The 70,139-nt window shown below is 42.2% G+C and overlaps 5 protein-coding genes and 1 long non-coding RNA gene across 11 annotated transcripts; 4 read left to right on the forward strand and 2 right to left on the reverse strand.

The window, feature by feature from the left end:
- Nucleotides 1–3,782: 3,782 nt before the first annotated feature.
- LOC119009700 (bone morphogenetic protein 2-like) lies at nucleotides 3,783–9,680 on the forward strand. Of its 2 annotated transcripts, none has more exons than XM_037081196.1 (6): nucleotides 3,783–6,787; nucleotides 7,052–7,191; nucleotides 7,431–7,547; nucleotides 7,723–7,882; nucleotides 8,499–8,592; nucleotides 9,116–9,393. In XM_037081196.1, the coding sequence occupies exons 1-6, from the start codon at nucleotides 6,469–6,471 to the stop codon at nucleotides 9,246–9,248; spliced, it is 963 nt and encodes a 320-aa protein (XP_036937091.1). In that variant the 5' UTR covers nucleotides 3,783–6,468; the 3' UTR covers nucleotides 9,249–9,393. The 2 variants fall into 2 exon arrangements, with proteins under 2 accessions (XP_036937091.1, XP_036937090.1); XM_037081195.1 differs by lacking the exon at nucleotides 8,499–8,592 and having other exon boundaries at nucleotides 5,127–5,450; nucleotides 6,370–6,787; nucleotides 9,116–9,680.
- Nucleotides 9,681–10,685: 1,005 nt separating this feature from the next.
- Nucleotides 10,686–20,198, reverse strand: LOC119009698 (microtubule-associated protein futsch). Of its 3 annotated transcripts, none has more exons than XM_037081193.1 (3): nucleotides 20,044–20,198; nucleotides 19,853–19,960; nucleotides 10,686–18,500 (listed from the first exon to the last, which is right to left on the reverse strand). In XM_037081193.1, the coding sequence occupies exon 3, from the start codon at nucleotides 18,368–18,370 to the stop codon at nucleotides 12,053–12,055; it is 6,318 nt and encodes a 2,105-aa protein (XP_036937088.1). In that variant the 5' UTR covers nucleotides 18,371–18,500; nucleotides 19,853–19,960; nucleotides 20,044–20,198; the 3' UTR covers nucleotides 10,686–12,052. The 3 variants fall into 3 exon arrangements, with proteins under 3 accessions (XP_036937088.1, XP_036937086.1, XP_036937087.1); XM_037081191.1 differs by having other exon boundaries at nucleotides 10,686–18,504; XM_037081192.1 differs by having other exon boundaries at nucleotides 10,686–18,504; nucleotides 19,853–19,957; nucleotides 20,044–20,169.
- A 739-nt stretch (nucleotides 20,199–20,937) lies between these two features.
- LOC119009701 (transmembrane protein 273-like) lies at nucleotides 20,938–29,228 on the forward strand. 3 transcript variants are annotated; one of them, XM_037081199.1, is made up of 5 exons: nucleotides 20,938–21,136; nucleotides 27,118–27,171; nucleotides 28,586–28,693; nucleotides 28,774–28,799; nucleotides 28,958–29,228. In XM_037081199.1, the coding sequence occupies exons 1-5, from the start codon at nucleotides 21,106–21,108 to the stop codon at nucleotides 29,033–29,035; spliced, it is 297 nt and encodes a 98-aa protein (XP_036937094.1). In that variant the 5' UTR covers nucleotides 20,938–21,105; the 3' UTR covers nucleotides 29,036–29,228. The 3 variants fall into 3 exon arrangements, with proteins under 3 accessions (XP_036937094.1, XP_036937093.1, XP_036937095.1); XM_037081198.1 differs by lacking the exon at nucleotides 20,938–21,136 and adding an exon at nucleotides 23,543–23,856; XM_037081200.1 differs by lacking the exons at nucleotides 20,938–21,136; nucleotides 27,118–27,171 and adding an exon at nucleotides 27,232–27,548.
- A 3,564-nt stretch (nucleotides 29,229–32,792) lies between these two features.
- Nucleotides 32,793–50,285, forward strand: vstm4b (V-set and transmembrane domain containing 4b). The gene is made up of 8 exons (XM_037082592.1): nucleotides 32,793–32,936; nucleotides 35,352–35,759; nucleotides 43,578–43,631; nucleotides 43,889–43,996; nucleotides 44,143–44,176; nucleotides 44,274–44,398; nucleotides 46,033–46,097; nucleotides 46,786–50,285. The coding sequence occupies exons 1-8, from the start codon at nucleotides 32,885–32,887 to the stop codon at nucleotides 46,909–46,911; spliced, it is 972 nt and encodes a 323-aa protein (XP_036938487.1). The 5' UTR covers nucleotides 32,793–32,884; the 3' UTR covers nucleotides 46,912–50,285.
- A 9,997-nt stretch (nucleotides 50,286–60,282) lies between these two features.
- On the forward strand, nucleotides 60,283–64,078 carry lrrc18b (leucine rich repeat containing 18b). The gene is made up of 3 exons (XM_037081560.1): nucleotides 60,283–60,510; nucleotides 61,505–61,896; nucleotides 63,175–64,078. Exons 2-3 carry the CDS (start codon nucleotides 61,636–61,638, stop codon nucleotides 63,664–63,666), a joined length of 753 nt encoding a protein of 250 aa, XP_036937455.1. The 5' UTR covers nucleotides 60,283–60,510; nucleotides 61,505–61,635; the 3' UTR covers nucleotides 63,667–64,078.
- A 2,620-nt stretch (nucleotides 64,079–66,698) lies between these two features.
- Nucleotides 66,699–68,475, reverse strand: LOC119010120. Its single transcript, XR_005071910.1, has 2 exons — nucleotides 68,329–68,475; nucleotides 66,699–67,775 (listed from the first exon to the last, which is right to left on the reverse strand). It is a non-coding gene; the product is annotated as an uncharacterized LOC119010120 (long non-coding RNA).
- Between the last annotated feature and the right edge of the window lie 1,664 nt (nucleotides 68,476–70,139).

Below are 70,139 nucleotides of genomic sequence, written 5' to 3' on the forward strand. Positions count from 1 at the left end.
GAGGAAGTACTTTCAGCCTGTACAAAAACTTCTATTACTTTCACTTTCAACAGTTTTTTTGTCCTGTATGAAGTTCACTTGAAGCTAAAGTTTGTTTGTTTTTTCAGATTCAACCAGTTATTGACAGAGATACACAGTGGCTGATATGTTTTAGGGGCAGGGGCTGAAAAATAAAAGTGGGCACTACATGAATGCTGGGGGTGCACCAATGCCCAGAAAATCACGATATATTAATCCCGTGACCCCCACACTAATTAACACATTACATCTTGCTTGTTAAATCTGCACAAAACTTGAAATTTGATTAAAAGACAATTTGTGGCTTAATGAGGAGTTATATGTTGGGACTGTTTCTTGGCTAAGCATAGTTGCTTCCTGTTAATCAGTGAGGAGGAGCGGTACTGGAAGAGAGACCTGTATTACCTTTGGACAGCTGTGGCTCAGGGGTAGAGACAGCGTCCTGTTAGCAGAATGTTGCTGGTTCGATTCCTGTGGTCTGCATGTCAAAGTGTCCTTGGGCAAGACACTGAACCGCAAACTGCTCCTGATGTGCTGGTCGGCACCTTGCTTGGCAGCTGCCACCATCAATGCATGAATTACTGTGAGTTGCTTTGGACAAAAGCATCTGCTAAGCTAACTACTTGCAAGCTCTTGTCTTACATTTAGCATACAACTACAAGTCTGGTGGCCCATTGATCTTCCCATCTTACTCTCTGCAAGAAAGCTAGTACATGAGATGACACAAGGCCGATGTCAACGGCCTATCACTGACTTTATTAGTCACAGTAGAAAACAGCAACAGAGAAGGAACGGTTTAGACACTTTGAATGACTTCTAAACCCTGCTTATTTATCATCAGAGGCACCAGAGATGCATTTTTTTTAAAAATCATGTTACATTGTGGCTGACTTCGACACCCATGTCATATGTTTCCACTTTCGCTGTGATTGTATTCCTCTTCATTATTCATTCAAACCGAGCTGCAGCAGTGGCCAGCACTTGTAGCAAATGCCTTCCATGTGTGTCTAATTGCCTCAGCAGAGGTATTTAACACAAGGTGAAGTCATTAACACATGGACACACTGTCAGATGTGGAGCCAGGCGGCCCTGGGTGAAAGAGTAGACAACAGCGCACTAAGGCTAACGCAACCATCCGATCTGAGGGGCTCCTCGCCAGCACGCCGTGCATCGATTCTCAGGCGAAAATACCTCGAGTTCAGCGTTCGCTAATATGTAATGTCATTCCAGAGAGGCTAGTCTGTAAAAGTCGTCACGGCTCAACACCTGGAGGTTAATGCTTGATTAAAGGTCCTATTTGTAAGAAAGGTTGATTTTCTGATCTCATTCCCAGCTAATCAAATACTTTGGGATCGTAGGACGGGTCAGCCAGCATGGAGTTGGGATCTTTGATGGATTGTAAATATTCAACTATCTGATAAATCTGGATATATGAATAAATGTACAGAAGACCCACCATTTAGGATTTTTGATATCCCTTTAATAATAGCGCTTACAATAAATATTTCAGATTGGGGTCTTTCTCAGGTAAAAAAAAACATTTTGTTTCTCTCAAGACAAACTTTGCAGTTTATCTTCAACCCACAGAAACTGCATTCATGAGTTCTTAATTTGGAAAAAGTGAATTGTATCTTGCTAAACCAACTAAGCATGATATGCAGTGTACGTAAATCTCCATACTGAAGTGTGACCATTCTGATCACATCGCCAAAAATGAGTGATCCAGCCCTTCTTGTTCTCACCATGCCTGAGCCAACAGCTCCACCTGCTGTTCAGTTGACAGCTCTGCATCCTTCCAGTAAAAAGTGAAAACAGAGTTAGCGAGTTAATAAGAGGTAGAAGACGTTCATACGTTGACTTTTTCAAGCACTGCCAAAGTAATGCTGATCATTTGGGAACTAAGCACAGATGTGGTTGATGTGATGTCAGTGAGGAAGGCACAGCGTTGAATAATACTGTTAATGATGGCTGAGTTCCATTTTGCTGCTTCAGTTTCAGGGTGTCACACTGACATGGCTCACTGGGACACCTGTGCTTTTGGGACTACGAATGAATACGTCTACAGCAAAGTAAAATCTTAAAGCTGTGAGTCTCATTTAACCATGCAGTAGTAGTACATGCTATCACAACCTAAGATGGGTCCCCATGTGGACACTGACCTCAAACTACACAAGCAAAATGTACATCAAATCCAGCACTTTGTATTAGTATTTATTTATTACATCTATCCGCTGATAATTAATGTCAGGATGAGAGAGAATCCTGAACTACACACTCTTGAAATAAGCTAGGCAAGCAAATATACAGTAAAACAAATGTTGCCTATTTAAGAACAGTGGTAAGTTGTTCTCCTTCCAGTCTTAGTTACAGAAATCCATCCAGGTGTACTCTCTACTGGAGGATTCATCACCGAGCTAGCTGGTAGTACCGTTGAAACAGCAGTAAATGCATGCATGATAATGTCACTGTGTGTTTTTAATGCACATGAACAGGTATAGCAGTATCAAATGAGTGTGTTAAAAGACTGTGAGACGCCAAAACATGGAACAATATCAAGTTTTTCAACAAAAAAGGTAATGACAGTAGAAATGATTTCATCTTTCAGCTTTGCTCTTTTAGCCTAGCTTAGCATAAGGACTGGAAGCAGGGGTAAAATGTCTTGCTTGGATAGTCACCTGCCAGCACAGTTAAAGCTCACAAATGACTCTAACATTTACCAAAGAACATGTATTGTGCCGGACTCTTTCCTGGCCGGGAGCAATGACCACCCGAAGTCTTGCAAGCAAAGGTTGTCAGTTGAGCAACTCCCGGCTATAGATACAGTCGAAGACACGACCTGCTGTTAACAAAAAAAAACAGTGTTTTCACAATTTGGCGTTTGTAAGGAGACTCCCAGGTGTTTTGCATTTAACTGTCGAATTTCAGTGGTATTTATCTTGTTACTTAAGGAAGCAAAAAAGTCCCACAACCTCAAACCATTACTTTAATTTGAAAGTTAATATGACGATGTATCCTTCTTTAAAAATGTCGATCTGTTCAATCTGTGTCTCCCAGCTCCACTGAACAGTCTGCACAGTGCTCTGTCGTCTGTCCTCAGCTGTTAGATGAAGCTCTGCCCTGATCCACGTCAGAGGGCTTCCCTTTAAGTCTATCTGTGATCGGCACACGGTCAGTGTAAACATTTGAGGACATCCCACACACCGGCCGGCCTGGTATACGTTCACGTGCCTCTGATGTCAAGCACAGTACTCATGTATGTGAGTGTGTTCATCTGTACATTACAGGAAGAAACACTGCTGATGTGTGAGTCATTCAGCTCTGCTGCTCTCTCCTCAGCATCATTACCAGAGTGGAGAAGGACATTTTAATTGTACAACTGTTCAGACCCATTACTGTCATGTGTTGGAGATTAAATGCCATATCAATCAGGGTGAAAATGATATGATTATATGACATATGTGATATGACATTTATGATATATCATAAATGTTGAGTTTGAGAAAACGGCCTTTAAGGTATGTAGGGAAAAGTCCCATAGCCTACATTTTTATACCAAAGATGATGAATACAGTCAAACTTTTTATTGTGAAACACTTACATTACTGCAGGGGTTCTCAAAGTTTTGATAGCTGAGGGACAATTTAGGAGCCTAACATTGGACTGAGGGCTGCTGAAGGAAAAAAAAAATGGAAAGAACAGAAGAAAATCCCATTTATAATCATTTTAATGACCAGGTTGCATCTCTACAGTTTACATGTGCAATAAACACATTTTAACTAACAAATGAGGCAAAACCCGGCAAAACCTTGAGAAACACTGTAAAGCACACAAAAACCGTGGGGCTTTCTGCCCTCTACAGTCAAATGTGGGATATTACAGTCCTGTGTGCACTCCACCTCAGAGTGGCACCTCTGCTCAGCCACCTGACGGCAGTTAAGTATATGACGTCACCAAAATCTGCCTCTGATTGCTCCAAAAAAGTCTTGAATTGGCGGTGATTCAGACCTCTGGACTTCAGGAAATTAACAGACTTCACAGCCATGTCCATGACATGTTTCATTCCAAGAGTTTGAGCATCGAGGGCTTCTTGGTGTCTTATACAGTGATATTTGATTAGTTTCTCACCTCTGTTGTTGGCCTCTTTCTCAGAGAGCAGCGACACAGCGCCTGTCTTTCTCCTCACCTATTTCAAAGTTCTCCATGACTGTTGGGATGAAAATCAGCAATTGCGCTGTATCCGTGGTTTCATCCAGTGCGGTGGAAAAGGCTCCCTCTCCCAGGCCCTCCACACGTTGTCCCAGTTGCTCTTCGAGATCGCTGGCTAGATCTTCGATTTGTCGTGTCACTATGTGTCACTCAAAAAACTTGTGTCATAGAGCTTTGTTTTTTGCTCCGGGTATACAATGTCAGCCACTTTCAAAATGCAACCTCACACAAATTCTCCGTCAGCGTCCCAGTGGTGAAAAGAAAAAAACATTGCACTGTGGACCTCTGGGAGTGAGGTCAAGTTGAGGTCTAAACCACACCTGTAATTACCACTTATCCCTATAGATGCCGCTAAAGACCTTGAAACGGAGATTCATCCTTTCAAAGCAATGTACAGTTGGATTAAAACATTAATTCATTGTGGGCTGCCAGAAATGTTTCGCCAAGTGAACATTTTCCTTCAAAAGAAGAATTTATGTCTGTTGCAAGTCTTCCAATATTTTATGTTTAAATATACAAATGAGGAAATCTTATTAAATGTTTTTGCCTCATTTGCGTAGATGTCCAGAACAGAAATGTGAACTCTTGGATGCCCCATTGGTTGATAAGACACAATAAAATCCCCTTTATTCACTATAAATATAATGAGAGTTTTTCAGCACTGGTGCCCCCTTGTTATCTTTCGCCCCTGCGCCTCAAACATCCCCAGTCAGCCACTGTGTATCTCTTTGTCAATAACTGACTGAATAACCACCTTCATGTGTCTGATAAAAGTTGGGCATGGAGGCAAAATAGCCCAAAATCTCACAAACCGTCCAGTGGAGGATAAAATAAGAGTTCTCCCCCTGTAGTGTTTTACCTCCAGCACCCTTAAAGACACATCCCACACACACACACACACACACACACATACACACACACACAGGGTCATTCCCTTCCTGATGTAAACCCTGAAGTTTGTCATTAGCATTTGAGTAATCACATGTAACACCTCCTCTAACATGTTCTCCCTGATAACAAAGCTGAAAGTGTGACCTTGACTTCCAACAATGAAAGAAAAAAGAAGTGCAGAACAAATGCAATCATCGTTCGATCTCGCCGGTCTCTTGTCGTCGGTGGTGTTTACGGCCATAATGTGTCCCCGCTGCTCGCCTGTCAGCGCGGCTGCGGGCTGATACAAGAGAGATCAGAGACGGGGGCCCATTCAGCAGCGGGGCCCTAAAAACGTGAGTAATGAGCCCCCCTAAATGAGGGGATCATCATTCCTGTGTGATCGCCTTGAATTTGATTCACAATAGGAGGAGGGAGCGGGCCATTGATCAGCGCAACGATCTTGAGAATTTGATCCCTTTTGTTGGGGCTGATTGATGGGAGATCATCTCGGATTCATTATTCCAAGGAAGGAATAAACACGCCGTGCCGATTTTCGGTGGTAACTCTGAGTCACTGTGCAAACTAACGGAGGTGGGGGGGGGGACACACGATGGTGGTAAATGTGCGCATTAACAAGCAGCTTTTGCAAACGCGCTTCATTTGCGTCACGGCCCGGCTCTTCGTTTGCTCTCCTGCCGCTGGCCTCCTGCTGATAACATACAGCCCGGCCCAGAAACATCATAACTGGATTTGGCGGCCAGGTTAACTGTTATGAAACGACTCTGATCATGCAGTGTGGAGGGGAGCGTCATGCGTCACGTCCAAGGTTTAACGCGTCATGTTTAGTGTCAAAGTTACTGAATCCAAACATTCGCCATTGCCGCACATCTGCATTTTATCACGGATCTATCGATCCAGTGGCGCAGACAGCGTCCATATTCTGTATTTATGGTGTTCTTATGAGGTCAAGCGGGTGTTTTCACACACTGTTTTAGAGGCTGGTAGTTTCTATGGCGACTCTCGTCATTTATCACCAGTTTAAATGATCTTTAAACAGCCTGCATCAAAGAAAACCCTCCATTTCTCCACAAACACGTCTCTGCGCCCCTGATAAAACCTGACCTCCCTGACCTACTGTAAGCTGCACATACAAATTAAAGGAAATTAGTCATTTATTTACTTTCTTGTAGCTGACTCCCGGATCATTTTCGCCTCCCCTTTGTGTCTTTCCCCCTCACCAACATCATCAATCACGGCCCAATCATCTCCCAGTGTTAGCTGAATACAGGCACAGCCTGCCATCAAAGGCAGCGGGTCCTCCTTATCACCCGCCGCCCCACAGGTGCAGAGCTCAGTCCGCTCTCACTGAAAATGACAGCAGGAGCTCTGCGCCTCTGGCTCGTCCTCCTCGCCCTCCGGCTGCGGTGCGTCAGCCCGCTGGCCATCCCGCAGGACGGAGGGAGGGCCGGGCGGCAGCAGGCGGCTCTGGAGGCGACCGAGACGGCGAACGAGAAGCTGGACGCGATGGTTCACCTGAAGGATTTACCTCGAGGTCCGGCGGTGGCTCCTCACAAGAAGGCGCCGCAGTTTATGTTGGATCTGTTTAACGCGGTGTCGGTGTCCGACGGGACCCCGAAAAGCCAGAAGGAGATTCTGGAAGGAAACATAGTGAGGAGCTTCGAGGATAAAGGTGAGTGAAATCGCAGAGTACGACTGTTGTAAGAATGTAGGAAACATATTCAGTTAGGGCAAGTCAACATATGGTCGTTCAGTAGCACTAAATGTAATGGACCAGTGTGCGTTATTGTTATCCAGACGCGCAATTACGCACGATTACGCGCGGCTAGCGTTACTGGGAAACAGATAACTTTAAAGAATTTGTCACATGTTTTATCTTAGATTATGTTAACGTTCCACTAACGATGTGTTTGACTTTTTTTTTTTGCACCCGCAGGCCACGCTGGAGAGAGGTTTCACTTCTTCAATCTGTCGTCTTTCGGCAGAGACGAGAGAATGATCAAAGCGGAGTTCCGCTGGTTCAGAAAGAAACAGAAGTTTTACCTCGGGAAGTCATACCTGCCTCATTTCTATAAGGTAACACGTCATCTCCTCTCATGTAGATATTCCATTTCATAAATCAGAACCAGGGCAAAGTGTAAACATCACCAGAGACCAGAGAGTAACGTGACAGATAACTGTCTCAGCAGTATTCTGGTGAGGAGTAGACACCTTCCTTCAGTGTCTGCTGGAATTCAGTAAAAACAAGCCTTTACCTAAGGTTGGGAAGATGGAACAGTTTAGTGAACTGACATCTCTATGTTGTGACCTTCCAGGTGGATCTGTATGAGGTGCTGGACAGCCGAGTGAAGCCATGGAGAGGAAACCTCATCACCTCCAGACTGGTGCCCCTGTACACACAGGGGTGGGAAGTCTTCAATGTCACCCAAACGGTAACACCCTCCTTTTTTTTTTTTTACTGTTATCACCAAAACTTGTGTATATCTGTATATCTTAATGTATTTGAGCTGTTGGTCACTGGAGTAAGAAATCACTTGTTCACACTAAATGTTCAATACAAGCGGTCGATGATGTGTTTAACGCGTTGAATCATATTCCGGACGTCAGGTGTCAAAGTGGATCCGCAACAGCCAGGAAAATAACGGCATCCTGGTGGTGACCACGCTTCCCTCTGGTAACTGGATGGAGTCACTGACGGACACGAGTGCCTACCTGGTCATATTCTCAGACGACGGGAGGACAGGAGCCTCAAACCAGTCGTACCTGGGTAAGGGGATGGTTGTGGTATGAGTGTGGAAGATAATGAGTAAGGGTTGTTTATCTGGATTTACTTTGAATTTCAGCAGCACAGTCATTAGGTTACGGAAGCCCAAAATGTTCAATATTAAATACATTTAGAAAAGACTTCAAAACAATGTACATTTTTTAGATTGTATCATTTTATTTCATTAGACATTCATTTAATCTCAAAAGGCAATTTTTTTTTTACTTTTTCTTACACTTTTCAGTATGACATTTTTATATTGTAATGTCACATATCAATACACTAGTGTTGTTGTCACTGCGCCTCAGCTTACCTTATTCTCCCTGCTTCTCTAAAGCCAGCAATCTGACAAAGCCTACCAGATTTACACAGTTAGCCTCTGTTAGCTGGAGAAACAACAACGCTAACGTTATTCTGAAACAAATATCTAGATGCTGCAGCTTATGAACACATCGTAAAACTTTACTCATAGTCCTTTTGTTGTGCAGTTACAATCGTACAACAGCATGTCATAACAGAGTTATTGCTCAAATTACAAGTTAAAACTCTATATTTTGATGCCAAAACATGCAGAAATATAAGTGGTCTTAATGTTTTTTTGCCTGTGGTGGATGACCAGGGTGTCAGCAGGGTAATGGTCCTCAGGGTGTCCGTAACAAGTGCAGCTCTAGCCTCACCGTCATCCACTCATTCGTGATAATGGACCCGATCGGGTATTGTCACCTACACATAACAGCTCACAGGACAGTTGTTGCCAAGTACAATAATAAACACTTGTATTTTACATTAAAGTACTTAAACCCATTTATTAACTTTAAATATTACATTTCAAATGCTGAAGAGGAGGACTTAAGGTGAAGTGTTATCAGTCTTATCTTGTAGTTTAGGAAAAGAGGGGGAAACTATCTGTCCAATCAAGCTGTAGTGTTGGGATTAAATTCAATCCTGTAGGTTCTACTGAATGTATGTGATTTAGAGGAGAATCAGGGATGCATTTGTTACTGCATATATCTGTCAAATGCGCTATCTTCCTATTATATGAACTAGTATCATGTCAATATAATCAGCTTAAGCCCTCAACATTTTGGTTACTGCTCAAAAATGTAAAATTTCTCATTTGTCAGCAAATTCATGCCTTCATTATGAATAATACAGATGCAAAAAAAAAACAAAAAAAAAAAACAAAATGACATACATATGCTATACTGACCCAATATGATCATGATCTTTCCACAGGACAAGCCCAACCTGCAGCAGCAGCAACCGAGCTCCACGAGCACCGCAGCCGGAGACGGCGTGCGTCTCCGGGTCTCTCGCCTCACGGCCCCTCCCAGTCCTGCCAGCGCGTCCCCCTCTTCGTCGACTTTGAGGAGATCGGCTGGTCCGGCTGGATCATCTCCCCCCGGGGATACAACGCCTACCACTGCAAAGGCTCCTGCCCGTTCCCCCTGGGGGGAAACCTCAGAGCCACCAACCACGCCACGGTGCGCTCCATCATGCATGCGCTCAAGCTCTCCAGCGACGAGGTGGGGGCGCCCTGCTGTGTCCCCGACAGACTCCAGTCCATCAGTTTGTTGTATTTCGATGATGAGGAGAACGTGGTTTTGAAGCAGTATGACGATATGGTGGCGCTGAGCTGCGGCTGTCACTGACCGGCTGTGCACCTCCGGCACTTTTTCACAATGAGACAATGAGGGATGGGAAGATGGCGGTTTGCTTGAATTGATTTAAACACTGTATTTTCGTCCATATGTTAAATTATTGTAATATTTTGAGAAATAAAACAACTATTCCTCAACTATTAATCAGTGATCCTTGTCTAGTTCTCTTGTTCAGTCCTGGGATTCCAAAATGTCTCATGAAAGGATGACCAAAAGATTTAGACCTGAATACCAGAATACCAAACAAAAAACAGGCCCATGGTTAAGTGTTTTGAAATATCAAATTTCGGAACCTATGATTGACTATGATTTAGCCTCTGGGGCAACAGCTTGTATTATGGGGCCTACAGTGTGGCCAGCAGCTAAATGGAAAACAGATATCTTCTCTCTCGTGCCCCAGTCATGTTTACAGTCTGATTAGCAACTTGAGTCAAGAATTGAGTCTAAGTTGAGAGTGCAACCGAGTTTTTAACTTGTCTGCACACAAATGTAGACTCATTTTTCAAAAAAGGAAAAATCGTCATCAGGTGGGTCTGAGATCAGCTGTTTGGGCCAGCCTATCCCACCTCTTTTGCTCTCCACATGGTATGTTTACCTGCAATGCAACCAAAGCTTGCGCAGATGTGATTGGTCAATAATACTGTGACTACAACTGGAAATCAGAAAGCTTCCGATACCAAATCTCATCTCATGCCTACAGATCACAACATACCAAATAACCTACCGCCATCTCTCCTCTTTGACCAAGTTTTTAACTTGCTAGGATCTAAGTACTTGAATTTGAGGATATCTGTGCATTATATTTACACCGCTGCAAAGAACTCACAAATAGGAATTCATATTGCATAACTCACTTCCTCTTGATCAAATCTGAATGTAGTTTCTCCACGGCACATGTTGCCAAGCTGTGATGCCAGAAGCCAGTTACACTTGTGAGAAACATATTTCATTAGATGAACAATCAAAACTAGAGCAGGATGAGCAGCTGACTGGTCAATGAGAACCCTTGTGAACCTCTTTAACTCAAAACAGTTATTAAGAAAATGTAAAAGTTTCATCTTGAGTGCAATTTGAATTTGTGTATGAATGTGTAGACTCAGAAATAAAAGCAACGTACAAGCCGTTATTCACTTTTATTATCTGGTTCACCCCACCACTACAGCAACTGACCAACAGGTGGCAGGAAAGAGCTCAAGTTGAAGAGGGCAAACCTACATTATGCCTATAATGTAGGCATTATTCAACAGTATGTGGATCAGATTGTGATTATATTTTTGTAAAACACAAAATCTTACAGAACCACATCAAATCAGTTTCAAATTAAAAATAAAACAATATTGTTCTCTAATTGTTCACTCATCAGTTATTGTTTTTTTTAATCAGGGATTTCAGTGGCCAGTGGTAATTCTTGTTTGTGAACATGTGGGCTTTCATTGCTCAGTTAAAAACAGGAATGTCATTAGTTTAGACTTTGCTTTACATGAAGAATGACACCGCAGCCATATAAATGATACTAGTACAATGAAAGTCTGTAGCAACAGTTGTTTTTTTATTGGAATGGATCACAGACACAATACAGCCCTGCTTTATTCTAGTTTAGAAAAAAAAACTCCAATGCAACAAACTTGCAAACCAATTCTCCCTCATGTCCTCTGCATATTTAAAAAAAAACAAAAACAAAAACATTCATTGCAATAGTGCCAATTCAAGCTTTTAGGCAGTGTAAATCCAACTTGTGTTACATCTAACACGTTGAACAGGTGTAACCTGTAACTTCAGCATGCAAAACGTTTTTAGAATTTAGTTGCGTGGACATGGTCAGTTCAAATCAATAACATACAAATCAGTCATACTTCGTGATTAGTTATATTTCTTTCATGTACCTCTGATGAAAAGTTAAGTGACTGCAAACTGTCTGGTGAAAAAAGAAACCTCAAGGCAACAAACTTTGCAGGAAATAAAACAGAGGGCCGCAATACCTGAAAAGCAGTGGAGACCGCAACACCACTGTCAATGTATATAACAAACTTTCAGCATTTACAATAAATATTCTAGATTTACATTCAACCTACCCCCTCTGTTTACACTTAAATACATTATGTACATGGATCATCCATGTCCAATTGCATAAATGCACATTATCTTACACAAATCAGTCAACCCAGCATACGACAACTCTCACTCAGTCACAAATTCATTATCTCCTGTCTCAAGTCAAACTCATTCCTCTTTACAAAACCAATCAAGGCTTCAGTAGCTTCAAAATGACAGCATAGCTTTAGTAATAAGCTAATTCAAGGATCAGACACCGACGAAACCCACGCTGAAACGCTTCAGCACTGTTCAAAATGAAACAGGTATTGCTGATATATTTTGCATTTTTGTCCATTTTGTTGTTCTTGTGTATTGCTTATTCTGTAACAGGCCAAACAGATACAATGAAAACCCCAAATTGATGACATAAATCAGCTTAAGCGGAAGAGGGATTGTTCCTTTCAAACCTCAAGGCCTATCAGCTAGGACAGTCCAGCTCCTCTGTGCCTAGGAACTCCCCTAACATGTGCTCATGTTGACCATAGACATTCTCTAAATACGGATGTCTCTCCTTACAATGCATTTGCCTTGACCTCTCAAGATGCCTCTGCTCAAACTCCTCTGGTGTTATGTGAGGGGCTTGGAGGGTGGCTTTCTGAGCCATGGGAGACAGAGGCACAGGGACAAAGCTGTGGTAAACAACCATGGGTGGGGTCAAAACCTCCAAGGGGGATGCCTGAGGGACAGCACCCTCTGGTGGCTGGACCGGCAGCTGAACATAGCTCCCTGTTTCTGGATCAAAGAAAGTTTTTGTTTTGACTTGTACGGGCATGTCCACCATGAAGTAGTGTCCAGAGTCTGGATCCTGGAGAAGCTTACGTTGGGTCATGGGGAAGGACTGTGTAACAATGGCGTGCTCCATGCTGGACTGGCGAGAAAGTTGGTTGGTGTTGCTGGTGTGGCTGGTGTGGCTTGACTGTCGGGACAGGGTTGAAGGATGTGGTACTTCGGTGCTGTACGCATCAATACTGTGACTCCTCCTCAGCGGGTTGTCTCTGCTCGCCTTGTCTCTGGTTCGGCCCCTCTGCTGAAGCTCGTCCATGATGGATTTCTCAATGCGCTGGGCCCTCGGATCAAGCTTCTCGTTGACTGACATATCAGCACTGAGCCTCCGCTCCACTTTATCTCCCAGGTACCTGTCGATGCTTTGGGATCTGTTGAAAGGCCTGTCCGACGTGGGTATATCGCTGATGTGAGCTTTGTACACAGGTACGTTACTGATGATCCTGTCACTACTGTAGTTTCTTTGCTCCGGCTTGTCTCGAGCGTGTCTGTTGCTGCTGCGGCCAGGCCTTTCTGTTTTACCGCTGGGTAGCGTTTCATTGCTCTGGGTGTTACTTTCCACCGAATCATGGCTCTGTCGCCGAGTCTTGTGGCCCACGTCTGTTCTGTTGTGACGAGGGTTTTCAGTGTTGTGGTCTCTTCCTTCAACGAGTAGATGATCCCTCTGATCATCTTTGTTTTTGACATGACGTTCACTTTGGTGATGGCCATCTTCAGTCTTGTCTCTGTATTTCTTGTCTCTGCTTTTGCTTCTGCTTTTGTTCTCAGATTTGTCGCTCTTGTGTCTGTCTGCTCTGTGTTTGCTGCTGCCTTGAGATGACTTGTGGGGAGACTTCTGGGCCTCCTCCTTTTTCATCCTCCTGTTTGTCAGCTTGATGGCTTTGAGAACTGCCTTCTCAGATTTGGGTAAGACAGCCGGTGGTTTGGGCAGGCCTGTTTGGCTGTCATTACCACTGCAGGTGGACCCAGATCGTTCACTGGGAACCTTTGACACTAGAGGCTCTGTCATCACTCCGACATTCATTCCCAACTCCTCTGCTGTGTCAGTTGCGCTTGTTAAACTCTCGACACCTTCAGATGATGGACTCACCCCAGAGAACCTGTCCTCCTCCTGTGGGACAGTGAGGAACCCTCCAAATTGTGGTTTCTTTGGGTTTTCACTTTGCAGATTTAAAGGAGATGGCAGAAGGGGGGGAGAGCAGTTTGATGGAGTCTCTTTAGGTTTGAGGATTTCATCTGGGATTGGTGTGCTTCCTCTGGTCACAGGTTCATTAGCCAGAGGGAGCTCCGGTTTTTCCTTCACTAGATGTATCTCCTCCTCTTGTCTCTCTGAAACACTCACACTCCCTCTTGGTGACCAGGGTTGTATATTCTTCTTCAACTTATTGCTGAAGGTGTTGTCTTTGACCTTAAATAAGGCAGGGATGCCCAAAGGTGGTGAGAAGGTGTTGGGGGGTGACATTGGTATCTCATTATTTTCATCATGAGTTAAACCCTGATCAGCCGTGGTGTTTTCTCTTTCTTTGCTGTCCTTGCACTGTACTTCTGTCTCTTTTGGAGGAGATTTAATCAGCTGCCTTGCAGCCTCTGGCTCGCTCTCATGATCACTTAAAGAATAATAGTCCACTTCCGTCCGGTCCGAATCTGGTTTTGTGTTTTGCGAAATGTTCCGTGTCATCTCATCAGTCTCCTCCACCTCTCCAATCAAGTTCTCCAGAGAGTTGTAAATATTTGACTCGGTCTCAGTGTTTCTGTGCAGTGCGCTTTCCACAGAGAAGTAGGATGATTTTGAGGACAAGCTGGCTTGGTCAGGTGGGCTCTGATTGATGCTAACACCATTCAGCAACAGTAAGGGAGATATTATGCTCCTGGGCGTTTCACTCGAAGCCTCTGCATCCACATTTATCTCCTCACTAACGCTATTGATTTTGTCAGTTTCCTCTGCAACTACGTTGTTGGTAACATTGTCATCTGATGTGTTCAAATGGTCTGGTCTTAAAGGAGCCTTCCGTTTTACCCGGGGTGTTTCCTGTGCCCTACTGTTGGTGTTTTTGAATGGGGTGTCTGTAGTGGGGCTCATACTTGTTTGGAAGTTATTTGCCGTATTTTCATTTCCTCTAAACTGTGGTGATGAATACAATCTAATGTCTGATTCTGGGCATTTTGAGGGTAAAATGTTATCATATATAACTGGATTGGCTACAGGGCTGAATTTTGAATTTTCCTTGTTCACCACATCCCTCTTCTCTTTATCAGTACCGGTTTCACTTTGACCCGACACTGATTCTTTTGTGTCACTATCTACTCTGTGATTTTCTGAGCCTGTACTCCTTATCTCTATTAAGTCTACCTCACCAGTTTCATGATTTCCATATTTCTTAAAGATATCGTCTTCTACTACATCTTTTAGACTATCTGTCTCCTGAGTATCACTGTCTCTTCTGTTCCCCCCCTTCTTGCTCCTAGGAGGAACAGGAGGTGCATCTCTCTTTTTGTCTTCGTTTCGGTTCACTAGATTTTCTCCACTGTCTTCAGACATCTGTCTCACTGTGTGTCTCAAATTCAGCTCCTCTGATTCATAGCTCGGATCTTCAGTCAGTTTATCATTAATGTGTTTCACTTTAATTCTTTGGAGTGTGTTCAGCTCATTGCCACTCTTGCCGCCTGGTACGTGAGTCTCACCAAGCCCAGGTTCAGTTTGCGACATTATCTGTCTCATGCGATTGTGGTCTCTCAGATCACTTAACCTCTCTTTTAAATCATTTTCTTTTTGTGTAAGAGGGCTGCCATTTTGTTTCTTATTAGCATCCGTCACAGAATCTTTAAGTGCTTTTTTACGTTGCTGTACCCTTTTCACATAACTTTCCTCGCTCTCATCAAATATTGGACTTGCACCCGGCTCTGTCACTTTGTTCTGTTTCTTTTGCCTTTCCGAAATGATCTCTTCAAGGGCCATTTTGGCTTTGTCATAATTGTCATTAAAAAGGGCTTTGTTTACTATAACATTAGTGTCTATCTTTGCAAAAGTCTCCGGCTTGCTCTGCTCCTTCTCTTTATGTGCAAATACTTCTCTTTTAGCCAATGTGTTCCCTCTCATAGACATCATACCCTTCTTGATATTCCTTAGCTCCCTTGAAATCAAATCATTCTTAGCCTTCGCCTCCTCATTTATCTTAAAAACACCTAATTTGTTTCTCGCGTTATCGAGAACACGATCTCCAAGTCTTGCTCTCTCCAGCCCTTTTAAAGCCTGCAAATCATTTATTATATGCTCGCTGTCTCTCATTTCTCTTGGTGATGCCACCTCCGCCTCCTTCTCTGTTCTTGTATTAACTTTCAGATTGCCTTCCTCAAACACTTCCCCTTGTTCATCATCTGTTACTGAATATCTCTGGTATTTAATGTAATTGTTCTGTCTGGCTGAGAATATATGTTTGCGTCTGCCCTGTTTCTTGACAGATTCATTTTCATTAGGTTGTAAATCTAGGCTCTCATTCGTCGAATCACCATTAGTGAGTCCGTCAGCGTTATGTGTTTGCTGTTTGTCGAGATGGAGTTCAATATCAGATTTAGCAAAATTTCTCTTTGGAACTGGCGGGGGCTCTTTCTTGATATTACCTTTGTTGCTAACTGGTGTTGCACCAGTTGTGTCATTTCTGTTTTGGGCTGAGACATGATTGTTTTCAGGTACTGAACTCTCTCTCTTGGTGCTCAACATTTCTTTTGAATATGCAAACTTCTGGTCTGTTTCTTTCTCCTGCAGTTGCTCTATGCCTGAAAAGGGCTTATTGATGGTTTCTGACTGAGCTTTATTTTTGGCTGCATTAATTGCTTCCCTTGCTGCTCTTATCACATCCATTGTACTGATGGGCTGGCCACTAGGATCTTTTTCTTTAGAGTTAGCAGGCTGCGCTCCAACATACTTTTCTTTTATGTCTTTTGCAGGTTGTTTTGCCTGTTCTGGTTCATTTGGTGCTCTCTTCCCTGCTGATACATTTGATGACAAGCCTTCTTTCTCAATTGCATGAGGTGAAATTATGGGTGAACGGTCTTTGTTGACATTCAAAGTACCTGGTGAAAGCCCTGTGTTTGCTGGCAGTGCTTTTGGAGAGAGTGCTTTGTTAAGCGTGAGTGGTGAACGTTCGTTTGTCTCAGCCGGCTGGTCTGTGTGTAAAGGAGCACCAGTACTCTGAGAGACTTGAAGATATTTCATATCGCTGTCAACAGGGCTGGTTTTCTTGTACAGGTTCAGTGAGGGGTAGTTTAGCTTTTTAGCCATGGGACTCTTATTCAGACCACCCTCCCTCTTGCTTTGCAGGAGATTTGATAACAAATAATCATCCGAAAGAGGTGCATCAGTTTCTGGCTTATCAAGATCAACTGTTGGAACGCTGTTAGATTCCAAAACGGGACTACAAACTGTCTGTTCATCTTTTAAAACTGCAGGAGTGCTTAAGCCAGACACATTGCCCTCAGAACCTTGTGGATGTTTCATGTAATCTGATTGCGGAGACTGGCAGCCACTCCCCGGCACTTCCAAAGTTTTAAATTTCGGTGGGCTGTAGCGGCTTTTCACCCTTTTCCTGTTATCTTTGAGGTTGAAGAGGATGCTAGAGGCGAGTGATTTGTAGTTGTCCCGCTTGACCGGAGGTTCAGGGGTCAGTTTGACCTCAGAGTGTGGCCTTAGTGGAAGGTCAAGGGCAGAGGGTGAAAAGACACCTTGGAGAATTTCTGACGTTTCTGTCGGTTGTCTAGAGGGAATGAGGGGAGTCATCAGCTGGCAGATGCTGAACGGAGTTGATGCAACAGAGCTGACCTCTTCAACTGCTTTCACCTCCACAGATCTGACTTCCTTCTTGACCAGGAAAAGACTTTCATCTAATGTTTTTGAACTGTTTTGCTGAGGTGGTACACCATGCTGATTGACTGGGATCACACTTTTAGCCCTGGACCTGTTGCGCCTCCAGGGGGCAGCATTCCCATCCCCTCCCTCTGATGAGCACCTTGTCTCAGCCGGAGTGGCTGAAGGCTTCGGCAGGACCTTTGGCGGAGGACAGGGAGGGATAGGTTTAGGAGCAGTGGGAGGAGGGGGCTCAACTGCCACCCTCTGGCATGACTGCGCCTCCTCTGCATGTAGGGTCACTTTTCTGTGTGCTTCTGTCAGTTCCTTGTAAAAAGGCAAGTCGTACCATTTAGGGATATTATCTGTGGTAAGAACTGTGTTCTCTTGGCCGAATGGGAACCGGTTAAAATCATTCCATGTTTGGAAAGGGCTGAACTCACTGTGGAGGAAAAAGTTTTTGATGTTGAGTTTCCTCAGTTTGACAGTGGATTTCCCATTTTTCGTTTTTGAGGATTTCCCTGAGGGCAGGGCAGCGTCTTTGCCTGTTGTGTTTGATGAGCTATCACCAGTGTGATGTCGATGATGGTTCTTGTAATGTCCATCTGAGAGATTGGTGTGATAATCCGAGGAGAACTCCGATAGCTCTCTTTGGATGCTGCGAAGTGCAGACTTATCCCAAGATTCCCCCTTAGAGTCTGTAATACCTCCATTTTTGATTAACATCCCCTCACAGCTTTCCTCTGTGGCACTTAATGCCTTGAGGAAAGATGACATGTGGGATAGACTCTTCTGTTGCTGCTCCTTCCATGGCTGAGCATATTTTTTGTCAGTTTTGTTTTGCCCTTGCTGTTTAGATTCCTTTTGATGAGTCTTTTTAACAGGCTCCCCGGCCAAAGGTTTGTGGCAACTGAAAGGCGAGTATCCATACAAGAACTCGTCATTGTAAACTGCGTCATCTCCAACGCAGAGACTCCGAAAGGCTCTATCGGTGAGAGTGCTGACCTCGCGATCAGTCTCGTCCATGAACAAGTCAGTAAAGCCGTTGGGGAAGCGATGGTGAAGCATGCTCCCCATCCGATGGCTCATGTGTCGCTTTTCCACACAGCTCATGATGTTAACAGCAGTCTTTCCGTCTCTTGCATCACCTGTTTCGCCTCCCTTTACAGTTGGTGCAACTCTGAAGATCCTTTGGTTTTCCTCCAGGTCAGCCAGAGATTTGGGAGGTGGTCGGATCTTGGAACTTCCTGGTCGAAAAAGACAATGAAATCAGTGTCAGTGGTATACAATTTGGCTTTAACCCCATCTACTTACTCAAACAAAGTAAGTGGTTTTAATTCTACATGCTGTGCAATTCAAAAACTCAGAAAAGGTTGTTTTATTAAGATTGCTATAAAAGGTTGTGAACTCTGTAGTTCGGCAGATGACCTTTATGTACAAGACATGTGTCAGCTTCAGCCATGCTGTCACTATGCAGGCGGCAGACAAACACTAAATACCATGCGCCTGGCTATTTTGAGCACTGTATGGTGCCTTAAGCTGTGAGCTCTAAGCATACTGTAGCTGGCTATGAGAACAGGTCTTAGTCCATTGAAGAAAATGTGAACATTTCCATTGTTTGTGTATGTGCATTTCAAAGGAAAGACCCACCATTGTTCCCCTTCAAAATGCAATATCTTTATCACATTTAATGAATTTATTGGGCTCACATATAGAAAATTCCTCTGTACAGCAATACAAGAATATTTGTGCCTCTGGGTTTACACCACAGAGCCCAGGAAATGCATGTAAATCATCACATCAGTCACGGAGCGCCTAAGCAGCAGCTGCTCTACTGTAGCTTACTTTAGCTATCTGGGTGAGGTCTTAGAATAGCTCATTAACCCATTTATATGCTCTGACCTGGGAGCATGGCCACTCACAGATAACTCTTCAAGTATCTGTAAGACCATAACTCTCCTTATATGCAGATGAGGGTCATTGAGACAAATATAATCACTCAAAGATTTGATGATGTGCTTGCTTGCATTTGTAAATTAAAACTCTAGAGTTTGAAAGCAGTCTCAGTTGTCACAAGCCAATCATGGCTATGGATGGTCTGAATAAAGGGAGGTGTGTTTACAACAGCCAAAACAAATCATTATTCAAATCGTCATTACTGTTATCGAAACCTAACAACCCATGCAAAAATTGCTAGAAAACCAAGCGACTTTACTGTATCTTCAGTCTGACTTACAGAATGTTTTGGCTCTTCAGGAGACTTTGGTTGCCAACAGGCTGCCAGCTTTCATGACCGGAGATCAGTTAGCAACTGCGGTACTTTCCCCACATCTGCTTGTGTATTTATACCCAAAGAATGAAGTAGCCCAGTTGTCTGTACTGTATAAAGGCACAACTATTGGAATAGAAATTTCCTCATAGATGTGTATCAGTGTTACTTGTATGACATTATGTCTGTGTAATAATATTCTGGCAATAAAATACAAACATGCCGCGGAGCCCCTGGGCTCTCAGTCTTTGTTAGAGTGACACTTAGTCCCAATCTTTCTATCTTATATTCTGCTGGCCATCACACTAATCACACTGCTCCCTCACCTTTGTTACGGGTCTTTCATGTTGAGTGTAAAGCGTCCAATAGAGACAGCAGTATATCAAACACAAATCCTCAATGCAGAGTCCAAGAATCCAGTGCAGAACCACCTGCTGAGAATAAATTCCAGTTAGCGCTTGTCACTCATGGTAAACAAACTACTTCTCTCGAAATTGGGGAAACAAAGTAAACTCACCAAAGTGAGTCAAGCCCTCAGGTCCATGTTCAAATGCGCTGGTGTGGCCACGCTCCTGTATAGCGAGTGAGCTCTGAAGATACCAAAATAGATGCACGGTGTCGGTGTGGCCAAACTGAGCAGCAACACAGAACGCAGCTCGCTAGCTCCTATTGGAATAACCAGTGGGTGTCAAGTGGCAGGGCAAGGCAGGCCAGCAGGATGAAATGGACACTGTCATTGGTTATTTTTGTACTTAAGCGGTGAGGGCCGATAGGCTCCCACAAGGACCCTCTCTTTACTGTCAGGCACCTTTGAAAAGATGTCAGGGCCTTTGTGTCAATCAAAAAGAGGCATTTGTCGTTTGACTCTTGATGGGGATGATAAAGAGGGGTGGGGTGAACTCATCTGGTTGACAGAACCATTGGCTAACTTAGCTTGTGACTCATTTTGCCTTGTCACCCAGGGAAACAAGCTTTCTCATATAGCCAATTGCATCACACAACTCCAAATCAGCATGACAGTCCCTGAAGTAAAGAGTCTGGTGGCTGGGCGGATACCTCTGCTGACTGATCTGTGACTGTGGCGGGGCCGGGCTGATTCTTGTTGTTCAAGCTTTGTTTACAGGTCTGTGTTGTGGACTGGGTAGTCTAGTTTTAGGACCCATGCAGCTGTTGTTGCTGTGAGATTAAGCTGAAATGGAGGGGACACGTTGTGCACTTGTTAACCTTTGTGAGTCAAAGAAAGTCAATGGATGAGATCATATGCCAATGTTGACCCTGTGCATTCCCTAAATGGAGAAAGTGGTGTTTTTAAGAAATCCTGTGTGGCTCAACTTGGTTGTACATGATGCGAGAGGGCAACTTGCATAACCCACTGCCTGTCTGTTTATTTTTTATGTCAATCTTTGATGTTCTTGAGCCTCAGTGTTACATTTATCCGAGCACTTTCTTGTGCCAACAGAAATCCCATCGTCTGTTGCAACTGTTTAAACAAAGTGTAGGCCAGAAAAGGAGTTTTGAAAGCACAAACCCACAATTTGTGTTGTGCCTGTCTTGGTCCCAACAACAATTCTACAACACCATGGCCCCACCATCCACAGGACTCCATCAAGGTGCCATATTTAAGCCAGTCTATTTCTGTCATGTTGTATTTCTTAAGGTATCAGCCAGCCTCTCTGCTGACTGCACCTTCAACACTTGAGCTAACCACTCAAATGCTAGCCTGCACATGCTATTTGCACATTATGTTGAATGCACAAAAACTGTTCAGAGCATTAGTTGAAACTTGCATGATTTCTCAAGTCAAAGCACATGAATGACTCAGACTCAAACTGTTCTCACTTGATTCATTGGACAAAAAAACATGTCTACAAAACATATTTCATTTGTTTTTCATATTGCTAGCACCTAATTATTGCACTTGTAGATAATGCTGCATGTCTATTTTTGGCAGGGAAAAGTCCCCGCTTTGTTTTGGGGGGATAGGCTTACTTCCCGAGCAGTATGGGAATATCATGTTGTGAGCGGAGGCAGTCCATGAGAGCGTTTCCCCTTTACCGTCTGCACTCATGTCTTGCCCAGAATAAGGCCTCACATGGGCCTAACCCCTTCGTCCCGACTCACACTCAACCTCCTCCTTGAGTCTATTTCTCACCTGGCTCTGTTTGCCTCCAAACCTCCGACAGAAAATCAGACTGCAGTGCAGGGGATAAGCAGACTAGGAAAGTGAGGCAACAGACCCCCTAGAATGAGGCCCCGGCTCCCCAGGTGTCACGATTTCAGTATTTGTTTATGCCATTATGACTGACACCCACATGTGTTCTTGTTGGTTTTGAAACCAACAGTGGGCAGGAAATCAGCCTGGCTCATGCCCCTTCATACCCACTGAGAAGTGGGGCAGACAGGCTGAGAGGCTAACTGGTCTCCAGGGCTGACAGGCTAGTAAACCTAGGTATGGTAACTGGAGGACAGCTGAGGCAGATCATATACAGCATCCTGAAGTAGGGACGTATAGTCACACACAAAGGCTGCGTGTTGTGGTGGAGATATAACTTGTCATGTAGATGTTGTGTCTTTATGACTTTTTCACAAGGCAACACAAACTCACATTTGTTCATGCGTGCATGCTGAAATTAAAAAGCACAGGTGTTGTTTTTAAAGATGATGAGGGTGTTTCCCTGGGTTTTTGTTTTCAGCAGTGAGGCACAGTTATTAAATGTGTTTTGATCTGCGTGGAAAAAACAACTGAGGACAGCCAAGACTGCAGCCTACAGTTCACACAGCCAGACGTTATGTGCCCTGTGTGAGTGGAGCGATGACAGGGCTGCAATAACTGATACCCTCGAGCGGTTTGATACGGCAGGTGGCTGACCAATCAAAGGGGAGTGTAAGCACGCTGCAAATGCAGTTATATCACCGTCGCGTGGAGAAATCAAGATGTTAAACTTGGATAAAACCCCAACTGCCAAACACACCATCAACCCCATGGTATGCCAGGTATCTCACCGAGCCCGAACCCACTGGGTTAGATCCAGTCGAGCTTAAGCGGAGACCTTGACCTATGATATTTTCCTGGCAGTAATAAATCTGAGGAAAACATGTCTGTCTGGATGCCGTGGAAACATCTGGACCACATATCTTTCCATCTGAACAGTATCAGTCACCCTCATCTGACAATCTGTGTCAACATGTGGCAAGCACTTGCTGCTGCTCGTAAGTCATGAGGTGCAAGCGGAAAATACATGAACAAATAGATACAAATCAAACGGCATGAGTTCCGAGGTTAGCTGAGATTTGAGAAAGGTTGTATGAATGCAATGATTGAAAAACATACAAGTAAAATATGGAGGATTCTGTATGAAAATATAAATAGATATGAATAGATGAGCCAAATTATAGATGAAGCGATAAATCAATAAATGGATATTGAGACATAAATAAATATGCAAATGGCTACAAATTTACAAATACACTAATGTTTCATTTATATAATTTGTTTGTTCTATTATTTATGATGTCAATTAAGCATTAAGTGGGATGATAATAAAACATTTTTGAAAATAAATATTTTTTCATATCATTTTAGCATATTTATTAGGAATTAAGTTATATGATTATTAATTTAATTAAACTTTTTTGTTTACCAAGTATGTATTTATTCATTATACAATTGTTTATGTATTAATATATTCATTTTTATATTTGATTTGGCCCATAAAACCTTAGAGAGAGATAAAGCCAAAAAGAGATGTATAACCCAACTACTGCAACAGTTTGTGAAGATTGAACAACACATTGTGCAGTAGGCACTCGCATGGCGGCCTCTGCCCTCAATGAGGGCCCTGCAATGAGCTGGTGACTTGTCTAGGGTTGTACCCGGCCCTCGCCCAGAGACAACTGGCCAAACCCCCGCAACCCCACAAAAAGGGATGAAGCGGTTACAGAGGATGGATGGATTTCTTTTATTGACAGTTCAGAACCATGAAACACTCTTGCAACATGAGGAGGACAGGAGGCGAATCACTGCTGTGTTCATCTAGAAAACATCATGGGCCAATAATTTGATTTTCTTTTTTAATGGCGGATGCTAAAACTGAAACCAATTCCCCAAAGACATAACAGCACAGAGGAAATAGAGAAAATGTCAGATGAATACATAATCTTTGAATCTGCAAAGCTTTGAAACCCACAAGCTCAGGAAATTGTTCATCAGTATACATGAGTAAAGACTCGCTGCGTTCACTGTCAGTTAACTGTTCAGAAACGAAAGACATGAGAGCGCGTCAGATGTGTGGGTGTTTTCCAGCTGTTCTCAGGGCTGTTCTCATCACTGGTGAGTACAATGGACATCTGTATGTTGCAGTTAATAGTAAACCATGTGTAGATGTGACTTAAAGTGTTCAAAAGTGACTGGGGAGCTTTTTTGATAATGATGGTGGTAAAGACGACTAGACATAAGCAAGCTCATTATAACAGTGTGTAATAAAGTAAACTGCCCTATGAAGCCTGTGTGTAGTGACTTTGAAAAGCGGTTCTAGTTAGATCAGATGAGATGTTTTCACATCTGTCTTACCAAAAAATAGAACTGTATCATTTTTTGTGAAACCAGCAGTAGGCAAAAAAAAAAAAAAGTTAAAGAACAAACATTAGTCATTACAAGCTTGGTTATGTACTTTCACTTGCACTTAAGATAACTCCATCAGCTAAGACAAGCTAGCTGGTGAGACAACCAAAGCTAGCCTTCGCTAAAGCCAAAGGTAAACCGAACGGACATCTCGTTATTCAGTCTGTCATAGTGAAATTAGGCACTAAGCATTGCTGAAGCTGATGATAATGATCGAAAAATCTATGGGGCTACGGCAACGTTCTCATGGCCTATTATTAGTAACACCAATGTTTTGAAAAATGACCCATGTGACAAAAGCCCATTTGTACAGTTTTTTTTTTGTTTTGTTTTTTTCTGAAAAGATGTAATCTCATCCTCAACCTGACAAAACTGCAACAGTTTAACCACATGTGTACTATTGTTACCATGATGACGAAGGTCACCTGACTTCGTCCTTTTCCAGCAGGTCTAAATACACCAAATTTATACAGGGGAAGTAAAGAACGAGAGTGAGTGTGAATCCTCTGAACAATGAGTCTTCAGAGCAGTGGTCTAACTTGATGTCAGACAAATTGGCGTTTCGGTCCATTGGGACGTTATTGGACTTTTGTGGCTTCTGAAAAATAGGTGATGACCAATACAGAGCTGTGACCTCAGCTTCCGACTGAGCTTGGTTTGATGTGTCTCAGCTCCCCTTGAATTGCACAATCAACAGAAATGAATAGTAAAAACACAACAAAGCAGAGAAATGTTTATAATAATGTTTAATAATACATTTATTGAAATGTCATTACATGCAAAAGCTGAATTCCCCACTGCATTTCCTCTTTTGGTTGCATTAATCCCTGAAGAGCCAAGCATACAGTGCTATTTTGCATTCTCTGGGAGGCAAAATAATCAGTCAGTAACATAACAACATATTTGTCTAGTTGCATAATTTGCTTGCTCACCTAAAAAGAAAATATCTTTTTTCTTAATTTCACTGCTTCCAACTTCAACAAATCAGTGCATTATTTCAGTTTTTTTTCTTTTTTTCCTGCATGTTTAGGTTTTGCACCAAACCACAACAATGTTAATGTGATATTTTAGGTGAAAAGTTGTGACGTCGTCTTTCTGACCGATCGTTCAGTGTTTCTTGAACTGCGCTGTGAGTTAAAGCCGCAGTGAGCTGGCAGACTCTGCCTCTTGACGTGACACATTATGTAAGAGGTCGCGCTCCGGCCACTGGAAACGTTATCTCTCCAAACACCCGTAGACCGGTACACAACACATGGACTGCCCCATGACTAGTCACAGGTTCAGTCCCTGCCACGGCACAGCCTCCAGCCTCTGACCTGTGACCCTGCAGGTACCCAACCTATTAATGCACTGAAATGATATGAAATCTAACAGTATGCTGAGTGATGAAGGGCTGCTGAAAAGGTCACAAAGTTTATTCATGGTGCTGTAGTTGCATTTACTTCAGCTCTCTCTCAGGGTCTCTCACACTGTACAGTAAACAGGTCCGCAGGGCTGCCAGAGGAATGTGACCGGTGGTTTTAAAATGTAAGATAGCTGCTTGGTGAGTGTGTGTGCTCTGTTTCAGTAACACCCTCACTCACAATCACAGCTCAGCACCCACAGTGCCACTCCGCTGTCTTTTGACCTTCCTACAGTAACAGCTGAGCACTGCCTGGCTTCAAGGGGTGTCCGGACAATAATGCACAACTCTGGATATTTCCTTCCTGTATATTGCCTTGCATGTCCTCAACTTAAAATTCAGGATTTCAGGAAAAAAGTCGAGTGGCGTTGAATGACCTTCAATCTGAATATATTATTGCCACATTTCCTTACCATAAGATATTTAAATTTTTAATTTGAAACTTCTTTTTTTATTTTTTTCACCGTAAAAAAGTCCTTTACACTGAATTAAAGGTGCAGTATGTAGTTTTGGGGAAGACACTTCAATCAGAAGAGAAAGATCTTCATTTGACTTTTTATGCCAAAACAAACCAAATAAACAAATTATGACTGCTTTCATGACTGAATAAACTGACCTGACCTGACCTGAAAGGACAACACAGTTTCATACTTTTTACTCTGTTTATATTTGGCGGACCCTGCCACCTTTCTAGCCTCAAACAGTGTTCCTTATTTTCCCTTGAAAGCAGCTTGTTTATTCAGTTATGGAAAAGATCAATATTTCTGACTTCACATGAGTTTGAATTTTTTCTCCAAAACTACACTGTGGCCCTTTTAAAACTGGGAACTTTTGATCTCATCCTAGATTTTATTCAACTGAGAGCAATTCGTTCTGTCTTTCTTATTCCATAACTTTTTGTTATCAGACATTTTTTTTCTCTCACTTTGTGTTGTATTTGATTACATTTTAAAATGTTCTGCTCTGCTTTCCGTTGTGCTATGTTAAAAAATAAGGTGAGGCACACTCAACAGGTCTACCAGCAGCGGGCACATGAGAAGCTCGGTCTGAAATAACCATGGAAACTGTATGTGTTGACCTGTGTGTGCGTGTGTGTGTGTCTGTTACAGCTCAACCCTCAAAGACCTGATTAATTGATATTTCCGTCTTTATGTATTGCTCTACTTGTTGTAAATTGTCCACGAGTGTATTGAAATTAATCTAGGTGTGCACTGGTGTTATATGTTATCTGAGGTCAGAGATCAGAGGTTAACCTCTCTAACCAAGACAGACCCGTTACTGAACAACCTGCATCTCCAGCGGTGAAACCCTGAAGCCGGGAATAATGACGTCAGCCGGACATTTGACTTTCCCACGTCCGAATTACCAATACTCATACTGCAAGGAGCATGAGAGCGCTTCATGACGCCTTGAGTGTTGAGTAATTGTTTTTGCACTGTGCAGTGCGCTGACAGCGATCTCGGCCTTATCTGATACACAACAGCGCTGCGGTGTTGCCTCCTTCCTGTGTGTGTGAAAGGCCTGTTTCTGTGACCTGAAAATAATGCAGTGAAAACAATGTGTTTCAGAGAGTCTGCTGACGAGCGTGAGAGGCGACGGGGCAGGCTCTGGCGAAACAATAGGTGGGTCAAAAGATAACACTGAAGAGAGGAAGCTTCTGACAGTAAATTTCAGGTGAAAGTGACAGCTTCTGTGGAATCCCCTGTTAACATATTCATTCAACAACAATATTTAAATAATGCCACATCAGATAACTAGATGCCTTTTAGGGTGGTTCTCTTTTTCTCTTGCATAAATTACCAATGGCAGCTAACTACATTATGCAGCAGCAGAAGCAATTAATTAGCACTTACTTTAGCAACCGACCTACCAGCATCTGTCTACCAGGAAACCCCGTAAATCACCTCCGTGCCGTAACTGGCCTCAGTCGTCGTTCCAGGAGGCTGCTCACAGCTTCGCTCTGGAGCTGTTATGTTCATCGAGACGCTGCTGGTTAACAGTACGTTTGTTAGCAGTTGCTTTAGTAACAAGTAGAACTATCCATCCAAAATTGCTCAGGGTAGAGCACCTCAGGACAGAAGAGGGAAAACCAGCACACAGTTTCGACATAAAACATCCATGGCAGCATCATAAAAAAAGGAGCGCGTTTAATTGGACTGATAATTAATACACTCCCCCGAGTGCAGGATGAGTCATTGACATTTTTAATGTTTTCCAGCAAGTTACAAACTCTATACTCCTGATTCATGGGGGGTTTTAAAGGGGCCCTATGTAAGAATTTGTAGCAATTTACATGTATTATAATGTTTTTTTATTGGCGGGAAAAATTAGACCTTCCCCATCTCTCTCTTGGTTTCCCATACGAGCCTGTGGACGATTGTTTATGTTGTTGTTGTTGCTGCTGGACTGCGGATTTCTTCAGGCAGGACTCAGGTCGGACTTTCAGCTGCAGTCCAAAAGATGTGGATTTATGTTCGTTCCTCGAGTGCCTCGACTCAGTGCCTCTCTCAGCTCAGCCAACAGAAAGCAACAGTTGCTAACATTAGTTTAAAAATGTGGTCCGCTGGCTTAAACTATCAAACGACTTCCAGCACAACACAGATGGCTCACGAAGGCCCTTGAATGTGAGATTCTTATGTAGTTATTCATAAATTTCACGTTTAATTACGGATGAGCGACTACGCCGAAATCTTTATCTGTTCGACCTACAAACTTGTCTGTATGGCTGTTGGCTCACACTGACCAGCAGTAACCCCCCTCGTGATTCCTCAACATTCAGGATTCAAATTGCAAACACCGGTGATGCAATTCAATTAGCAGGAAGGAGCATGATACCATGACTGAGACGCTGATCATCCCTGGAGTAAACACGTTGTGAAATCAAACATCCTCCCTCACTCTCCTTTCATACATATCAGCGTGTCAGGAGTTGTGAACATAAGCCGGCGCGTATCAGACTTCACGTTCTGTTCTGTCATGGGTGTTACGTTGCATCTTGTTGTTAAACGATGTCCGCTGGTTGTTTTGCCCCCCCAGATATTAAATATGCTTTGATCGGAGGCGGGATCGGCCTGTTCATTGTGGCCGGGTTCATTATTTTGAAGGTCTGCATGATCAGGAAGCAGGCGCAGGAAAACGGCACAGGTGAGGTGACGATAGCACTTTCTTATATTAAACATTAGCGCCATGGTTTGCTTAATGTGATAAATTGTTCTTCCCCACAGATGACAGAATGAGGAGACCCTCGGAGGTAAGACGTGTCTATAATTACAATACTGACATAATAATCATAACACAAGACTGATTTATGTCTTTGTTTTTTGTATATTTTCATCTTGGAAGACAGGAAGATGACAGCAGCACAGAGTCTTTACTGTACCCATAACCTTTATTTACTCTCAATCACAGCCTCACCTATTTACTATGAGCCATCTCAGCCAATCAGAGCAACCCATTGCGTTGGTGTCCCGTGACATGCAGTGTTAAAGGTCAGGCAGAGTGGTATTCAGGATGATGTGAACTCCGCACAAGTTGGCTCCTGGGTGGCAGCTCAACCGGGCAGACCCGCCGTCTCGTCACCGACGCCAACATGGATCTGTTTTACCTCACACTATTGTTCCTCAGTAACATGTGTCATTATCCTGTTTTTCTAAATAAATGTCTGTGGAGGATTTGTAATAAGGCCTTTTTAATCGGCTGTGGAGAGCTGTTTCATTTGAAATGTTTAAGAACAAAGGGTTTCAGAGCTTGACTACGCGGGTGTGATTGTGTTTGGTTTCACTCGTCTTTAGGAAGATCCAACTGTTCCACTGACACACATTCTGCCTTAAAAACCACTCAGCAGAAAGAGTCCTGAATAACACACAACTTCATATGTCGTCCACAAGAGGGTGATGCTTACCTCTGAGTAAGGAAACAAGCATCGGGTCCAGTTTCACATCTGAGCACCAGAGGAGCCTTGTTAAACCATTCTTTGTACTTTCATTACTAGTATCTACGTCAGAACACGAGCAATAATCACTGATGGGACATTTGATCACATCTGGAAAACGACAATGTTATTTCCGTCATGCAACATTCACAAGTCCCACATGTCGGACATCAAAAAAAAAAAAAGTACTTAAACTGTACCCTAATCTCGGATCACAGGTTCCGTTTGAATTCAAATAACTGGCTTGTTTCCTCTGTTGGTGTGGCCATGCAGACGTCTGACAGTGTTATTTCCACACCATACATTGAATTCTTTCATGCGTACAGTTCAGGGGGAAGTGAAGTTTACCGTCAACCCTGAGAAAGCAATCAGCTTTTGGCTTGTATGTAAATCCTTCAAAAACATAAACAATACATAGCAAAGTGCAAAAGTGCGTAATCGTCACTCTTGTCTTTCAGGTTTGTTTGCCCAACAAAATATCCCATTGACCGTACAGCAGTCAACCAAGAACAATATACTGGACACATATTCTTGCAGGCTAATTTTTGCATGCATATGTGTTTTGAGCTGGATTACTAACATGCTAACTTTGCTGGTTGTACCAAAATGCACTTCACAGACCCCAAACGACTCATCTTGAAGAGGTTTTTCAGGTGCCAGACTGGATTCACTTCATATAAAAAGATTTGAGAGCCTTCAATCCTTTCATACAGACTTAAGTTTAATATAAATTTTAATGTGTTTCCTTATTGACACTTCTATGTCAACATGTCTGCTGGTACAAGAACAGTTGGTGTATTGAATTTTGTTTATCTGCACACTGAAGTTCCTTCCACTGTTGCACTTACTGTACTGTGAGGGCGCTCAGTGTTCAGGCCACAGCTACAGTGTTCTGGCAGCGCTTCCACCATATGATCTATATCATCCTAATGAAGAGTCTGAGTCTGCTGCCAAGTTTGTGAGACTGCCTCCCCCCGGCCCAGAGATGGATTAAGAAGAAGCATTAAAAAAAACCTCCCCTAATATCCTGGTAACCCAATATTCAAACACAGAATAATAACTAACAGATGCAGTCATTGTTCAAGTCTCACTGTTTATTCCTGAACTGTTGAAAAATCCGTTCCGAGACATTGCACTGAAAAACCCTGTTATGACGGCAACTTCACCTGCTCGTTCATCACTGTGGTGTTCTGTACAACTTACATGACAGAGCTCCTGTTGTTGAAGTCATGTTTGCTGCATGCTTGCTAAGCTAACATAAGCTAAACAGTTCGCCTCCATCCCCAAGAAAAATGGACAAATGTTCACTGGGAAAGGAGTTGCTGTGAATTATCACCTCACGCTGCAGTTTCTCTCAACAGACATTTTAGTGTCTTTCAGGGCTTTGCTGTTTTGTTTCAGTCTCAACAGGGCGACATGTCTTCATACCCAAACAACTGGGTAGGTTTATTGCCAACGACTCTGTAAGTACCATATGATGATATAACATTGCTACTATTTCTTAACCCACCTAATTACTTGCTCTCAAAGCCTTGACAGTGTCAGTTATTATTACACTGTTATTTATTCTAGTTCCTGCAAACACCAGAAGTATGGCGTCCTCACATCCTTAGTGTGGAGCCTTCCAATATATTGTGCATTTTCTCACAATAATTTTAAGGCATTGTGAGGTAAAGCAGAATTATTGCGAGGGAAGGCAATAAATAATGTGAGGTAATGCAAAAGTAGTCCTAAAAAGATTCTTGCCACGACCTTTAGGGGCTCCATACATCAGTGACCTCCCCCAGGAATCTGATGGATTTAGCCTGATGAACCCACTGTAAACTCCCAGCCCAGCACGAAATGGCAGAAACAGTTAGGAACTAGCTGCCATACCAGATTGTTTTAATCATTATAGCAGAGATGGAGCAAAAGAAGAGCAAAGAGCAGTCATCTTACTCACTTTCCAGGAAGGGACTGGCTGATGATCATTAAATCTAAAATTAATAAACAGATTCTGAAGAAATAACCATGTCAATGCTATTCTATGGTGCTGTACCTTGCTAGCATTCCCTGCCGGGTCCCCCACCCTCCTCCTGAGGGTCCAACATTCATGTGCTGTAAACAACAGCGAAACTTCCGCAGTGTTCCAAGATCCCAATCCGGCCAGCTGAGTTAACTAGCTAAAGGCAGCTACTGTTAGCAACAGTTAGTAGTTACTCTGTTGATAAGCTGCCCCTTATTTGTTTGGAATATGAATTCAACAGGTGGCAAAATGTTACATATTTACACTTTTAAGGGAGAATGTTTTCTGCCCACACGATTTTAAGCAAGAAAAACGACTTTTCGCTGCTTATAAGGCGAAATCCTCCCCACATGATGCACTGAGTGCTGAAGCTGAAAGAGCTTTGGTAAAGTGGGGGGACTCCTTTGTCAAAGGGACAGCCTTGTTTGTCAAACTGTCGCCAGACTAGAAGCACTCATGAGGGCCCCCCCCCGTCTCCTCCATTATCTGTAAATCAAAAAGTGTCCCAGATCTCTACAGCGCTGCTCTCAGAGGTTTGATAAAAGCCAGAAAAGTGTCCTCAAAACCCCGAGCTGACAGACAAAGATTCACTGTGGGATCATGTTACAGGAGACGAGAGACGAGGGGGAGATAGACGAGGACACGCACGTGCAAATCGAGACAGACACAACAATCTATCTAATATGGGGTTTAAGGACAAGTTGAAAACTGTGGATAATTTAGTAACATTGTGCTGATTGTCCTTCTCCATCATTTTCATGGGCTACAGAGATGCCCCACACACAAACACAGACTGCAGCCCACGCCCTCCTCCATCTTTGGCAGCGTGTGTGTGTGTTCCAAAACAAAAGCCCTGACTTTGGTCTGCGCCCGCTGTCCTCCACAGCTGGAAGTGTGATTTGCTCGGCGTCAATCTCAATAACACCCCCACAAACACACACACACACACACACACACACACACACACTCTCTCCCTCCCCTCCATCCTGCACAGGAAATTACATTTCCCACTCACTCGCCAGAAGCAGAGGTGTGTGTGTGTGTGTGTGTGTGTGTGTCTGTGTGTGTGTGTGTGTGTGTGTGTCCTCGCACATGCTCACCTGTCTGCTCTGCGTGTGGTGTGTGTGTGTGTGTGTGTGTGTGTGTGTGTGTGTGTGTGTGTGTGTGTGTGTGGGCACGTGAGCCAGGCCAAATGTGTTTTCACTGTGTGTGACAGGAGTGGGGTGGGGAGGGAGGGGCAGAGGGAGGTTCTGAGTAGAAACAGAGCGTCCAATGTTTCATATTACACTCCTCTGCTGGGAAAAAAAAGAGAAGAAGAAGAGGAGGAGGAGGAGGAAACCTGGGGCTTCTTTTCTTCAGGCATTTAACTGGGGGTTTATGGAGGCTGCAGCCGTGGAAAATGAAGATCTCCTCTGTGGTCTTCGCTCTCCTGACTCGAGCGCTGCTTGGAGGTAGGAAAAAGTTTATTTTGCTTCATACCAGAGTGGATGCGGTGGAGAATAAATGTTTCCGACCGTTTTTCAGGCAAGTTTATGCAGAAAAAACATCTGAGAAACAGAGTGGATGTTGGGGAGATGGTTGATGAGATGAAGAAAAATCTTTCATAAAACTTACACACTGTCAACCTTCTGCTGCAGTCAGTGCAGCGGTGATTGCAGGGTGTGCTGGCAAGAAAATACCAAGTTTATCACAGTTGCATGGGTTTGCAGAGATGAGAGGGATCCTCCAGAGTGAAAAGTGGTGGTTTTCCTCAGAATGTTTGAAAGTTAAACAGAGCTCCCCAAACTCACTTCTTCATTTTAATGGTGATCCCTTAAAACACATTATTATATTTAAACAGCCAGACGGCTCCAAATCAACGCTAAAGCAACACTTTTCAGCCACTCAACTGTGTTTCCCTGCAATTCTTCTGTCAAACTCAAACAAATGAAAGACAAAAGTATAAAAGAATGATTTTGAGCACGTGCCGAGATGGAAGTGTCTGACCTGTGTGACAGGGGACTGCTTGCGTGTCATGGAAAGTGTGGATTATGAAATTGCCCATTTCGGAAGATCAGACGTGGAATGTGTTGTCAGAGTTTGTTCCTCGGTGTTCATCCAACCTGTGTTGTCACGCTGCCAGAAACAACGCAGCTGCTACGAGGCCACTGGAGATGTGGACTGTGTGGACGTCAGATATGACATTTAGCTCTCATCTGTGGAACAAACGCTCACTGTCACTGATATTTTGTGATGAATAAGGGTCTGAGTCAGTCAGGCAGTGAACATGTTAAATATCATCTTCAAACCATGTGGTCTATTTTCAACCTTAGTATGATTTTGGAAGTAGAATGAAAAGGGCTTCCATCCCCTCATTTAAATGCAGATCATCAGAGTGCTCATTTTATTTTAAGGGGAAATATTAAAAGAACCTTTTTTTTCTAATCAGATGTTTAGATTAATGTCATAAAGGTGCTCCAGCTTTTTGGGTTTCAGTCACATATTATGCTGCAGCTTTGATACAGATTTTAATTTCTTTTCATAAGTTGTGATAAGTAAGTGACATTAAAAACAGCAGTTGACCAAACACTGTGGACCCCCGCCCCTCGGTCTGGAGCCGTACTACAGACTAGACTGTCTTCAACAACAGGCGACATTAGTTCAGCTGTCATGGAACTGGAGATGTTCAAACTTAACATTGTTTTCCTTGTCTCAGTTTTCTCAGGGGATCGTTGCTACTGTCTTGCTTTTTTACTTTTTAGCAAACAAAGATGTTCTATCCTGCCACAGCATTCAGTCTGAGATTCACCACATATTCATGCTGTTCAGATGAGTATCTGTCTGGCTTATGAATGTATTTACATCCACTCATATTTTATCATGTACGTTTCACTAGATTAGATTAATTCAGTCAACTTCAAATTTGAATCGTTTTCCAATTCTAGATAGTCTCGTTTAAAACCATTTCTGGGCAAACTATATGTTGAGTCTTAAGGCTTAAAAGTCAAATTCTTCAGGTCAAACAGTCCCTTAACCATCTTTATCTGATGCCTTCACATTGATTTTGCTCATTATCTTAAAGGTGTCATGTTTGGTGCTTTTTTTGTGTCACTCTCAAAGAAAAAAAAAATCAAAAAATGCAGTGGAAGTAGCCTCTTGGATGCCCCTATGGTAGGAACAACAAAATGTGGTGAAGTTCCCTCTCTTCTCTTTAAACATATTGCAACTTCCTGTATGCTGGTGCCCCCCCCCCCCCCAAAAAACATGTGGTGCCCTTTTTATTCTTTCTGCCCCTGTCCCCCAAACACCCTGCATGTTACTCGTGCAAATTTGGTTGCTCACGATAAAGAATAATCGGCACTGATCGGGCTGTTTGTCGTGTGAAGAACAGACTGAAAACGTCTTCGCTGATGACAGCGTATGTCTCAGAAGAGATCGAAAGCCTCAACACGGTGGTTACATTTGTTAAACTACTTTCATTTAACTCAGATTTTTACAGTTGAACAAAGAAACACAATCCACATAGACAATCCAGTGTAAATAAAGCATTCTGTAGTACAGTAGTTTCAGTCTGTTGTTAGTCTCCACTGTAGCCAGACATCTGTGGCAAGGACGAAACAAAGGACAGTCAGGAAAACAGCTGTATGTGTTTAAGAGAGATGCCTAAGCTCAGTTGAATCAAAGTGCTGCTGGAACCAACATGCAGTCAAAACAAGAGAGGCGCATGGCTCCAGAGTCACATGTCTTTAATTCAGACCTGCAGCCTCATCAGCTTATCAGGGATTAGATATGATCAGATTAATATGAAACAGATCCAGACATCATGACACTACATCATGCTCTGAGTACAGATTCTAAAATAACCTGAATAAATCGCTCCTCTCCAGATTTGTGTTTGGCCGTCAACGTCACCATCACCCCCTCCCCCTTCACGGTGGCCCAGGAGGGTCAAAACATCACACTCTCCTGTGTCGTGTCCCAGCGGCGGCGCAACGCTGCTCTGCCCGTGGTGAAATGGACTTTCCTGCCGGCGGGCACCGACCGGCCGGAGGACGAGCTCCTCATCGCCCGCGTCAACATGAGGAAGGCCCGTTTCTATGGCAACTACACAAAGAGTTTCCCGTGGCCCAAGCTGAAGCTGACCGTGGTGAAGCAGGGGAAGATCTTTGACCTGTTCATCCTCAACGTGTCCGAGATGGACCGGGGTCTCTACATGTGCCGCGTGCAGGAGTTTAAAAAGCACCAGGACCGCTGGAAGGCCTCGTCCAACTGCACCGCTGCTACTGAGCTCAGAGGTGAGGGCTGGATTTGGTCTTTCATCCTTTATGTTTTTATTTATTGGGAAATTTGTCAAGTAAGCACTCTTTTAAATTGATAGTTTCAGAAAAGCAATTTAGGCCAAAAGCACCTTAGTGGAGAAGCCAGGCAAGTGACAGAGGAGGCATTTGTAAATACAATGGTGCGTATAGAATTTGTTAAGCCGATGCTCCACCTAAAGACTTTTGAAAGGGGACTTTGAAGGTGCTATTTGTAAGAAAAACTGACTTTTGAGTCTGGTTCCCAACTCTTCAAATACTGACACTTTGGGATGTGTTGGGAATGAGACCAGAAAATAACCACCTTCAAAACATTTTCCTTCACAGAGAGCAGAGGAATAGTCAGTCTGGACTCTTTCTTTCAAGCTTTCAAATCAGTCCATTATGTCACATTTTTTAAGAAACTCGAGTGTTCACTGGCAGTACATATGTTCATTACTTTCCAAACACTCATGCAGTAATATGCCAAATGACTAATCCAGGATAGAGTGCGTCAGGCCAGTGGAGGACCAGGACAGACGGTGTATGTCGCCAAATTTAGGCAAATATCATACATACTTTTAATCAAAATGATTCTTCATAACTCTTGATTCAGATACCTGTCTGTCATTTGAAAGTTTCCAGGAGCAAAGAAATGTCTTTATTTTAAATAAACAAAATTATGGAAATTGTCAAAACTAAAATTAAGGTCTGGCGCTAGTAAAGTATGGGAACCTCTGCATTGGGCTGCTTCACTTCATTCTTGGTACGAGAAACCAGTGACTGACGCTCAGTTTCTCACAGAATAACATCAGTGCTTTTGAAGTTGCAGGGCGGAGACTTAACAACTATCTCTGTGACCACAACAGAAGCAACGCCAGATGCTGTTTTGATAATAGTAAGACCGCAAAAAGTTGAACATAGGTGCCAGGTTTGTCTGCAGAGACCTTCACTGGCAGCCAACAGAAACCTGTGACTGTCACTGAGCAGCTCCCGGCTGTCGACACATGAAACTGTTTGAGACTTGAGGTAGACGAGCGTGGAAAAAGAGCATCAATGCCCAGTTAACTCTCTCTCGAGAACTCAAGAATATGACGGTCTGTAGAAGAAGGGCATAACAACTATTTGTGCCAGCACATTTTTGTTAGTGATTCTTTCAAATGCTTTCATATGTCAATTTAAACCAAGTCAGATGATGGTAAAACCTAAACAGGAGTCCTAAGTAAACTCAAACTGTGTTAACACGACTGTGAAGATAGCAGAAAAAACATTTGTCCTTCGGGGACAGTTCGGAGTCTCCAGTAGTAGCATTTTCTCTGACCACAGCTCGATGATGTCATCCATCTGGAGGCAGGCTCACTGAGTGAAAGCACTGTCCTGCATTTGATTTGGGGCTGGGGAACGTTGTTGGTTAGCAGCAAGCCTGGAGATAAAAGGATCCTCCGGCGCAATGACTTGTGGCTTTGACTGAGCGGCTGATCTTGGAGAAAGAGCAGAGAGAGTGTGAGGTCTCAGTGCCACCGCTGGCACACGAGACGTTCGCACAACGGAACAGATGACACATCCACTGGTACCAGATATTGCGCAGAAATCCCTCCACTTTCGTAAAACCACAAACACACTTTCAGGCTTTGTCATTTTTTCCTTCAAACTTTTTTTATTTGCGTCAGAATTAGAATTCAGTAGACATGAGGGGAGTGTTGATTTTGGTTTTGTGTGGTCTCAGACTTGTCACCAAGATTAACCGGTCTTTGTTTCTGTGGCTGTGACTTTCAAGCCTTGTGTCCTCACAGGTATGCAATTTGGAATGATACGATGAAGAATAACAAGCGACAGTTTGTCATTTTTGGACAGAAGTACGAAAGAGCAGGCTACTTTTTCCTATCCAACAATCATCAATTGGTAGCTGAAGTGATAACTGTCACTGGCAGATTTGATCTGCTCTCACTACCTAGCTAATGAAGCTAATGTTAGCTTTGTTAGCTCTGTTACCTCCATGAGTGCTGACTCTCTAAATCTTTTCTGCTGATCTATTTTCAAATGAGTGTTAAAACAAAACTGTAAGAGCCAGTTGTAAAATTATTCTCACATGGGCCTCTCACTATTTGGCTTTGTAGCTCACACACTTTCTCATACATATATCCTTGATATGGTGGACATTTTCATCCATCCTGCACACTTTTGCTGCATTTTTGGTTTTGGAAAAGAAAAAAATAGCAAAATGATAAATATTCAGCTGCCATGCCTTGTTGTGGGTAATAAGTTGGGCTTGGATCATCACAATTCAGGGGAGGGGGCCAGAAACCAGTTAAGTGTTTAGTCCTGTGTCCCACTAGAGCGGGTAGCTTACTTGATAATCGAGTGTTTATTTGTATTTGTTGATAGTGGTGCTAATTTCTATGCAGATTTTCCTTTATTCACTAGTAACAGAGGAAGAGCTTAGAGATACCAAGCATTAAGAGGAGGAAACACAGAAGCCATCAAAAAATCTCTCCAGGTTCAGTTAGTAAGGAGTTAATTCAAAGATCATGCAGAAAGCATTTGAAGATGCATTTACAATGTGTCAAAGTTCTCTGAGAGTGGTTTATCTTGAGAATGAATGCATCACAAAGGTTCATCCTTCAAACATATAAATAAAATTCATTTTATTGGAGCTCACTGCTGTCACACTGTCAGTGTTAAACAACACTAGACGTTGCTCACCACATTTTCCATGGAAGCGTTCCGACAGGCCGTGACTTTTGAGGTGTCCACAGCCAAGTCTGGGCCTGGGCAGGAGCTGTTGACGTTGGCCCTGACAAGGAGTTTCCCTCCCAAAAGTAGAACTGACAGAGTCCAGAGAGACTCAGCAGAAATGGAACAAGAGATAGTTGTGCTGAGGAAGGTGAAGTCTGAATGTTTGTCTGCAGTGACAGTCGAGTGGGCAGCTGGCTCGTGTCTGGCTCACAACCTTTGTGGTGGAGGATGTGGACAGCTATTTTCATCCAAGGAAGCGCCATTGTGGTTTCAGAGATATTAATAAAAATGCCTATGGCGACATTTTTGGAAGGATACTGTAATTACGACATGAATGGTAATGAAAGAAAAACACATGTTGTACTACACTACAGAGGCGAGATGAGAACCCAGAGTTCTGGATGACACTAGAATACCTCCCTTGTTACACTCCAAACACAGCTCTTCCAATTTAGACATTGCATTGGTTACATATGGTGTTGTTGATCACATTCAGACACTAAATGAGGCATTCCATCACCCCCGTTCTATTGTATTCATGCCACACAGTGTAAATAGGAGGGGGCTGGGCACACATCCCTGGGGGGCTCCAGTGTTGAATACTAAAGTAGAGGACGTGTGACTGCCGATCCGAACTGTCTGGGGGTCTGTTTGTGAGCAAGTCCAATAACGAGTTGCAGAGCAGTAAATCGGATGATACTTTTACTCGTAAAATGTACAGTATCTGTCACGGATGCTCAGCCAAACACTTGCTTAAAGGTGTCACTGATAACATTCAGCCACTGAAGGTGTCACGCCCACCCCCCCATTGCATTCACACGTTATAACACCACTGTTGTTCGAATCATCTGCCCCTCAAGTGGTTGCCTATTTGTGCATCGAATGTTGCTAAAGTTGCCAACCTTAGCTTGCAAACATTAGCTAAAATGTCCAACTCTAGCAAACAAACATTAGGGCAGTTTGCTAGGTGCCTACTACAGACTCGGTCAATCAATTTTCTTTCTCCACAAAATAGCAACAATTTGGCACTAATGGAACACAGATACCACATGATACCAATGTGATTATACTATTGGCTGACAATTCCTATAATGTTTTAAAATGACTAATTCATAATCATTATAATGTTTTTAAGGAAAAGAGATTTTTATTCTGCACCCTTTTACGAGCTCTGTAGGGTTTTAAATTTTTGTATTGATTTGTGTATATAAAAGTGTATAATATAACCTTCAACAGCAAAATCAATTTGAAATAAAGCATCCACAATTTTGGTAATTGTAATGGACAGGCTGAAGCTCTAATGACATTGGAAAAGTGCACTATGTCTTCCCAGTGGACCAGCAGGCAGTTGTATTTCTTCCCGGTATCCACACCTCCAGTTGACAGATATGATAAACATCAGCCGCACATCTGAAGGGGTTAAAGCCCCTCAGGGACCACTGGCCCTGATCCCCACTTCACATGAGAAATGTGTGTTTGTGACGTCCGACTTGATGGAATTCCCACGGCGGGATAACATTAGGTGACCAGGTGTTTCCACACACAGAACTCCCATTTCTCCACTTACTACTGCTATAATAAACACAACCAGAGAGGTCAGAGGGTTTCGGTAGAAAAACTGAGGGCAGAGCGCTGTGTGTGGACACAGCCTCCACTTGGCATAAACAAACTGTACTCTTAGGTATGTCTTTAACACATGTGGGCGACTGCGAGTTAACAAGGGGCACACGACGCACGGATGTGGCCTGAGTTTAAGAATAGTAAGAACACGGAACTCTGTGTACTCTATTGGCAGCATTGTTAGGAAAAATGAAAATCAGAAATATCACAGCTCTGCGGTCAAAAACATCTCTGTGGACACAAAAAAGAGGGACAAGCAGTATGAAGACGCCAACTAAATAAGCCTATGTTTATTGCTATAATAGGGATTCAGTGAGTAAAATAAGAGAGATGCTAATTCTTAGAAGAAGAAGACGCAAAGAGCCACGACAGGAAGTGAAAGGGTGAATTATTCAAAGCTTTTGTTAAGACGCACAACGCGGATGTGTACTCGCATTCATCTCCAGTCTTTTTTATAATACAGTAAATTAGAGCAGTGACTGAGTCAGTAGACGGTGAAGACACTGAGGATCATTATTCACCCCAGTCCACAACTGTGTACTGATGTTTACAGCGTTGGGTTTGTTGGGGTACAAGAAAAAGAGCCACAGATCTGGAATACAGTCGGCAGATGAATGCAACTCTGTGGCTGCGACGAACAAGAGGCAGTTTGTCTGAGCGTTTCCACTGTAAAAAGAAGACATTTTCTGGAAGGGAATAAGAGCCAGTTTTATGTCACACAGTGCACCAGATTTATCCCCTTTTCTGATTATTCCAACATGTACAGCTGCCCGCACTGACAGAGCTACACAGAACCTGAGGCAGAAACAGCACATAAATGTCAAAGACGTTATCTAGATTTACGCTGTGAAAAATCTACTGTGAAGGAAGGGTGGGTCTTTATGCATCTGCCACTTTAAACACACTGGAGAAAGCCTTTTATACAATGATATTTCACCCTGATACTGTGCAGCCTACAGCAGGAGAGTATTTGTGCTGTGTACAGATGTTTTTTGCTGCAGTTTTAGCACTGATAGCTGGGCTACTACTGGCTATAACACCAGTGGTTTTAAGATTTTCATGGTAGTAATCGGAGAAAGGGAAACATTACCAGTGGCGTAAAATATGCCCTTCAGACAAGCTTTGCAAATAACATAACAGTCCAATTAGCCAAACCTACTTCAACACCCAAACAGAAACTGTTACCTCACTGGAAGCATATAACATATTGGAGAAACTTCAGCCTACTAAATTGTTGATATTTCATGTCATGTCATGTCATGTCATTGTCCGAACCGCTTATCCCTTTCCATGGGGTTGCGGGGTGTTGCTGCTGGAGCCAATCCCAGCCTCGTCTCAGGGCGAGGGCAGGGTGCTCCCTGGATAAGTCGCCAGCTCATCGCAGGGCCCTCACTAGTGAGCAATGTGGGGTTCAGTATCAAGGACACTTCGACATGCAGCTCAGCTCTGCCCAGAGCCGGGATTTGAACCAGTGACCTTCCGATCACTAGTCGACCTGCTCTACCCGCTGAGCTCTTTTGCACACAAAGAATTGTCTGAAGTAGTGACGCCGGCTCACTGGATGCAGGGGAGGATCACAGCTGAATGTGTTTTGCAATCACTCGAAGCAAGTTTGTCAGTCAGTCAGTCAGTCAGCACTGTGGGAAAGTCTCCAGCCGGCGTGGCGAGCCTGCCTGTCGTCAGCTGCAGGCGGTTTTGGGGTATTTCGAGATGCCCCCGGTGGGTGTCACTTCACAAGCTTCCTACCACCAGCTCAGCAAGAGAGCAGCGGTGTTAAGACTACTGTGGTTCAGAAGGGGTGGAGAAATGAGTGAGTGTGTGTGTGTGGGGCGAGATTTCAGGTTGAGCATGGGAGAAACATATTTCCTCTGGTCGTGTTGGGCAGAAGCAGAGCATAGCTGGGATTGTCGTTACCCAGATTAAGGCTGCGCTCCCTTTGATTCCCAGTCGGAGATCATATTCTGCTCATATATTTCTGGGTGTGACAGTTATCTAGTCTCTGTTGGGGTGAAGCCTTAGCCCTATCTAAGACGCGGTGACGCTGAGAAGACAATTTAAATCAAATCAACTTTAATGAGCGTCTCGGCGTTCTCATTATGTGTGCCTTAAAGTTTTTGTCTGAGCTGACTGTTAGCTGAGCCCTTCCCTTTAATTGTCCAATCAAGCTTAACAACCATAGTCAGGCATGATATTATATTTTTTCTCATAATGCAATAATACTAGGACTAATTAACTTAACCAACCCTGCTCCTTCATATTCATGACTTACAGTATACAGTGATCACGATGCTAGAACAACTGGGTTATCAAATCACGTAACCATCAAACGGCAGACACATATAAACTAGCATTGTCAAAATTGGGAAGGATCCGTTGGTCCAGTGTGCCATGAAAGTCGCCATGAGTTACGCGTTTCCTGTAAAAACAGGAAGCAGCCAATAGCGCGGAATTACTTTAGCAACAAAGTCTACCGCGGGACTCCATAACTCAAGTTGCTTTAGTAAAAAGTGAAACTATTTGTCCAGAGTTTGTCGAGGCAGAACAAATGAGTGCTGTCCTGTCCTTCTTACATTTAACATGCTCCTCTGATTACATTCTTCCTTTATACATCCATGGCAGCGTCAAAAAATAAAGAAAGTGCTTGTTGGATGTGAGATGAACACACTGAGTGCAGCATGAGTCATTAACATTACCATAAAAAAATACCTTCAAAACATTCTGATGCTGGTGTATAGGTGAGGTTTTGAGACATACATGATAAAAAAAACTTATAAACAGCTATTTTGGCGTCATGGGAACTTCAGTTGGATGATGTTTAAAGCTGTTTTTATTTGAAAACAGGTCCGCTGTTAAAGTACTGAAATGCTCAACCCACAGAGAAAAGCCTGTATTCAGAAGCTGTGCCTTTGAACATGTCGTCAGTACTTCCATAAGGCTGTGTTGTCGCAACTGTACAGTTGCCACCTTCAGGTGCGGCCCCTGCCAAAAAGCCATGCCTGCTCAGGCCTGGGAGAGCTGACCAATCAGAGCAGGCCACTGCCCCATTGGTTTGGGTCTATTAATTCTATTAGATGCCCAAAATAAATTACCCACTGTTATCGGTTTAAATGGCCCTGATTGCCTTGTTTTACCACAGCACTTTGTTCTAAAGGTAAAAGAGAGGTCAATGTCCAGAGCATGGGAGCTTCAGAGGTAAAAGTTTATGATGCAAAGCTCTAAACCAACTGTTTTCATTAAAGTCTCAGTTTGTAAGCTATTCATCCCTCTTCATCCAGTTAAGGTTAAGGTTGAGACAGTGATTCAGAGACTGGATCAGGCAGGGAGGAGGCCAACCTCAGCTTGTTGTCTTCCTACAATTAGCTTTATTTAAACTGCAGCCAGTGTGTAATCAGGCGGCAGCGAGGCCACAGTGACGACTGTGGACATTACATGCCTCTCTTCTCTCTGTCTCCCTCCATGTAGTGCATGTTATACCGGCCACCAAGGCCAAAGAGAGCCTGTGGAGCTTGTTTGAAGGTAAGTCTTCACATTTTTTTAATGTGTTTGAGTTTGTGTGTGTGAGTGTGTGTTTGTGGTGGACTGGCACCGTATCGTCCTTGGCTGGCAAAAATAGCCCAACCCAAAGGATATAGTACAGAACCTTAAATAGCTCTGCAAAACATGTGCTTTCTTTTTTTTTTTTTTTCTCCTTCACATTTTTGTGTAGAGTCAGACGTTAAGCACAAGGCCCGATGCACCGTCGGACTGACGTGTGTGGTTTTTTTGTGTTTCAGATGTGTACCTGTGTGCAGTGCTGATCTGCTCTGTGGGTCTGCTGTGCATGTGCATGTTCACGGTGACAGTAACCTGCCAGTACATACAGAGGAAGCAGAGGTTAAAAGGTGAGAAGCTGCATCAAGATAGCTCCCTGCTGACCTTTGACCCCCCATCAGTCTGGTTCCTGTTCCTGTCTTCTATTATTATCTCCATCTTAGTTCTCTCTTAAAGTTTAACATATAACATTTCTAAATGTGTTACACCTCCGCAGATAATTACCACTTGGTCAAAAGTCCACAGAACAGGTAAGATTTAAGCGCAACGCAGCCTCACACACAACAAATGCTCAATAAATATTAACCTTAACCTCGCCAAACCTCTGGAAATCTGATCTCCATCCAGCTCAGGGGAGACGGTCACCAGCTTGGTCAGCGTGTCTCCGGCTCTGCCTAAGAAGGAGAGGAGGTACAGGAAGAAGAGAAGCAGAGACTACCAGGAGGAGATACCACCAGAGATACCAGCAAAAGGTAAACAGGAGTCTCTGGGTGCATTCACACCTACAGAACGGACTTTTTGTTTTTGATTTCCTTCATATGTAAACTGTCCAATCGTAAGTGAGCCACACCTTGTCAACAGAGACGTAAGTGGCTCATTTACTGTACAACGCAAATAGCCGAGCGTGAGCAACAGTCCAGACCGAGGTTTACCCTTGGTTCATTTTGCTCTGCTCAGTTTTCTAAACATGAGTATGTGCCGGCAGGAGAAGTAAACATCCATCCCTTCCGCATATAAGTCTTGAGTTATGGGGCAGCCTGCGGAATGTTTCTTTTGTTTCACTGCAAGCAGAAAGTTATTTTGGGTTCAGCACGAGCTTTAATGGTCATCATGTTGTGGTTCGGCTCCCAAATCCCTACATTTCCTCCCAGCTCATAGTTGATCTTTAAAAAACGGAGGAGCAACTGTGTTGACAAGGAAATACTGCTGTTTGAGGGCTGTGGAGTGATTCAGGGGCAAATGTTTTGTGCAACTGACATTAATTCTGAAGTTGTATTTGTAATAGTTTTTTTGCCATTTCAAATGCAGTAGAACACTTGTCCCACACCTTGCATACACCAACCAATATCAGGATTCATTAGCATTTAAATCTCACTTATTAGCATATTATATCTTGTTTGTTTAATCAATGGAAAAGTGTCAGTTCATTGTTTTTTTTATTGGGTTATGTACCAGAGTGCTCTGACCATTGAACTGGAGAAATTGCCCGGCAGAGACACCCAATATAACGTTAAACATGAACATATCATTTTTTACACTTTGGTTATTCTAAGATGAAACACAAGATAAACCCACTGTTCAGACGGCACATTATGGTAAAACCAGTCCAAAGAATGTCACATGTGACTGAAAAGGCACTGCTCTAAGGGACCCCTGTTCAGAAAACTGCATTTCTTTGCCCTCGATATCTCAGTGTGTTTGGACGTGCAAGAAAATGAAGTCACGCTAACAATAATTAACACATGGTGAACATTGTGAAATGTTTTGGCGCCAAATCTGCTTGGCGAGGTTTAGGAAACAATCATGGTTGAATTACTAATAATACCTAAACATGTGTATTTTTGGAACAATGGGCCTTTGTTACAATGAGTGTTTGTTTAATGGAATATCAGGATGTCAGAGGAATGGGCCCTCAGCCTAATCAGACTTTTCTTTTTTTCATATTTGGGGTTTCAGAGTGATGGGCTGTCGGGACAATAGTATTGCAACCTTTGTAAGGTTGAACTTAAGGGATGCTGGGAATTCGATTTTGTCACTGTTGGACGGAGCCCCGCTGGCTTTTTTCCACTGTTTCCTGTCTTCATATTAAGCTAAGCTAAACAGATGGTGTCATGCCACTCAGACAGAACGGTATCACTCTTCAGATCTAAGCTGAAGAAGAAAGTGAGGTAGTGTGTTCTCCAAAACTGTTGAACTCAAAACAGAGCTCATAAGACCACTCACTTCAGTTGCAGAAATCACATTTTAAGTATTAGAACCAGTAAGAGTCTTGAGTATTAACCAATATAATAAGAGCTATTTGTAAAGGTTTGTGGGTATCATGGAGTCTGGTTCTTGTTGTGCGCAGATTTTTGCTCAACCACTGACATTTGTTTTGTCCCTGCAGCTCCCATCGGAGACAAAACACGGAAACCCAAACTTTTAAAACCACAACCAAGGAAAGTAGTGTTGGTGAGTACCGTGACGGCAAAAGATGCAGGAATTTACCTAATTTTTAACCCATGTGTAACATTCATATGTTTGTCTGGCGCATAACTTTTTGGAGAAATCTTGTCTATCACCAACATACATTGGTGCCTTTTGCCTAAAAGTTACCATACCGGGCTCCAGGACAGCTTACCATACATAGTGTGCCAAACACAATGGAGAACACCCAGCATGTGACAGGCATGTCTGCAAGTAAAAGTACCAGAAGTTGTCATAAAATGTGCCACATAACCAGAGTTTAACTGTGTAATTGTCACTGGGATGGAGTGGCTTTGTGGCAGCTTGGGCATTTTAACGGCACAGAGTGCAGCAAGAGGCAATTGAATTTTGGCAAATTCAACTCTGAACCCTGTAAGGTAACGTCTGCACACAGACGTTTACCAGACCAAAGCTGTAAATCGGGAGGCCAATGAGATGGGATGGGAAAACATCTGACATTTGGAAGTATTCTTTTCTCTGCGTGCAAACCGTTGTGCAGGATTCAGTTTAGACGATTTCCCTGCTCTACGCAGACAAGAGAACTTGAGCCTGAGATTAATGGTGGCGCTTATTTTCTAACCACCGATACCACTTCCTTTCCTTTCCATCCCCCTCTCCTCCATCATTATATCCCTCTGCCCTCTCTCTCCCCCCTCCGTATCCGCGTCTCCAGCCGAAGATAGTGGAGGAGAATCTGACCTACGCGGAGCTGGATCTGGTGAGGCCGATCCCGGACAGCAAGGCGTCGTGTAGCGGCACCGTGTACGCTCAGATACTGTTTGGGGAGGAGCAGCTATGAGAAACACAAACCACTATTAGCTGTGTCGTATGTAAAAAGAATCGTCTACTGTATTTATAGTCTGTATTATTTTGTATTTAGATGTTTTTTGCAAGGAAAAAATGTGTAATTCCACAATAATTGTACATATGATTATTTTGTATTCTTTGATATAACTCTCTTAAGACCAAGATGCAAAAGGAAAACGTTTTGTATACTGGAGTATTTCATATTGAATCTTTTGCACCCACATTTGAATCCTGTGTAGCTTAAACTAGGAACGCAATAGAGGACTATGGTGCTGATTTAGACCAGATTCGTCCATCGTGATAATCGGAGGTCGGATTAGATATTTAACCTTGCAGGCCAATCTGCCCCCTTCACATCAAACAGGCTTCATTCGACATTTGCAACACAGTATCATGGCCACGGAAAGTCAAGTTCACTGTGGGGTGAGGTGGAGCGAGATCCATAAGGCAGTTATTAGCCCAGTGGTCTAATGTCCGTGCATTAAGTTTGGAACAGGAAACACCAGGTGATTTGCTTATCTTAGCATAAAGAGTGAAAGCAGGGGAAAACCAGCTAGCTTGCTAATATGGCTATGGGAATTTCTGCAGCCTAACTGTTTCTTGGCAAACATTTTCTGGTTGTTCATGTCTGTGTGTTAAGTAAGGAACTAAAACATGAGGTGATTAGCTTAGCAAAAAGAGTGAAAGCAATGGAAACCAGCTTAGTCTGCCTCTAGCTAACATGGCAAGGGGGAGTCAATGCGCTGTAATTGCTTCTGGACTAATGTCTCACAGTTGTTGTTTGCTATAAACAAGAGCGTACATAACTCGCTTTAAAGCTACAATTTGTTTTGTTTTTTTCCCATTTCTGTATGTGTACGGATAAAACAAAGTGTTTATTAATGAGCTTTAAAGGTGCTTGTAGGTGTATTTTGGAACTTTAGATTTTTTTAAAGACAAATTGTTTTCCCCTGTATCTAGTCCTTGGGACTCTCTGAGCTATGCTAATTAGCTTCAAGTTTAGTTTAGTTTCCATTCGTCAATTCGATCAAATGCTTTATACTCCAATGAGATTGTAGCTTTTCATTGGTGCGCCGTGCTATTTCTGTATAGTTTTTAACCAACTGGCCAAAATTTCAGAAACGCAGGCTACTAGCTAGCAGTTAGCTAACGTTACACTCACAAACAAATTGTTTCAGTTAATTCACCCGTCCTGGCGCTCAGTAACTATTTATGAACACACCCTAAATGAGCAAACTTAAGGTATCAATCTTCTTATGTATGCAATTTCCCAAAATGTGGAACTATTACTTTAAAAATACATTACTGTCGATGCTGACATTTTAATGTCGTGCAATACATATTGGTCCCTGTGTGATCCAGCCATTTGAACTCACTAACGCAGTTAAATGTGGGAAACCCCGTCTAGCATGAGCAGATTTTTGAAGGCGAGACAAGGTAAATTAAAGACATCCGTTGTTATTCCACATGAATTGATGCGTTATCAAATGCGATTTACCTCTGGTGTGTTCCCAGCACTATCTGCCTCACAACATCTGTGTTCAGTCCCTTTTTTCTGTGTCAGGATGCCGTTCATAATGACCACATGTCCACAGAGTTGATATTAAGGTGGCCATTAGCCCCACAGCCAAGTATGTGAGACCAAGTGAACCCTTTCATCTGGTGCCAACATCAACTTAACAGGCCGTTAGCGACTCACACACACGAACATATACATACAAGGGTGGAGTTGCATGAAGGCTAAACACCCTTCTAGACTGAAACACACAAAGGCACATGCTATAAATCCAAAAAGGCTGCAAACAACTGTGACACCTGATCTACAAACTAAGCTTGGTGTTTGGACTGTTTCACGTTGATGTGACTCATGGTTTATTTCAAACCTTGGGGTGATTTTGTTGTTTGAGATAAGAGCCGGGGGCCAAATCAGCTGTAATCCTGCATACCTTTGGACAGGCTCCTTGCTTTCTCACTTCCCATGAATCTGAGTGTGAAAGTGCTTAGGCTTATTTTTCCCTTTAATGATCCTCTGGATTCAGGCATGGAAAAGCAAAGGAGAGGTTTTTTTTGAAACAGTGAACTTGAAACCCAGACTCAAAGGCACCGGATCCCTCCCTTTCCCCGAGACCTCCACTATCTTATGTGGAGTGAGCCGTGAAGTGTGAGCAGTGGTGGAAGAAGTACCCAGATCTTTTACATGACTAAAAGCACCAATGTGACAATCTTAAAGTACCTTATGGCACATAAAAGTCCTGCATTCAAAGTCCTTCTTGAGTAAAAGTACGGAAATATTATCAGCACAATGTCATTAAAGTCTCAAAGTAAAAATAAAAGTCCCCGTACCATGTGACAAGAGGTCCCAGCCAGACACTGACGGACCACAAAAAGGTTGGGAACCACTGGTGTTTACTATAATGTGTGTATTTTTTAAACCTATTGTTTCGTGTTAAATGTTGCCCTATTACCTGTAACTATAAATGTCAGATACAAACAGTGATGTAAAAAGAACAATATTTCCCTCTGAAATGTATTTGTGAAATGTAGTAGCAGAAAATTGGCACACACAATACTCAATACTATACACTTACCTCAGACATATACTTATACAGTATCATATAAGTACAGTACTTTACAGAAAAAGTCAATCAACTACATTCCTGCAAAAGTTGACATTTCCCCCACTTTTTGTCAAATGTAGCTAAACCAGCTTGTTACTTCTGTTGAGGAACTTGAGCACAGTGATAAAAGATAAAATAATTGAATTCAGAGCTAAGTTATGACTTCCTGAGAAGCTAAGTAGCAACTATGGTTAGCTAGCTAGCAGCTGACGTACATGTGGAATTCATTGGACTGGTGTGATTAAAGGATCCATCCTCGCAACCAAAAGGTAGTGAAGTTATAGTTAAAATGTCGTATGATATCCACAAACATTCTTTCTTTCCCTGCATGTTAATTACACCTCAGTTCAAACCCCCTATTGACCTCCATTCAGTGACCATTCCAGTTTTCCATTGTTGTTCTCTTGCATATATTTCAGTTGCACATTGTGTATTATCCATATATGAAATGGCTGAAAGTGACCTTTCAGTGGCGGGCATGAGTGTCTTAAAAATGCCCTCAAACTGTGAAATGTAGAGTTTGTTTCCAGACCACATTGTCCTTTAATGGGACTCCACTAACTAGAACCATGTGTGTGAATTGTGCCTCTCTGCTCTCTCCCTCACTCTTCTCCCTCTCTCCGCCTACCACTGACCTCTGCATTCATCAGCATTCCAGCGTTTGTACTTCTGTTCATTTCATCTGTACACTGTGTATCAGTAAGTGAAATAAATATAAAAGTGGATGTGAGCAGTATGCTGCCAGAGAGATGTCTGGTCTGTCTGTCTGTCTGTCATTTTGTTCCAGATGGAAATATCTCCACCACTGTTGGATGGCCATAATATTTCAGAGACATGGCCCCCTCATGTTAAACCTCTCTTATGTGATCCCCTGACCTCTTGCTTCAACAGCACGGCAAAATGTGTCACTTGTAACAAGAAAATGATTGGAGACCAACTGGGTGGATTGACACAAAATGCCACAAATACAAGACAATGTGTCTTCCTATGATGCTTTCATTGTTTCTTTAGAGTGTTTAAGTGTAACTTTTTATTTACAGGCATCTAATAAAAACTTTAATTTTGCTGAACCTTTATCAAAAGCTATTAAATTAAATCATTTTACCTAAACGACTGAGTCGCACACACAGTTTGTTTAAGTTTAGGCACTGAAACAACTTGGTGGGTCTTGCCACTAAAATTACAAGGTAAGGGTAAGGAAAACATTGTGGTTTGGCTTAAAATAACTACTTTACTTAAATAACTTCCATTACAAAAATAGCTAAGTTACATTCGCTGACGAACAAGAAACGTAAATATGGGTCGTAATAACATTGAACTGACAGTCGACATATATGGTCATTTTCCTGATGCGGATGGCCTCAACTTCTCCATCAGACTCAGCTGTAGTGTCTGTTTGGTGCTAAAATGCAAATGTTTCCATGCTAATACGCCAAATTAAGATGGTAAACATGGCAAACATCATACGTGCTAAAAATGAACATGCTAAACATGGTCGTTGTGAGGGTGTGGAGCTTCCACTTGGTATTTATCACTGATAACTGGCCACACTGAGTGCGTAACACGTTGAGGTTGAGATGTATATTTATCCCTTTAGCATGATGTGGTTATGACTGAGCATAAAATATATTAGACAAATATGGGACTACTTTTTCTATGTGGAAATGTCTGAATAGAAATTTGTGATACTCTCTGTCAGGCAAATGTCATCTGGCTTTATTTAAAAGTTAATTTAATTGACATAAAGCTGACTCCCTTTATGTCTCGTAGGTTATATTTCTTGTTTCCTGCTCATATTTTTCCCATTCGCTCCACCAAAGATGTATGGTCCCAGTTACACACTAAAAGCATTTTAACTAATTCAGTGGACTGGATAAAAGCATGCGTCCAACTAAACTGTGATCTTCAAGCATCCATATGCTACCAATATGCATTCACTGTAAGACATCAGCAATATGTATGCCGTGATCAAAGCTCTGACCCCCTCTGCTCCAGTCATATTTCGTCTCAGTGTTGACACAAAAAGGAGACATGAGAGGGGTGCAGCCGTTAGCAGCCCTGGATGGGTGTCAGCTACTCTTGCGGTGGTGGAGGCGCTGTAATGAGAGAGGGGGAGATTCAAATGTTAGGTTTTGTTTACTTGCAACCTCCAAATTATTTTCACAAGGAAGAGAGAGAGGAAGCTCAGTGTGTGCGTGGTACAAAAGGACACCCCAGAGGTCTTATGAAAATGTCTCACCCACAAAGAAAACACGGCGTTGACAAAAACACACAGGTTCCAATATGACCGAGTGTAAAGGGAAAACGGTTCAACGGCAATAGAATATGATCGGTAAGGTCAATACGATTGTTCAAGTGGGTGGGATTGTTGAAAAAGAAAGCAAAGGGAAGGGAAGAGAATAGGATTTATTGAAAAGGAGAGAGAGGTTAAAGAAATTCCACATTTGTATGGGGAGGAACAGACTTGAAGGTGTGGGAGAGACGCCGCTAGCTTCCTGTCTGAGCGCAAAACAGCAGGCTTTGCAGACGCTCCCTCGAAAAGAAACAACTGATGTCACCAGTCAAACAGCCAAACTGAACCTATTGTTAGAGCTGAGTCCCTCGCATGTCTCTGTGCTCGCCCTGTCTCATGCATGCTATCATCTCCGCGCATAAAAAAATACAATGCATAGTAAACACTAGTCTACAACCAACATATCCTGTGTGGTTACAGTAATGCATGGCTACACTGGGCTCGAGGCAAAATAGAGCTTATAATGAAAGACTTCAGCGAGTGGAAATCACAGGAAGTCGGAATAAGATTGAAGCTCGGGACTGGCTGTCCTGTAGGCAGCTCGGATCCAATGTCCGGTTGAACGGTCAGCACATGTAAAGGGTGACCTCTTCCTCCTTGTTCCCTTCTTTAAGTATACAGCACTACTCTAAGGTCTTGTCCACACAAACCATATAGTTAAGGTCTTCAACCAGGGCCTACTTGGATGCTGCCCATGAACCGTCAGACCCAACGGGGTTCTGGCCAAGTGTAGGAGTGCTGCTAAGAAACAAACTGATGCCCTCAAAGAAGCGATCGACTATTTGCAGAACACTGAAAAGGTTCAGTGAGTTTAAAACTACATATTGTGCTAGTCTGGTCTTACATTTTGAAAAGAGCTTCTTTTCAATGTTCTTAGAGGAAGACTTACAGCTCATTCAGTTACTAGATGACAATACACAAAGGCAACATAATGGGTAGACTAAATGTTGGAAATGTACATCGCTGCAAAACACGCATTTGTTGAAATGTTGCATTTAGTTATCGATTCAACGACATGTTTATGGACTAGTTAGGTTTTGGCACAAAAAACACTTGGTTAGAGTTAGGAAGAGATCGTGTGGCATTTGCTTAAAATACCTGGTTTTGTTGCCCAAAAAACTGGCAGGTATGAAATGGTTTGCACCAAATGTTGGAACATCCTCAGGCCGTTGCAGCATACCAGGAACAGGAACATTGCACCTTTGTCTTTCACTCGCAGTTTGGTTAGGTTTAGGCATGAAAACTTCTTGGTTAGGTTCAGGGGAGAAAACTACTTGCTTACAAAACTACTATTGCTTAGGTTTCAAAAAACATGATTTTGCTGGCTTAAAACAACATAAAATCACTGTTACGGTTGTAAATTCCGTTACAAGCGTACCTCAGTTAGTTAAAAGTACTTACTGTTGACTTTGGGTTTCACACAGGGAAACCACAGAGGTCTCCCAAATGATAGTCCTTTGCTTGTTATCCCGACTTTCGATCTTCTACCTCTTCCTTATACGGATGCGAAGACAGGTTTTCCATCTGCATGGCAACTAAACTTATAATATCTTGACCTTTATTAACATTAGTGTCAGATGACAGTATCTGCTCTTGCTGTTTTGAATCCAACAGCTTTTTCTTATTTGTACAACACTTTTTCACACACACACACACACACACACACACACACAGTCATCGATGAGGCAATTCACTACAAGACGTATTAGTCTGCAGCCAAGGCGACTGTCATGTCTCAACACTATGATTGACTCTGCTGTTGTAAGGAACTGCTGGCCAAGCAGTATTAATGAGAAACAGCTGGTCTCCGGCTCACCGGCTGGCTGCCTTTCACCCCTCTGGGTTCCTCAAATGATGATATCATACAACGACGGCTTTCAGGATTGTTAACAGCCTGTGAGGAACGTGGTGTGGGTGCAAAGTTGCAAATGATGAAGCCGATGAAGTCAGAATGAGGTTTCCACATGACAATGGAGTTGGAGCGTTTTGCTTTGTTTATCTACTGTTAGCTGCTACTGTTACTTCATTACTTTTAAGTGACTGTAAGTCAACTGGTTTTGTTCTCTTCTTATAGCTGATGAACATTTTAGTTCTGTAAACGAGAGAATATCACTGGACTCTGCAGTCCTCACATTGTGACTGCCCCTATGATGGATGGATGACACAAATTAACGATGTCTCTGCTTACAGTCTTTTTCCTACTACCACATCACATCGCTACAACTTATTCATTGCATGATGTGATGCCTAAAAAATGATACTGTACAGTCTGACAGAAATGGCAACCATGATTTAATGAAATCATTTTGCTGTTATTTCAATGTATTAGAGGAATAAAATGATAACTTAATATGTAGACATACAGCTTAGACTGGTTTGAGTCCTACATCATCAAGCACCATCACCATGGCTCAAAGTATTGTACAATAATGAAAATCTTTGATCTTACATGTGCTTCCCCTGAGAGTCGGTAAAGCAAACATAATGTAAATTTGAAACTCTGCTGTGTGTAAGCACTGACCACCTCTCGAATTCATGCTGAAAAAATATTAGGGGCGTCTCACCAGAGTGACTGCTAACTGTTGCTAACTGTAGCTGCCGTTAGCTAGTCGGTCCGATTAGCCGTCCAAACTGGGAGCTTGGTACACCAGAAGACTGCTGATGTTTAAACCCCTTGCACATGAATGTTGTATCTGAATTTGTCGTTGCTAACTTCAGCAGATATCAGAACAAAAACTCTTATTTCATCACATTCTGTTGATACTTTTAGCTACTTTATGAATGTTGTCTACTACAATTCTTGTATATTCACCTTTAACCATATTTCTTGAGAACATTTTCAAAAAGAAACTATCTTTGGTGGTGCTAAAAAAGAGGGCGCAGAGAGATGCCAATATTAAATAGTGCTGCTGATCAATCCTCGAAATGTAAAAAATCTATATAAGATTTTTCTGTAAATTTTGATCAGGCCCCATATCGCTCCACACTAATCTGATTTACCATCACGTTACATTGCTTAAATTGATATGTAAGTCACATGCTTCATGTACAGTATGTCATGATTTATTTTTTGGTCTGTTTTCATTGCAGTTTGTTGTATTTTGCTTCTATCAATACATAACTTTTCCATCTCAGCTAAGTGTAAAAAATTTCTTGCAGTATTTGAAGATCTCTTTTCGAATGTTCAGCACTTTTTAATGTGGATAATGAAAGCATAATAACTGTTGGATAGGTGGACCACAGACTGTTTAAAATACAGATAAAGCTTCCATGTCTGAAAAGTAAAGCCAATGCATAAGTGCCTTAAGACTGCGTTCCTGCTTATGGCCAGCAGGGATGACTCCACTGGTTTCAGAAATTCCAATTGAATGTAAGCTTATGAGAAATGACCCTACTTCTTACTTGATGTAGTACCTCAGTAAACAGTGTTTACAATCTATGGTCTCAGTTGCTTGTACTAAATCTGATGATGGTCCTATTTACAGTAAAATAGGCTTATCCTCAGCAAATATGGTCTGATATGGTGAAGGCTGTGAATTGAAGCATGTAGTAATAGGAATGACTGTTTTCTGGTTTGAATTTAGAACTCACTATGTTGAGAGAGAGGTGATTTAATCTTACATTCATAACAGCTAAAAGCTTACTGTGATTATGCTATTTTAGCAACAACAAGAACTCTAGCTCATACACGCGGAAAGGAACGACACAACTGAGTGTACAGTAGAAATAAACAATTGCTCATATTCATGTATTTACAAATGTGTTTTTAGTTATATGTTCACGCAGTTGGCTGAATGTGTTTCCTCTGGCAACTTAGTGGAAACAATTAGGAGCACTCATAGTGACTGATCTCTGTACGTCTTATAATTCAGGCTCTGAAACAAAGACATTTCTGTACACAGACTGTCAACAGGCTAATCCTGACCCAGTCATTACTGTCATAGCATGCACACAATTATCACATGAATAATTGACCCATCCATTCAAAAACACTTTCTAGCTTTCGTGAATGAAACATGGACAAACATTTGGAACTCGCGGGCCTGAAGTGAAGACAGCACAACAGTTACATAGAGGGGTGAAAGCCACATCCAATCAGAGCTTAGATAAACACTTGGATGCCCCTGGCCCCGCGGTGCCAGCTTTCTTAAACACGTCCAACAAGCTATCACTCATCTCTGCACAAAACCAGCTTTACTGTTGTTTTGTATTGTGGCAATAGGAAATGAAGTAGACTAAATATGATGTAGGTAGAATCACAAAGTCACATAAAGATTTACTTTGTGTGAAATGCGCGATCTTCTTTTGCAATGCGCACAATTCACCTCCCAGTCTTACCACCTAGGAGCTGCCGTCTGTTTGCAGTTTTTTAATCACTGGTTAAGCATGCAGCTCTGCAGAAGTGACTCTGCAGCTCAAAATTGGACTTTCCTCTGCAGTTTCTGGTTCCCTCTGCTCATCAAAAAACTGTCCTGGCGAAGCAGTTTAAAAGGGAAGTGACAGCGTGCCACCGGGACAAAACAGAGAAGTGTTCCATGACAATATACCATCATGCATGTCATGTGATTTTTCTAATATTTTTGCTGTATGTTGCGTTTTATGTTTAAAAAAAAAAAAAATGGTTCACCAAAGGACAAAGCAAGAGCGTTGGTTTTGTTTCAGCATGACTAGGAGGACTACATTATATCAAAGGGAGCCATTTTAAAACCTGGACTCTCTTATTACCTGTTTTGGTGTGTAAATGATTCACACTTACAGAAAGTTTTGAAATTGATGCAGCTGATAGACCCCACTGGCAGCCATAACAGGGTTGCTATTGCTGCAATGTAATTCTTTGGGGCAACGACAACCGAAAGTTATGTCCACTCAGAGAGCTTGTTTTTGCCACAGACAGGCTGAGGTTGTTATCCTAATTGTCCAGGAACATTACAGAAACATGTACATTTAGGGCCCAAAATACCCTTTAACTGGGGGATGGAAAGTTTAAGAATGAAACACTTGATTTTCTGCATTCTGGTGAATTTTAATGCACTAATGTCTTTTTTTGCACAACACAAGAGTTAGGCAAGGCTCTCAGACAAGTGGATTATAAAAATAAGTCTTCTGCTACATTCATGTTTTTATTTTGGTGTGTCAATTGCACATTGTAATAAAGCGGTTGTAATCCATGCCTTTAAAGGATCTGGTTCTGACTTTGCTTGCGGTATGTGATATTCATTTGACAGCAGTGAAACAAATATACAGTACTATTTACAAAGTGATGAGGTTAAATTTGATTGTCATGATGATCACCAATTCCACTGAAAAGCATTTCCAACTTTGAATGAATGTTTTTTCAGGTTTTCACCAAAGCCTTTGGGGACAGAAACAAAGAATGTATCTGTATGTAACTGTAGTAGTAGTGGTAGTGACCAGCAGGAAAGTGCTTGAAAATGCTGTCAAGTAGCGGTGAAGGAAGACAGGAAGGAAGGAAAAGAGTGAGTGAAAGAAAGGAAATCCTCGCTGCCGAGCCAGTCAATGAATACAAGGATGTACATGATGTCAGTGCTGGATCTGTGTTTATATTTATTTTTATATTACTGCGAGAATCTGTCTCTATTTCTGTCTCTATAGTCTAACGCTATTTTTAAGGGACCAATCAGTTTAGGTCGCAACCTGTCTTTGATAACTGATATTTAATTTGAACAATGGTGATGTTTTCTGTTAGTGTTTTGTGTTACTTCATGATTCTTAAAGAAGTTAAAGCGTTCATACAACAAATTATAGGATTGTAAATGGCATTTGTATTTGTTGTTTAGCTGGTTAGCGGCAATAGGTTATCCTGTCTAACTTTGTATTTACTGATTAGCAAGTTAGCTAGAATAGCAAACTCTCTGTGCCTTATATACGTCATTTAGCTTGTTAGCTGCAATAGGTTACTGGATCCAAGCTAGTTTTGCATTCATTGTTTAGGTTTTAAGCTACAGTAGCATACCCTCGCTAGATTTATATTTTTTGTTTTGCTTGCTAGCCGCAGTTGCTTAGCTTAGCTAACTTTGTATTTACTGTTTAGCTTGTTAGCTACAATAGCATACTCTTGTATTCATTCTTTAGCTTGTTAGCTACAATAGGTTACCCTAGCTAACTCTGTATTTGTTGTTTAGCTTATTAGCTGCATTAGCTTATCATAGCCAAATTTGTATTCATTGTTTAGCTTGATAGCTAGTGTCTCTTACTATAGCTCACTCTAGTTTTTGTTTGGTCTGTTAGAAAACTGGATTATGTGGCTGTGATTAAAATGGCAATACATGTAAACAAAACAAAAAACAATTTGAAAGAAAAAGTAAGTTTCTATTTAACTTCATCTTTCTTTGCTTATTTGCCTCTCTCTCTCTTCCAGTCTCTGTTGAGCTCTCTCTCTCTCTCTCACACACGCACACACTCTGCCCACATTTCCAATCGTTAGATGTAATCTGAACTGCCGTGTGCGCCACCTCACTCAATTAGGTCAGCACCATTTCCTCCTGTGTGACCTGTATATCTCCTGACCTGTATTTCACTCGGCTGAGGGAAATGACTCAGGCTCATAGACCATATCATGCTGTCTCCTGCTGTTTCAGGGGAATTACAAATAAATACATGAAAGCGAGAATCCAACAGCAACAAGTAGGCAGGACCAAGTAAAAGACGTGGGCAACAAGAAGGAAGTCGAAAGTGCTTGGGTTGGTCTGTAGTTCAACATGACAGAAAATGTGGCATCTTGTGGCTGCTTTTTTTTCTGCACTCCGCAATACCATGGCTGTTTTTTGCTCTGACAGACGCAGTGGAATCTAAACCCTAGACCAAGCAGATTTTCTTCTTTCTGTGGGATTGTTATATTTATTGCCATGCTTCAAGTGTGTGTTTACATGCATACGATACCCGCTTCTTAATGTGGTTCCACAAATGCCCTGATTCTAGGTTAGTGGTGCAGACATAAAAATATATTACCAGGTCTGGATAGTTCATTGACCCCAAACTCGTTTGTTTTTTAATGAGAACCGTGGTTAAGATTACCAATTAATCTAGTACTTTGGTTTTAATTGAGGGCATTGCAACGTTTTCTAACCAACTTGGCGTCAGCATAACTTATTTATCAAATATGGATGCCACTTCTGGGTCTGAAAAGTGAAGACACTGCAGAAATGCCTTAACCTGCATTCTTTCTCATGGCCAGCAGGGGGGGTCTCCAGTGGTTTGAAAAAAAAAAGTCTGATTGTATGTAAGCTTATGAGAAAATGAAACTACTTGATTTATCCCTTCAGTAAACAGATTCCCAATAAGTTTATGGTCTCAGTCATTAGTTTCAATACTTCTTCAATACAGCATGAAGTTTATTTCGAAAATTATTGTTCCATGTAGAGAAAAATAAATGATGAAACAGGGTACGCTATAGGGCATGGCTACCTTGCTACCATGGCTTGTCATCAGTTCTTAGATCCGATCAGTATTCTCTCTGGCTCCAATCTTTTTTCCATTTATAGTCACTAGCAGTAACCTATGGGTTACTTCACAGTGGGTTTACACTTGGTCAGCACTTGTGATGCTATTTTGTTGCCTAACTATAAAACATAGTAAAGTTAGCTGACTTGGTTGTGCACAGTATTCTCAGTCTGCTGCACAACCTGGAAGCACTCAGCAAAAGTGTATCCTGAATGAGGACTTGATCACACTACAACCACAGCCTGGTTGCAAGACTTCTAGCTCTGTTTTGCATCACACACATGAAAATTAATTTATTTTTTGTATACTCAAGTCCACCAAATTGATTTTTACAAAGTTTCCCCCTGCAACATCTTCATCACAGGAAATTCTGACTGGGCACTGCACTGATTTCAAGGTTGAGTGCCATGACACTGGGATTTGTACAAACACAGCACCACCTACTGGCAGAGAGGAGGTACTGCACGGCCCTCACGTCAGGTGGAAGTGTTTCATCTGAAATGCACCAGGCTAAATATAGACAGGTGACAGCTGAGGCGGGACTGCAGTATGCGCTACTTCATGGAAGTCTGAATGTGTGTGTGTGTGCATGCGTGCGTGTGTGTGTGTGTGTGTGTGTGTGTGTGCGTGCGCGTGCATATGTGAGATTAGAGATCAATGCAGCCCTGTGAATACTGTATCATATTACAGCTTTCGGAAGAGGGTCAGACTGAAAAGTATTTACAAACACAGCAGAGTTAAGCAGGTCAGTATACCACAGAGCAATAACAAGACACTGAAGCTATATTAATCATTCTAAGAGTTGAGGAAAATCACATCCTATCACTTCAACGTTACAATGCAAGGAACCTATATTTATGGGTTGTCCTGGATACAATCAGTGAGCAGCACTCATACGTATTGATATGAACCATCCCAGAAGCAGGTTACTGTGATCTTTTAAAACCTGTGTCCTGCCTCAGCTGCTCACAACCATTAAGTCTGCTGAAAGAGCAAACAGCAGTTGCCTGGGAACAAAAGAAAACAAATGCCATGTCTGGAGAAGAGAATCCAGGAGCAGCAGACTGTCTCACAGACAACATGTCAGCTACTACCTACTGTCACAACAGCCTGACTAGGTTTTATTTACAGCTCCCTTAATGTTGGCTATGATCACAATTAATGGGATACTGAAGTGAGGCGTATTGTTGGATCTAAGGAAGTGGACTAATTAATGCTGGTAAGAAGTCAAAGCTTATTGATGATTCAGTTATTTGGAAGAAATGTGTTTCATTACAACCAACTATTAACCTTTTCTCCTTAAAGGGTGTATCCACCAGTTTTACACACATTTAATGGGGGTTTACTCTCCACGACTTCGGAAGCACTACTGCATTTTATCAGATAGCATGCGGCTCCCTCTGGAGACATTAAAGGCTGTATACTCCTTTTTCACATGTGCAGTATCACTCCCCGAATCCTGGAAACATGCTTTAATGTGCAAAATTGGTGGAGTTACCCTTTAAGCACCTCCTTTTTTTTCTTCAGATGTAGTTGGAGCTCAGTGTTATTTAGTGCCAAAAACAAACAATAAACTGTCTGTCTTATACAGTATTGTAAACTAATTCAACATTGTAAATACACTATATTAAAGGTGCAATATGTAAGAATTGGCTACACTTCACCAGAATAATCATCACTTTAATATGGCCTGTCAACTCTAGGTCCAGCCCCAACAATCAACTTTTCTAGTTCTTTATCTTATATGTATTTTTGTTTATCCATCTATTCTTTGTTTTGTGTGTTCCAGTCTGTTAAGCATCCTTGGGTACCCTGAAAGGTGCTATCTAAATTAAATGTATTATAATTACTGCAGTTGCTGGTAGCTACTTAGCTCAGTTAGCCATGCAGCTAGCAATCAAGACTGGGAGCTTGGAGTTGTATTGGACAGGACGGGCTGGGGGCTAGCTGGTTAGCATGCTAAATCTGTTTGAGAAATCTCTGCAACACAGTAAATAGACATCTTTGATATGATGTCAAAGCCTTTGGCTCTTCACGTCATGATGATAGTGTCAGTTAATGTTTGAATGTTTTACACCAAACTTTCTACATAGTGCACTTTTACAGTCCCTGTAAAGTTAGTTCATTAGCGTTGTCATGGAACAATGAGAGTTAATGTCACAGATATTTTATCTCAGCAGAAAGGTAAAACTCGACTTTGTCTTCTGTTTCAGCTGGCCGGACTCTGTTGGGTAACCCGATCTTACAGACCTGTTCCACTGTCAACTCCTCTGTCACAGTGCACTGCTGATCACCATTAACTACAGACCTGGTCACTGCTCCGTCACTCCCTGCAGCAGCCGGGATGGCCAAGGGAAAGAAAAACAAACAGACAACCAAAAGTAAGACAATCACCCTGAAAATGGCTCAGAGCTGTGTCACGCTGACCTTGGACGGCAAACGCTGCCTGGACCTCAGCTTCAAGGAGATCTCCGCGGTGCCGAAGTGCATCCAGAAGCTGTGTGAAATCAACGAACTGGACCTGAGCAGGAACCTGATCAGAAAGGTCCCGGACTTTATCGACCATTTCACCGCCGTCACTGTCTTGGACCTGCACAGCAACTATGTGAGTACGATAGAGGATCCCTCAAAAAGCAAGAGTTAGAATAATAAAATCCCCCTCAGCAATAACATTTTCACATACATGCCACTGCAAACATTTTTCAACAAAACTCTTTTTCAAGGCTCAAAAATGTACAATTTAAACCAAATTATCAGGATTTTATTTAAAGGGGCCTTCTGCCAATTATCATTCACAAAGGTAAGTTGTTGAGTGTTGTTTTGCTGGTTAAAATAGCTGTCTATGTCATTGTGGTTATACAGACATGCGCCTTAATCTACAGATTTATATCCAAAAGCCTGCACTGCTCAGTGAGTTTATAAGGAGGAATGACGTGCATGTTAACGTGCAACAAATGTATGGCGTTGCATTGTGGGAAGTGTAGGTTTCTATAGTTTAGAAGGTTGACCCACATTTAGGATTATCCATCTGGATCTTTTTTCAAAATCAATTGCTTGAGCCAAATCTTTTGTCATTATCACAGTGTTACACAAATTCATTTACGGTTTATTTTTGTTGCGTTTCAAAAAAAACAAAGTAATATAAGCAAACGTACCTTTTCTGAGCAGGACTCTTGAATGTTTCATTGTGTATTATGTGACTGCTCTGGAGCCTGACCAAGGGATTGGATGTTTTTTCCGCTTTTGCACGCTGCGGCACCTTCTTCACTTTGGAACATGAGTTTTAGAGAGGATCATTTATTTAATCATCTTGTGTGCCATTGAACATTTTATACAGGGGCCAGATCAATTTTTTTCAATGATCTGTGGGCCCCTATCAACCCTGTTTACCCCCCTATATGCAATGTGCATGTATTAGTTGGTGATTAAGTTTGTGGACATGAAATTAAAAAAGACATTAAAACCATTCATTCATGCTCCTTGTGCAACATTTTGTTTATTATCTTATAATGTTTTCTGGCTCATGTGATATATTGTGCTTTGAAAAGAAATGTATGTACAGAAAAACAAACAAAATCGTCAGTCTTCAATCTTCAGGCCCCATGAGGGTCTTGTGTACTTGGGGCAGTTGCCTGATGATCACAATTTGTTGTGTGATTGTGTCCATGAGATGGTTTCCGATGTGCATGATGCTTCCTTGTAATGGATCAGTCTCTGGTGTCTGACATATGCTACATTTTATACACTGCATTCAAAGTAAAGAGTAAAAGGGGAAAAAAAACTAAAATAAGTAGGTCACAAATTCCAGGATATTGTTGCAACTGTAAGGTGTAAACTGTTGTCTGGCAGTATGTCGTGTGTTACAGATGTGTTTGTGTCACAGCTGGAGCAGCTGCCTGAGACTATTGGTCGCCTCCAGAACTTGCTGATTCTGAACCTGTGCAACAACCGTCTGACGAGCCTCCCCTGCGAGCTCGGCCTGCTGAAGCATCTCCAAACACTCAAACTGGGTCTAAACCAGCTGGAAGCTCTGCCCTCCTCCATGGCTGGGCTGAAGGAGCTCCGCCACATCGGCCTCTCCGACAACCGCTTCACCCGGGTCCCCGGCTGCCTCAAGCGGCTGAACAAGCTGGAGAGCATTAACCTGGACCGAAACCCCCTCGTCACCGAGGAGGCACCCAGCCGGGAGTCGCTCACGGTGACGGAGACGCTTTACCTGGTCAAAGAGAGCGCCCTGTGTGAGGGCTGTTTGGACAGGTGTCAGACTGAGAGGAGGAAGCTGGAGGATGAGGAAACGAGGAGGGAGCCTGGATTACTGCAAATCAGCCACCCTGCAGAGTTCACTTCAAAATCACACCCACGCAAGGAAATTTAAAATTATCATTTATAACTCAATTTATTTTACTTTACTGTACTCAAACTTATGAGTTGATTCCACATTGTAATGTGTGTTCAGTTGTAAAGTGGTGTTAATTTACACTATAGCACCATCTGCTGTTCTGACATCTACATGGAGCCTAATTGAATATGCACTAGATTAGAGGATGTGCTGGTAACAAACTGATATGTGTGGAGCTGATATTTTTTGTCATATACAATACAATGTTATGTGGATGCCTGTGAACACATGGGATTTGAACTGTTTTCTTTCTTCAACTGCATTTTTAAGCAGCAGGCCACATCTATTGAAAGTTTTTCAAAATAAAGTCTCACATGATTGAAATCAGTATTGTAAAAAGTACCCAGAAGTCATACTTGTGTAAGAATAAAGATACTGAATTAAAATATCTCTTTGGTAAAAGGGAAAGTAATTTAATAGAAATAGTACTTGAGTAAAACTCTGAAAGGAATTTGATAATTAATGTACTCAAGTATCAAAAGTAATTTTCCAGGAAAAAATTCACTTAGCATCAAAAAGTACAAGTAAACGTAAATTATACATATATTTACATGTTTGTATATACTGTGTAATATGGGTCACTCAATTATTGGCCTGGCCAAGAATCAGATGTGATACTTAGCATTTTTCTAATTTTTGGAATTAGTGTTAAAGGGGCATTTTGTAGTTTTGGAGAACAAATTCAAACTCAGAATTTTAATATTGACAATATTAATGAGGTGATAATACAAAAGAAATATTTATCTTTTCCATAACTGAATAAACAAGCTGTTCTTAGAGGGAAATTAGGTCAGAAGTTAGAAAGGTGGCAGGGTCTGCCAAATAGAAACAAAGTAAAACAGTATGACATGTGTTGTCCTTTAAGGTTGGTTTGTTTATTCAGTCATGAGAACAAAGAGTGTTTGATTATTTAGTTTGATCTTTTTCTTTTGATCACAATTTCTTCCCAAACATGACATAGTGCACCTTTAATTCAAACACGCATGCATTTGGCTTAATCTGAAAAGTAACTTGTAACTAAAATTATCAAATAAATGGAGTAAAAAGTACAATATTTGCTTCCAAAATGTAGTGGAAGTACAAAGTACTTCAGTATATTCCTCGCGTAAATTTACTTAGTTACATCCATCACTGTTTGAAATAAATCAGCGTAATATCCTGATGGCCTCTTCAATGACAGAAACCTAATATGGTTTATGATAGGACACAATGTATGAACACAATCCTCCAATGAGCACAAATCTATTAATGCAGCGATAATTGTTGTTTTATTGCGACCCATGTACAAGTTTTAGCTGCATGAAAATTGACAAAGTGTACCATAAATACTACTGGATGCACTACACTGCATGTGTTTGTCATCTCTGTGGCCTAGAGGGCAGCAAAGACTCACTGAGCACCATCAGTGTTGTCAAGCAGCACTTCTGTCTTTGATTGTAAATGTTTTAACCAGCGAGAGATTATGTGAAGTCATCTCTGATTCCAGTAACAGTCTTCTGTCAATATATGACTCATATGCAGTCATAGAGCATGAAGTAGCATCATGATGGTAATATGACAGACAATAAAAGGAAACATAATTTGTCATTGTCCTAATCGATAAAGTGTGCTATGATATGACTATGGTCTTTTAAATAACCACAAATGCTGTTTGTTTCCTTTTTAAATGGTCAGATAAATTATACCTATGAATACATTTAAAATTACACAGCAGTCAAACTGAAAAATCAGGCTGATGAGCTGACATGAGAGAGATCTGAGCTTGTTTTTATAGTGTCTAACATTTTTACTTCTTCAGTCACTTCATTAAACACATCCAGCACCAGATACTACCCACATACATCACCACCTCTCTTGTTCATAGATGTTCAAAACACTGTCAACTTTTTAATACGCACACAAACACAACTAATGATGTAAGTCTGCATTGTAGCGATCAGGTGGTGGAGCCACAGCATCAGATTTCTGTCCCAGTGCACCCGCCCGACTCAGTGGCGAGCAGGGTTCAGCGCTCAATTATGACAGCACACCCCATTTTTAAGGCATCGTAAAACTGATTAAAACCAAACTGATCGTAAAAATGGACACTTGAACATAATTCACCAGGATAAGAACGACCTCACGTGACAGAAACCCTCTTTGGTATTGAAACGCATTTGCTTTTACTTTGAGGTTGTAGTTTGGCCCATGTCCCAGCTGCTCTATGGTTATATAGCAGCAATCCGACCTCCAGAATAAATTCAACAGAACCATTCACCTGTTGCAACTAAATGTCTCTTTTGGTTATTTTTATTCTATTTTTTTTTATGTCGTGACAATGCCGTGCTCATGGTCTGGTTAGGTTTAGGCACTTGGTTAGGATTGGGAAAAGATCATGTTTTGATTATGATAATACAGACTGGAACGACTGTATCAGAGGCAAAGTATTGCATTTTAAATTCTGCTGTCTTATCAGCAATCGGATACTGATAATTGGAATAATGCTGAATATCAGCCCTGATTATCACCTCGGCCGGTAATCGGTCCATCCCTAACAAGTGGAAGATGTCCTGAGGTCGTTTATTAAAATGACTAACTGAGGTGACTGCAGGCTACCGATTTAAAAAAAAAAACTATATATATAACACAATTTCAAGAGGATGAAGGTCGTAGCCTCTCTCCTGTTTGCTCCTCTTTTAACCTATAACCAGATTATTCCTCTCTTTCACTCCTCATTGTCCTCTCTATGTCCACGCAAACAGTCAGTACAATCTAAAAAACAGTGAATAACCTCTGAGGCCCTTGTCACCCAGTTTTTTACTGCATTGCTGATCTGAGGAGTGCTGAGTAGACTGGATTAAGATCTCAGCAGATAGGCTCATTAAGGAGCGGGGATGCCAGGTATTGACTCAGCTGGATTGTGGGACTGAGCAATACCTATAGTAAAGCATGCGGTAAAGACGTGCAAGTAATAATAAGTCTATGATTCCTTATGATAGATAGAGTAAATGACTAACATTTCAAAGGGATATTTCAAAAAATGATGCATAAAGCAGATTTTAATGACCCATACAAGTTTAGTGTCATTTTTATGGTAAAAATAATTACAATGGCTAAGTTCAACTGGTATTCACCATTCCTCAAAAACACCATTGTATTAACATCAGTGTATTTTCTTGTATTTTTTCCGTGGCTGATCATCGCTTGGTTTACTGCCGTGTGGCTGCTGCTGAGGGGCCGTTACAGCTGAACAGTCCAATGCTCTTTGGGCAACGCTCCACACACACACGAACACTGTGAGTGCTATTGAAAATCAATTCGCACACATACATACATATACCAGTCTCTTTCTGTTTCTCCCTGATTCATTTCCCTCAGCCATTCCATCAGTGTCTCCATCCCCCCCCCGCACCCCCAAGTCTATCGTGTGCGTCAATCAACCAAACACACACAGGCAGGCTGAATGAATGAAACAGAATTGCCAGAGAGCCCGAAATAGAATCTAATTAATTTTGATTGCATTGCCCTGGCTCCTTCATTGGCCGAGGCAGTGGGCACTTGGACTTACATTGCAACAAATGAAACCAGAAAGTCAAAAAGGCATTGTGTGGATTTCCTGGAGCTAAAGGTTCTTCTAGGATTTACATTTTTATGTATCAGAGGGGCCATTTTTGATCACTATAGAGTAGATTACTGGCAGGCTTTACAGATGTGCAGTTAAATCAAAATCACACCATAGTAACAAAAAAATGGATTACTTAAATCATTATTAATAACAATAAATACTACATTTGGGGCTGCACAACAAGCTGTTAACACAGTCGATTATTTCTTCAAACTAACTGCAATCCTCTTGGGTGTCACAAAGGCGGCAATTTAGCTTATAATGTAAAATATAGCGTTTTTCTTTTAGCTTTGGGGCATATTTACACATGGGGAGGCGAGCCCTTAATTAAAATGGCCACGTCACAACAAAAAAAACAAGGTAACAACTGCTAGCTTGTTTATATTCTTGCCATAGACCACATTCACTCGGCGGCCATCTTCCTTTGACGTCATGCTCAGGGTGGGAAGCTCGAATGCTGAGATAATGTTCTGCTGCTGTGCTGTAGAGGGAAAAAATGATATCATTTAATTGATCAGCGACTGGAAATACAGCTGATAGTGAAAATCTAGAGGGACCTGAACTAATTTAAAGGTAAAACATCATATGTGATAACCCATTATATGCGTTCAACCATTCCTAGCTAACATTAGCCTTTGAATACATCTTGAACGTTTAACTTCCAGGCTTAAATAAATGTGCTCTGGGCAAAGACTTCAATTGGGCCTTTCCTATGAGATTGTGTAGCGTGTCAAATGTTAGCAAGGAAGTGGTTTGATGCTAACGTAAGCTAATGGGTTGTCAAATGTGTTGATTTACTTAGAATTGTAACCAGATATCCCACCAGATTTTCAGTTATTTCACTTAATCAGCTTGTCAGCTGACGATTGATTGTTAAATAGTGAAATGACAAGCATTTTTCAGATTCCTCGTAGAACAACAATTTGAGCATCCCACCCTGAGCGTGGTCTCAGAGGAAAATGGCCACCGTGTGAACATGGTCCATTGGTGATCAGGTTGATGTTAGGGTTAGCCTAACCCTAACCCTAACTTACCATTTTCTGTGTGTACGTTGCTACCTTGGAGGTTGCTGCTGACGGGGAGAAGAGAGTAGGCCCTTTTCACGGCGGACATTTTGATCCGTCAAAGGATGAAAAGCACAGGTGGCACTTATATCGTTAATGATGGCTGCATTCCATTTAGGTGAGATAATTCCAGTGCTCTGGTGTTGTGCACGTTCACTCACTGGGACTGTTAATAGAATGGAGCCGCCATTAACGTTATTGGTCACACCTGTGCTTTCTCTGCTTTGATATGTCAACGCGTCTGCTGTCTTTGCAGGCTTATACCAACAGTATACATCTGGTGAGTCAAATTTGGTCTCCGACCCACTTGGTGCTGGGCTGATTGTGTGCAGTGAGTTTGTTTAAGAGCTTCTTTGTTCAAAACTGCTCCCTCCTGCATCTGAAAGCAAAGTTGATGAGAGCAGTGGGACTATAACAGTAAAGCCGCGAGCCGTAAAACCAAAACAATGAGCTTAAAAGTGCTAAATCCTCTGAGAGAGCTCACGTGGACTGTAGACATCGGTGAGAGCTCTCCGTGGGTCTGCTGCTTTTGCACTACAGCAGACACCTCTCCCCTCGCTTAACAGCATGGCATGCAGTCAGCAGAGATCACAAACGTGTCACGTGTCACAAAACACGAATCTGTTCCGACAATTCCACCATTGTCGCAGGTGAAAGCATCACCAGTTTGATGGACTCAAGATGTTTTCCATTCCACTGTTGTGCAAATTTAAAGAGAATTTCAAAGAAACGGTCAAAAGAAATGTAGTAATATGTGTTTCCATCAAGAACAGATATGCAATTTTTTTTATCTGTTGTGTTGAGATAAATAGCGCGTGGCAGTTATTTCCCAGTCGAGTGTTGTTAATCCACTGGAGAAGAACAGGGCACGAACGAGATGAGGTATTAGGGAGTTAAAATGATGAGCTTCAGTTACTTGCTGCGTCACATTTTTTGCATTGCACTAGTGGGTAAACCAATGTTTTGGGAACGGGGCATGGGAGTCGGTGGCAACATACCTATTGAGTCATTTGGGTGTGAGGATGTGTTAATGGATGCCCCCCTCATGTGGTGTCAAGCCATGAGTGGAGATTCTGACATTCTTTAGCACTTCCATTACTAAAAAGTGAAAAACAAAATGCGATTAGTAAAAGCAATCAATGTGGTAGTGATCACGTTTTGTAAGAACACACTTCAGTTTCTCAGAAAGGCTGAACGTATTTAAAAAAAAACAAAAAAAAAACAAAAAAAAAAAACAATGACAGGTTTTATTAAATTACTCGGTAATGGAAAAATGAGCTAGCTGGATTAAGACATCATGACTTTCCCTCCCGCGGTACAAGCTTCCGTCAGCTAATTTCAAAATGCTTATGCACAACAAATGCAACTCGTCAAAAGGACTGAGTTCAAAAATTCAGACAAAGAGACGGACACACCGCCAGACAGGCAGAAGGCTTCCATCCATATTGCATACGCCACAGTCTGCTGTCCTGTCAGCTCCCCTCATAACCATTAGCGGGTGAAGTCACAGCCCTGTGCTAATTGTCGGTGACAGTGCAGCGAGGGAGGGAAGGGGGGGGTTGGATGAGGGCAGACAGACAGACATAAAGACAGACAGACCTCAGGGGAGAACACCTGACTGCTGCGTGTCTCCTCGGTTGGTCACACTATTCTCTTAGTGAGCCTGTAATTAGCGGATGTGAGGTGAGAGCTTCGGTTACCGTGACTCGTTAGGGCCAAAGGTTTAATGAGCAAGAAAATTGTGAGCCTCTTTCAACAGTGTTCTTATTTAACACAATATA

The sequence above is a fragment of the Acanthopagrus latus genome, chromosome 20, assembly GCF_904848185.1.
Source record: "Acanthopagrus latus isolate v.2019 chromosome 20, fAcaLat1.1, whole genome shotgun sequence".
Taxonomy (NCBI): Eukaryota; Metazoa; Chordata; class Actinopteri; order Spariformes; family Sparidae; genus Acanthopagrus; species Acanthopagrus latus.

Excerpts from the sequence above, each read along its gene's own strand:
- vstm4b (XM_037082592.1), top strand. The coding sequence starts at position 32,885 with ATGAAGATCTCCTCTGTGGTCTTCGCTCTCCTGACTCGAGCGCTGCTT. Across the intron at positions 35,760-43,577 it reads CGCTGCTACTGAGCTCAGAG|TGCATGTTATACCGGCCACC; the intron begins GTGAGGGCTGGA and ends CCCTCCATGTAG. Across the intron at positions 43,997-44,142 it reads GAGGAAGCAGAGGTTAAAAG|ATAATTACCACTTGGTCAAA; the intron begins GTGAGAAGCTGC and ends ACACCTCCGCAG.
- LOC119009698 (XM_037081193.1), bottom strand. The coding sequence starts at position 18,370 with ATGAGCTGTGTGGAAAAGCGACACATGAGCCATCGGATGGGGAGCATG.
- LOC119009700 (XM_037081195.1), top strand. The coding sequence starts at position 6,469 with ATGACAGCAGGAGCTCTGCGCCTCTGGCTCGTCCTCCTCGCCCTCCGG. Across the intron at positions 7,548-7,722 it reads TCTTCAATGTCACCCAAACG|GTGTCAAAGTGGATCCGCAA; the intron begins GTAACACCCTCC and ends TCCGGACGTCAG. Across the intron at positions 7,883-9,115 it reads CTCAAACCAGTCGTACCTGG|GACAAGCCCAACCTGCAGCA; the intron begins GTAAGGGGATGG and ends ATCTTTCCACAG.
- LOC119009701 (XM_037081198.1), top strand. The coding sequence starts at position 23,742 with ATGAGTAAAGACTCGCTGCGTTCACTGTCAGTTAACTGTTCAGAAACG. Across the intron at positions 27,172-28,585 it reads AGGCTCTGGCGAAACAATAG|ATATTAAATATGCTTTGATC; the intron begins GTGGGTCAAAAG and ends TTGCCCCCCCAG. Across the intron at positions 28,800-28,957 it reads GAATGAGGAGACCCTCGGAG|CCTCACCTATTTACTATGAG; the intron begins GTAAGACGTGTC and ends TCTCAATCACAG.
- lrrc18b (XM_037081560.1), top strand. The coding sequence starts at position 61,636 with ATGGCCAAGGGAAAGAAAAACAAACAGACAACCAAAAGTAAGACAATC. Across the intron at positions 61,897-63,174 it reads TGGACCTGCACAGCAACTAT|CTGGAGCAGCTGCCTGAGAC; the intron begins GTGAGTACGATA and ends TTTGTGTCACAG.